General features: G+C 40.0%; 1 protein-coding gene, 1 long non-coding RNA gene and 1 pseudogene across 3 annotated transcripts; 2 read left to right on the forward strand and 1 right to left on the reverse strand.

Annotated features, from left to right (window-relative positions):
- Window positions 1-20,569: 20,569 nt before the first annotated feature.
- On the reverse strand, window positions 20,570-47,152 carry LOC130835480 (uncharacterized). Of its 2 annotated transcripts, XR_009048936.1 has the most exons (4): window positions 46,475-47,152; window positions 35,209-35,293; window positions 32,355-32,467; window positions 20,570-21,964 (listed from the first exon to the last, which is right to left on the reverse strand). It is a non-coding gene; the product is annotated as an uncharacterized LOC130835480 (long non-coding RNA). The 2 variants fall into 2 exon arrangements; XR_009048937.1 differs by lacking the exon at window positions 32,355-32,467.
- On the forward strand, window positions 31,404-32,435 carry LOC130835479 (60S ribosomal protein L37-like; annotated as a pseudogene).
- A 1,166-nt stretch (window positions 47,153-48,318) lies between the features above and the next one.
- SPRY2 (sprouty RTK signaling antagonist 2) lies at window positions 48,319-53,744 on the forward strand. The gene is made up of 2 exons (XM_057706964.1): window positions 48,319-49,021; window positions 51,950-53,744. The coding sequence occupies exon 2, from the start codon at window positions 52,001-52,003 to the stop codon at window positions 52,946-52,948; it is 948 nt and encodes a 315-aa protein (XP_057562947.1). The 5' UTR covers window positions 48,319-49,021; window positions 51,950-52,000; the 3' UTR covers window positions 52,949-53,744.
- Window positions 53,745-72,089: the final 18,345 nt, after the last annotated feature.

Below are 72,089 nucleotides of genomic sequence, written 5' to 3' on the forward strand. Positions count from 1 at the left end.
GGAAAAAAACAAACAAAAGTTTGAAAAAAAGAATCAAAAGTATTAGCACAACAACAATGCTTGGGCCAGTTTACCACTCAGAAACGTAATCTGCTGTGCACTCTGCAAAGCAGGTTAACGCTGTTCATGCGGCCCTCCTCTCCCTTTCTTTTTCCTATCTTTCTGTCTCTGCTGCACATCTCATAAAACTTTTATGTCTGAAAGTTTAAAAAGTGATTTATGTAAGACCTGTTATAAGCATTTAGCTCGAGTATCAAATTCATTTGCGTACTGATAGATAAAATTAGGGGAAAACCGTCCTCTGTCTCAAGTAAGGCAAAACTGTAAAGCAAGGCAAAAGGCAATATACAGAAGAAACAAATCTTTTTTTTTTCTCTTAACTTGGCTGATCCTCCCTGCTGTGTGCATCTAATGTTTTGCCTCTGAGAATAGAACTTATTAGAAACCCTAAAATAAAAAAGGACAGGATATTTTTCAACAAGGGCCTCTGCTTTGCCAAACATCCCAGAGTTTGTCTCCAAGGACTTGAAAAGAAAGGAAAGAATGAAGAACGGAAACCATAAAGCATGCAGTAAGGCTATCATCTAATTACTGAATGAATGGCACAGTTGTTTTGTCTGATTGCACTAAGCTAGTTATCCACTGCTAGCTTCATTGACAAAAAGGGAATCGACGCAAATTATAGGGAAATTCAAGCACTAAAGGAATGTTTTGGTTCAGAGGTTTGCAGTGACTATTGGCTTCGGTTTTTGGCAAAATCTGTCTTTGCCGTAGGAACTCGTCTGTGCTGGGTCAGCCTGCAGCATTCCCAAAAGCCTAGAAGAGGACAGACTTCCTTGTCATCTGTATCCCATCAATAAATTAAAGTGATGTTCTCCAGCTCGTGTTTGTTTCTTGGCAGGCTAATCTACAATCAGAAAAAGAAAAGCCTTTCATTTGTGGACTCCGGCTAAAGGAAGGAAGCCTTTGTATGCGGATTCACCGGAGACCAAAATATTAAAAAGTGGAAGAGGAAAACCATATGCTGCAGTCCTAAGGAAGCAGCTCAAAGTTCTGGTTAAAGAAATGCTTGAGTTCATTAAACAGTGAAGTAAATCTTCCATTACGAGAAGAGGGTACGCTATTGTAATAACAATATTGATACCTCTGGGATGTTACAATCATTGACATTTTAACTAGTGTTCCATTTTCTCCTACTGTTTATATCAGAAAAAGCTAAAAATGAGATATTTCAAAGAAACCTGAGCTGATGATACATTTTAGCATAATGCTTTCAGATTTGCACTTCATTTAAGAAGGAAGTGAGGAATCCAATGGAAGCTGTCTAGAGGATAATATTCATAACCTCATGCCTCCCTCTCAAAACTAGTTGATACTTTATAGTTGCAGCAATCAAATCCAGATTAAAGTAGAAGTGGGAAAAAAATCAGTGTACTGATTATCTGAACTCTCTTGCATAGTCTATAACATAACGTAGTGTTAGAGCTCTTCTTATTTCTCTTGGTTTTTCAGGTGTTGATCTTGCCCTTGTATCATCTATGAACAAGTACACTGATGAGAATAGAGCTGGTGTTGTCCTTCGACTCCCTGTGAGAGAGAAAGCATTGGGATCTTCCAGTCCCTTTCAGATTGGCTGCATCTGTGTTTGGTTTCCTTTTTTATCGTTTTGAAGCAGCCAAGCAAGAAATCCTACTTTAACACCTGTATCCTTTAAAGAATACGACTTTGGGTGCAAGTTTTAAGTACTTTGGGACTTCATGTACCAGTGGCTCAGCTCCTTACGGAAGGGAATTAATTTTGTTTTTCTCCTGTAGTGGAGTCACTTATAAAAGCCAGCAAGAGATCAAGTGCAAGGGGTATGACTGCTAAGAATGCTTGATGAAAACTTGATAGAGCCGTTTCATTAGACAGAAATGTGGATCTGCCTTTTGTTACTCACTAGATAACTGAATGAATGTGTACTTACCTGGTTTACTAGAGACAGGACTAAATCACAAGTCGGGAGCTTTTGCTCCCAGTTCTGGTGTTACTGAGTGGTGAGGAGTACACTCTCCAGAGCCAGCCTGCCTGGCTTGGAATCCTGCCTCTGCCACCTACCAGCTGTGTCACTTGTGCTAGTCACTTTAACCTCTCTGAGCCCCATCTTCCTCATCTCCAAATCAGGATAAAAATGATACTCATTTCATAGGGTTGTAATTTATCTGTCACATAAATAAATGTCTGTTCAATAAAATAAATTAGTCTGCTACTGGTAGCAAAGATCAGATCTTAGCCTTTCAAAATTCAGGGGGGTTTTGTTGGTAAATGGAGATAATACCTAGTGTTTCTTACATCATAGTGGTATCCAACAAGTAAATTATCTTATCTTTTGCCCCATCCTGCTTTCAGATATAGGAAATACAAGCATGGAGCAACGGCACTCTACATGGAATTTTAAGTGGTTGTAACAAAATTCTATCAGGAACTGCTTCAGACTGTGGACAGTTGAGTACTATTTTCCACTGAAGAGAGGTTTGTACCTGACGAAGAGAAAGGATTCATTAGAGGACCAAAGAAGCTTTCTCTCTAAATGCCCAGAAGACATATCACTAACCACTTCTCTGTGGCAAATCAAGCAGTCAGGGATAAGGGTGAGGATTTTAAAGAGTCTTTTAAAAAGACTAACATCAGATCAAGTGTGAGGAGTTTGATTTGTTACTTTAGGCAGATTACTTCTTTTTAAAAGAAAATTACTTTCTAATAAAAGAAGTCATTAGTTTAGTTTTGTTTTTTAATTACCTTTCATCACAATCCTGTTAGTAATCATCTGGACAGCAATGAAGAGTTTCTTCTTCTTAGGAAATCTCCCATAAATAAGAAATAGACTCATTCATTTTCCCTTCTAAACTCATCTTTTCCGTGAACCTCAAGTTCTAAAGAGTTCTTAAAACATCTTCCAATTTGATTCACTTGAAACTTGACACCCATGACAGGACGAGTGCCCAGTGTATGATCCCCCCCTCTAGAAATAGCAAAGGACCAATTTCTACACAGCTCTTATCGTTATAAAAATCTCTCATAGCATTAATGGTTAAAAATTTCACAAAAAGCAAAATGTAGAGACATACCTCACATTATACATAACAATATTTTCTATTGGATCAATGAGTCCATTGCCTTTTATAAATCTATTAAATCATTAAAAACTAAACAAGAAATTTATATTTATCAGATCTTTGGAGACATGATGACTTTTTAAGGTTAAAATGTAATAGAAACAACAAAGAGAAATAATTAACAAATTTACACAAAAACTAAAACTTTTTAGGGAACAACCAAAACTAAAAAGTTAAGACAGACACAATTGACCAAAAATATGGGTAATTAACATAAAAGGAAATGCAATGAGTAAATAAATAAAATATTAAGGGTCTCACCAATAACAAAAATATGCAATATTTTAAAAAAAATATCATTTTATGCCTAACAATCATTGCCTTTAAAATTATCTACCAGCTTTTGCCTAATGATTATTAATTATTATTTTTGTTATTTATTTATTTATTTATTGGCCTCACCATGCAGGATGCAGGATATTAGTTCCCCAACTAGGGATCAAAGTCGCACCCCCTGCATTGGGAGCACAGAGTCTTAACCACTGGACCGCCAGGGAAATCCCTAATTATTGCTTGTAAAATCAGGTAATGCAGGGTTGACACTATATACCCACGCAGTGTTGCTGGCAACATAAATTATGCACTTTTTAGGAAAACAATTTGCCATTACACAGTAAAAGAAATTGTATTCATTATTTTGCTAAACAAACCTTCCTTGTGGGAACTTTGTTCTATATAAAAATCCAAGAGAAAGAACTTATCTATGCTTATATACTCATAACAGTATTATTTAAAATGACAAAATATTAAAAACCACTGTGTTCAACCATATATTCCCTCAAAAGAATACTTAAAAGCTGTTTTAAAAGATAAGTATGAAACATATTAAGTTAGCCTTTGTCACTCTTCCAATCATTTTTTAGCACTGCTTCCTAACATTCTGGAAACCCTTTCTTTTGAAGCTCAGTGTCTCTTAAACTCCCTTCCCTCCCACTGAAGACCCACTCAGATCTGCCCCATGAAAATTCCTAATTCTTCAGGTCTAAAGTGTTACTGGGAAAGCAATCAGGTCCAATGTGCAAAAGGAATTTATTTCTGGAATCAAAATATTTTCCTCCTGCTGAAATCTCTGTATCAACGATTAGTACCACTCAATTATTCAAGCCAGACTTGGATGAGTTATCTTTACTCTTCCACCTCCCTCATCTCCCTTATTCAGTTGGTCAAGATCTGCAGAAATGAACTAATCTCTTTTCTGTATCTGGAATATATTCAAATATCAGCAAAATAACAAAAAAGTCTGCAGAAAAATCAATTTAGTATGAAAGTAACACTATTATAAAACTAAAAATAATTAGAAACAGAAACAGAATATGCACACTAAAATATAATTTCCAACATTAATTTCTGAAAAATAACCATGAATGAATACAATAAGACAAACAGATCAAAGCAATTAAGGAAAAGAACATAAACCCTGACAATAAAGACATTCCAACATAAGGGTAACAGGGATTTCTGAAATAGAAAACCCAACTGTTGAACTCTTTGAGAGAAATCTGTTTAATCACTTCCATCTGAAAAAATTGAGAAATAAAAGTAGGTCAGTGATAAAGAATCAAAATATCACTGTTATTTTGATAGAGGCTAAGTGTGTAGCTTAGTTGTGTAGCTAAAAAGACCTGCTATCCAACCCGCAACAGTTGGCATGCTGACCTTATCCATTAGGCAAGGCTGAATCGGGCTAGACCTCTCACCTGAGAGGTTAGGAGGACAGGGTGCCTAATCAGGGGTAGCCTGACAACACAGAGGTGAATTTCTGCTTCCAAAAGACTGCTCACTCCCATGAGGAAGAGAGGTGGAGCTGACTTAATCATCCACAATTTATTTTTCCAAAATTATCAATGATACGTCACTCTAACGTCTCAGGATAGAGAGAGTAAAGAGGTGGACAGAGGCTATGAGATACACTAACGGAGCACACATTATAAGAGGGCTAGGGCTCACTCTCAGTGCAAGGGCTCTCAAAATGTCCATCTGCTGGGATTTTTAGAATTACTCTCTTTTGTGTCTCCCAATCATCCTCTTTCTGAATGAGAATGTTTGCAGCAGTTACCCTATCCCCAAACCACCACTGAGTATTACACGTGTAAAGAAGAGAAAATTTACCACTTTAGTCTTAAAGTCTCTGGATCAAAAAGCACCAATTCTAGACCTGCTGTAGAAACAACAGCACATCACTAGATACCCTAGACTTTGCATTTGGTGTCCTTACTCCATGGGGCTTTTTGGTTGTTTCCCTTGGGGTGATAATAAGTATATTTCACACATAAAAAGAAGACAATCAAATATTGTGTTTCACAGAATAACTGTGGAAGATATTAAGGTGTGTTCTGCTTCTTCTCTCCTTCCAGGAAAAACAGACTAAGCTATTTCCTTCTCCATTGTGACTTGCTTAAACCAGTAAAATGTGAATGGAAGTGCCATATGTTCCTTCCATGCGATAGCACTAAGGCCAGTATGTAATTTACCACGTTCCCCTTTTATATTTTTGCCTTAGTGATTGTGTTGAGATGGAGTGTCTATCAGCCTATATCCCTGAAAGATTTCAATAAGAACAGGCCCTCTAACCCAGGTAGAATATGTAGCAAGTGAAAGAAATACTGTAAAGTCGTGTTGTGCTGTATTCTGTGTTGTGTTCTGTTCTGTTCTGTTGTGTGAAGAGCCACTGAGATCTGGAGGTTGTGCATCACGGCAGCGTAATCTAGTGCATCCAGATGTGTATGCTGCTTTCTTGCAACGATTAGGAATTTGCATTGGAGACAGCCCCAGTTACCTGGTCTTATTCAGGGTGCCTTTTTATCCTTTCAAGTACCCTCAAAATCTCTTGATTTTTGTTCACTTCATTGTTGAACTTAGTATCAATTCTGTCTGGTGAGACAGCACCCACAAATTCTTGTGACCAGGCATTTTCAGCCTTATGCTTCAATGGGTATTTTTTGTTGTTGTTGTTATGAAATGGCTCAGGCATTTTTTAAAAAAGCTTCCTAATTAAGTTTTCATCTTGTCTTCACATTTAGCTGGAAAAATCATCCTTACCAGATTCCTAATCTGAAGCAACTATTTATATTTCTTAAGACTAAGCCCTCAGGGTCCTAATAAAGAACAGTGCCATGCAATGTTCCAGGCCTCAAGAATGTGTTTCTTTCTCCAATGTCTTTTTCTCAATTATATTTTCCCCCCTCTACTCCTCTCAGGAATATTCAGCTGAATTTGTGTCAGTCTATCTAGCACTGACTACTTGGGCCTGAAACTAAGAATATAAACTCAAAATCTCAGTTGCCTTGCAATTCAAGAGAAGCAATTACAAAGGCAAAGGTATGGCCAAAAATACTTAAAAGGCCTTTAAAGAACCACTTTTCTCTATCTTTGGAACTTTACTTCTTGTATCAATCAGTTATCACTGTGTAACAAATCATCCTAAAATGTAGAGGCTTAAAACAATATTATTTATTATGAAACTACATAATAAATTTTGTTGAGCTGGATTTAGCTGTTTTCATTTGGATCCTCCATATGTTTGTGGTCAACTGAAAGAGTAGGGCAGGGGCCAGGTGGTCTAAGCTAGCATTATCAGAGTGATTCATTTCTGCTTCATGTGGCCTCTTATCCTTTAGCAAACTACACAGGCTTGTTTTCATGACAATGGCAGTATTTCAAGAGAGGCAGGATTGTATTATGTCTGCTACTGTCCCATTGGCTGAAGAAAGTCATGTGAGCAAGCACAGAATCAGATAGAGAAAGCACCATCAAAGGGCATGGATACAAACAGCATGGAAAATAGGGACCATTACTGCAGTTTATATATCACACCTCAACCAATGTGCTTAGGAAAAGCTAAGTTTGCATAAAAATCTGTATCAGTCTGCACTCTAAGACCATTTCTGAAACCTGCTCACAGGTTTGGTTCTGGCCCCCTAAGTGGTTGTTATTTGGTGATGACAATTCACAGCCTACTTGCTAGACTCTATTCACTTTTACCCAGGCCCACTTTGCCTCTATGTGCTCTTGCCAAGAAACTTGGGCTCCCACAAGCCTCTGGTCTCACAGCCATGCATACACTTGACACCTAAGATGTCTCTGTACACTCCTGATAAGGAAGCAAATAGCCCATGGGCAGTCATTTGGGTTTTTTTTTTTTTTTTTTTTTTTTTATTTATTTATTTTTTTTTAATTTTTTGGGGGTACACCAGGTTCAATCAACTGTTTTTATACACATATCCCCATATTCCCTCCCTTCCTTGACGCCCCCCCCTCGAGTCCCCCCCACCCTCCCTGCCCCAGTCCTCTAAGGCATCTTCCATCCTTGAGTTGGACTCCCTTTGTTATACAACAACTTCCCACTGACTATTTTACAGTTGGTAGTATATATATGTCTGTGCTACTCTCTCGCTTCGTCTCAGCTTCCCCTTCACCCCCCGCCCCCTCCCATACCTCGAGTTCTCCAGTCCATTCTCTGTATCTGCATCCTTGTTATTGTCACTGAGTTCATCAGTACCATTTTTAGATTCCGTATATGTGAGTTAGCATACAATATTTGTCCTTCTCTTTCTGACTTACTTCACTCTGTATGACAGATTGTAGTTCTATCCACCTCATGACATATAGCTCCATCTCATCCCTTTTTATAGCTGAGTCATATTCCATTGTATATATATGCCACATCTTCTGTATCCATTCATTTGTTGATGGGCATTTAGGTTGCTTCCATGTCCTGGCTATTGTAAAGAGTGCTGCAATAAACATTATGGTACACGTTTCTTTTGGGATTATGGTTTTCTTTGGGTATATGCCCAGGAGTGGGATGACTGGATCATATGGTAGTTCTATTTGTAGTTTTTTAAGGAACCTCCAAATTGTTTTCCATAGTGGCTGTACCAACTTACAGTCCCACCAACAGTGCAGGAGAGTTCCCTTTTCTCCACACCCTCTCCAACATTTGTGGTTTCCAGACTTTGTGAGGATGGCCATTCTGATTGGTGTGAGGTGATACCTCATTGTGGCTTTGACTTGCATTTCTCTGATGATTAGTGATGTTGAGCATCTTTTCATGTGTCTGTTGGCCATCTGTATGTCTTCTTTGGAGAAATGTCTATTTAGGTCTTCTGCCCATTTGTGGATTGGGTTATTTGCTTTTTTGGTATGAAGCTGCATGAGCTGCTTGTATATTTTGGAGGTTAATCCTTTGTCTGTTGTTTCATAGGCAATTATTTTTTCCCATTCTGAGGGTTGCCTTTTAGTCTTGTTTATGGTTTCTTTTGCTGTGCAAAAGCTTTTAAGTTTCATGAGGTCCCATTCGTTTATTCTTGATTTTATTTCCATGATTCTAGGAGGTGTGTCAAAAAGGATGTTGCTTTGATGTATGTCAAAGAGTGTTCTGCCTATGTTTTCCTCTAGGAGTTTGATAGTGTCTGGCCTTACATGTAGGTCTTTAATCCATTTGGAGTTTATTTTTGTGTATGGTGTTAGGAAGTGTTCTAATTTCATTCTTTTACATGTTGCTGTCCAATTTTCCCAGCACCACTTATTGAAGAGGCTGTCTTTTTTCCATTGTATACTCGTGCCTCCTTTGTCAAAGATAAGGTGCCCATATGTGTTTGGGCTTACTTCTGAGTTCTCTATTCTATTCCATTGATCTTCCTTTCTATTTTTGTGCCAGTACCATACTGTCTTGATCACTATGGCCTTGTAGTATAGTTTGAAGTCAGGAAGACTGATTCCACCAACTCCATTTTTCCTTCTCAAGATTGCTTTGGCTATTCGGGGTCTTTTGCGTTTCCATACAAATCGTAAGATTTCTTGCTCTAGTTCTGTGAAAAATGCCATTGGTAATTTGATCGGGATTGCATTGAATCTGTAAATTGCTTTGGGTAGTACAGTCATTTTCACGATGTTGATTCTTCCAATCCAGGAACATGGTATGTCCCTCCATCTGTTTGTGTCATCTTTGATTTCTTTCATCAATGTCTTAAAGTTTTCTGCATACAGATCTTTTGCCTCCTTAGGCAGGTTTATTCCTAGGTATTTGATTCTTTTGGTTGCAATGGTGAATGGGAGAGTTTCCTTAATTTCTCTTTCTGCTCTTCCGTTGTTAGTGTATAGGAATGCAAGAGATTTCTGTGCATTAATTTTGTATCCTGCTACTTTACTAAACTCATCAATGAGTGCTAGCAGTTTTCTGGTAGAGTCTTTAGGGTTTTCTATATATAATATCATGTCATCTGCAAAGAGTGACAATTTTACTTCTTCTTTTCCAATTTGGATTCCTTTAATTTCTTTTTCTTCTCTGATTGCTGCGGCTAACACTTCCAAAACTATGTTGAATAACAGTGGTGAGAGTGGACACCCTTGTCTTGTTCCTGTTCTTAGAGGGAGTTCTTCCAGTTTTTCTCCATTGAGAACAATGTTGGCTTTTGGTTTGTCATATATGGCTTTTATGATGTGGAGGTAATTTCCTTCTATGCCCATTTTCTGGAGAGCTTTGATCATAAATGGATGTTGAACTTTGTCAAAAGCTTTTTCTGCATCTATTGAAATGATCATATGGTTTTTATCCTTCAGTTTGTTGATATGATGTATCACGTTGATTGTTTTGCGTATATTGAAGAATCCTTGCATCCCAGGGATAAACCCCACTTGATCGTGGTGTATGATTTTTTTAATGTGCTGTTGCAGTCTGTTAGCTAGTATTTTGTTGAGGATTTTTGCATCTATATTCATCAGTGATATTGGTCTGTAGTTTTCTTTTTTTGTGACATCTTTGCCTGGTTTTGGTATCAGGGTGATGGTAGCCTCGTAGAATGAGTTTGGGAGTGCTCCGCCTTCTGCAATATTTTGGAAGAGTTTGAGAAGGATAGGTGTTAACTCTTCTCGAAACGTTTGATAGAATTCGCCTGTGAATCCATCTGGTCCTGGGCTTTTATGTGTTGGGAGATTTTTAATCACTGCCTCAATTTCTGTACTTGTGATTGGTCTGTTCATGGTTTCTATTTCTTCCTGGTTCAGTCTTGGAAGATTGTATTTTTCTAAGAATGTATCCATTTCTTCCAGGTTATCCAATTGATTGGCATATAGTTGCTTGTAGTAGTCTCTCATGATGTTTTGTATTTCTGAGGTGTCCGTTGTGACTTCTCCTTTTTCATTTCTAATTCTGTTGATTTGCATCTTCTCCCTTTTTTTCTTGATGAGTCTGGCTAATGGTTTATCAATTTTGTTAATCTTCTCAAAGAACCAGCTTTTAGTTTCATTTATTTTTCTTATGGTTTCTTTCCTTTCTTTTTCATTTATTTCTGCTCTGATCTTTATGATTTCTTTCCTTCTGCTCACTTTGGGGTTTCTTTGTTCTTCTTTCTCTAGTTGTTTGAGGTGTAAGGTTAGGTCGTTTACTCGACCCTTTTCTTGTTTCTTCAGGTAGGACTGTATTGCTATAAACTTCCCTCTTAGAACTGCTTTTGCTGCATCCCATAGGTTTTGGGTTGTTGTGTTTTCGTTGTCATTTGTTTCTAGATATTTTTTGATTTCCTCTTTGATTTCTGTGGTGATTCCTTGGTTGTTTAAGAGTGAATTGTTTAGCCTCCATGTGTTTGTATTTTTTGCAGTTTTTTTCCTGTAATTGATATCTAGTCTCATGGCGTTGTGGTCTGAGAAGATGCTTGATATGATTTCAATTTTCTTGAATTTGCTGAGGTTTGATTTGTGACCCAAGATGTGATCTATCCTGGAAAATGTTCCGTGTGCACTTGAGAAGAAAGTGTAGTCTGTCGTTTTTGGATGGAATGTCCTATAAATATCAATTAAGTCGAGATGGTAATGTGTCATTTAAAGCTTGTGTGTCTTTATTTATTTTCTATTTGGATGATCTGTCCATTGATGTAAGTGGGGTGTTCAAGTCTCCCACTATTATTGTGTTACTGTCGATGTCCCCTTTTATAGCTGTTAGCTTTTGCCTTATGTATTGAGGTGCTCCTATATTGGGGGCATAGATATTTACCATTGTGATATGTTCTTCTTGGATGGATCCCTTGATCATTATGTAGTGCCCCTCCTTGTCTCTTTTAATAGTCTTTACTTTCAAGTCTAATTTGTCTGATATGAGTATTGCTACTCCAGCTTTCTTTTGACTTCCATTTGCATGGAATATCTTTTTCCATCCCTTTACTTTCAGTCTATATGTATCCCTTGGTCTGAAGTAGGTTTCTTGTAGGCAGCATATAGAAGGGTCTTGTTTTTGTATCCATTCAGCCAGTCTGTGTCTTTTGGTTGGAGCATTTAATCCATTTACATTTAAAGTGATGATTGACATGTGTGTTCCAATGACCATTTTCTTAATTGTTTTGGGTTTGTATTTGTAGGTGTTTTCCTTTTCTTGTGTTTCCTACTTAGAGAAGTTCCTTTAGCACTTGTTGTAAGGCTGGTTTGGTGGTGCTGAATTCTCTTAACTTTTGCTTGTCTGGAAAGCTTTTGATTTCTCCCTCAAATCTGAATGAGATTCTTGCTGGGTAGAGTATTCTTGGTTGTAGGTTTCTCTCTTTCAGGACTTTCAGTATATCCTGCCATTCCCTTCTGGCCTGCAGCGTTTCTGTAGAAAGGTCAGCTGTTATCCTGATGGGTTTTCCCTTATATGTTGTTTGTTGCTTTTCTCTTGCTGCTTTTAATATTTTTTCTTTGTGTTGAATTGTCGTTAGTTTGATTAATATGTGTCTTGGTGTATTTCTCCTTGGGTTTATTGTGTATGGGACTCTCTGTGCTTCTTGGACTTGGTGAATTATTTCCTTTCCCATGTTGGGGAAGTTTTCCACTAGAACCTCTTCAAATATTTTCTCAGACCGTTTCTTGTTTTCTTCTTCTTCTGGGATGCCTATAATTCGAATGTTGGTACGTTTAAGGTTATCACTGAGGTCTCTGAGGCTGTCTTCTAGACTTTTTATTTTTTTTTTCTTTTTCCTGCTCTGTGGCGTTTATTTCTCCCATTCTGTCTTCCAACTCACTTATTCGTTCTTCTGCCTCCGTCATTCTGCTGGTTAGAGCATCTAGAGTATTTTTAATTTCAGTTATTTTGTTATCCATTGCTGTTTGTTTTTCTGAGTTCTTATGAACTGTTTCTTGTACTTTCTCTATTTTGTTATCGAGATTTTGTATCATTTTTACTATCATTACTCGGAATTCTTTTTCAGGCATTTTTCCTATTTCCTCCTCATTTATTTGGTCTTGTGGGTTTTTTTCCTGCTCCTTTGCCTGCATGGGGTTTCTTTGTTTCCTCATGGTTGTCCAAACTTTTGGGGTTGCTTGTCCTGGTGATAGAGGTGTTTATAGAAGACTGTCCAAGCCTCAGACTAATGTCCAAGTATTGGATTAAACGAATATTCAGTCTAGGAAACACATACATGTATAAGACACACAATTATTGAATCCGTTAGGACATAAGGCTCTAGAAAGACCTGACAGAACCCCAGTGTGCTATCAGATATTCAAAGAGAAACCCAGCAGAAATTGACAACTGAAACAGAACAAATCAGAGACAAAAGCAAAAGCAAACAAACAACAAATAACACCCTACACATACAAACATCAATCCAGGGAGATTTTGTAAGCTAGGATCAAATATAGAAATGAGCTGGAGTACCACCAGAGAGAATGGAGATTCTCAGAATGTAATTAGACAACTGTACTAAGAACTAAGATAAAGACAAAAATACACTTAAAATGGCTGGAAGAAAGGGGAACAGAAGAGCGTAATGTGGTTGGAAATATGCAAAGAAAAAGAAAGGAATAGAAGTGTATAAAAGAAAGGTATGAAAGGAAAGTATGAAAGATATTTTGTCCGTACTACCAAAAACTTAGCTAGATATAGAAGTATATAAAAAGGCAAAAAAAAAAAAAAAAAAAAAAAAAAAAAGAATAAAAAATCTCCTTAAGAAATTATGTTGTAAAAAACTTGTAGATCCCTTCGGGCTAAGATCGTATTTAATAAATCAAAAAAAAAAAAAAAAAAGAGAGAGAGAAAGAAAAAAAAAAAAAAAAAATCCAGAACTGATCCCAGAATGGACCAGTTCAATAGGTATTGATACTACTATTTCTGTGTCCTTAGCGTCTCAGCTGTAAGTGTCCTCCTTGCCTTGGGTTTTTTTTTTTTTGCATTATTGTGTGACCAGCAGAGGTTCCTTTATTGTTCGTCTGTAAGCCTCGGTGTGTGGGGAGGGAGAAGGTACAATAGTGGCTCCTTCTCCTGGGAGTGAGTGAGCAGTGGCGCACTGTTGTTTCAGTCAGGCTTGGAGGTGCCTGTTGCAGAGGGCGCCGGTGGCTCAGGCGTACACAGAAAGTCTTAGAGTTGGGCCTCTCTCGGGGTTTTTTCTTTTTGATGCTGGTTTTTTTTTTTTTCTCTCTCGGCAGCCTCCCTGCTGCTGGCGTTGCAAGGAGTTTTAATCTAGCCCCGCCCGAGTGCCTGAGGGTGCTTGTTATCCCTGAGTGCCTCAGGTGGCCCGCAGGGCGTCTCTCCACTGCCTGTTGCAGAGGCACCGAAAGAGAGGGAGAGGCTATGCGCGCGGCTCCTCCCCCCTGCCCGTGAGCCTGCAGCCTCCAGCCGCCATCATGGCCGGGCAGTTCTCAGGGACCGGCACTCCTCTCCGCGGACCTCCTCCCTCCTGTCCTCTCGGTCCGTCACCCTACCAGCAACAATGTTTCTCACCCTGAACCAGCTCTCCGGTTCCCACGCTCCCGCTCCTGGACCCTCCGTTCAGCCGCGGATCGATGTCTCGGTCCGGGAACGCTGAGCTGCGCTGCGGACCCTCCGTATGTTTCTCACTCCCTCCCGTCTGCCACAGCTCTGCCGCTTCACCCTCTTTGAGCCCTCGTAGATGCCTCCCTACCGGCTATGTCGGGCTCCCCGCAGCCCTTTCTGGTGTCCGAGGCCGTCTGCTGGTGTTCAGCTGGCTCTCCGTGGGAATGACTGCGTCCTTCCGTGCATTCCCAATGCATCTGTGGAGAGGGATGCACTCCACGTCTCTCTACTTCGCCGCCATCTTTTTTTTTTCTCAGTCATTTGGTTTTTAAGTTATGGTTGCAGGCTGTCATAGTCTGAATGTTTATGTCCCCCCAAAATCCATATGTTGAATCCCTACCCCTCAATGTGATGGTATTAAGAGAACGGGCTTTCAGGAGGTTATTAGGTTTAGATGTGGTCATGAGGATAAGTGCTCATGATGGGATCAGTGTCCTTATAAGATGATGAAAAGACACCAGAGCTTCCTCTCTCTGAATGTGAGGATATAGTGAGAAGGAAGATATCCACAAGCAAAGAATAAGGTCCTTACCACAAACTGAATGTGCTAGCACCTTAATCTTGGACTTTCTACTTTCCAGAACTGTAAGAAATAAATGTCTGTTGTTTAAGTCCCCCAATCTATGGTATTTTGTTATAGCAGCCTGAGCTGACTAATACATAGACTAAAACCAAATACCACATGCTTAAAACAGTAGAAATAGAAAGCCAGTACAATATAAACTTCTACAAAGAGCCAAGTTCAAGACAATCTACATACACATTACAATCAAATGTCTAAAGCCATACCAAAATCTTCTTTGGGTGTAATTTTTATTGGCAAGTTTTATTCTCTATTATATCCAGCAATATTTCTAACCTGTACACCAAATGCTAAGAATTTCAGAGGGCCTTAATAAATAACACCCCTCTCTCCTGCTGAGATTATTACACAACTAAAAAAGAAGACATACTAGCACTGAGGCAACCAAAATATCACCTTTCTGATTGATAGAGGAAAAGCTAGAGGATGCAAGTTAGTGTGACAGCCAAAGTTGCCTGCTAACTGAACCCTAGAATTAGGCAGACTCATTAATTCAGAAATAGGCAGTACTGATGAGAAGTCTACTCTTCATGATGGGAGGTGGGTAGCCTGATCCAGGAGGAATTACTGCATGAAAAGCAGAAGTTATCCTGCTTCCTGCTTCTTGCTTCCCTCAGGCTTTTATTCCCCACAAGAAAAAGAGTGGAAACCAAGCCAAGCAGGTTTAACTTATTTTATCCAAACCATAGAGCTCAGATGCATTACTGACTGCTCTCTGGCATAGGTTAAGGGGTGAAATCAGACTAATTGAGTTACCTCTACATTGATGGATATATCAGAAATTGGTGATTTGTACTTCCCCCTAAAACCAATAAATGGAGTAAAAAATATACAAAGGCATGATAGAAAAAAATCCCTGCATTAAAGGAAAAAATATGCACATTAAAATGAAACACTATGAATTCCACTTCTACCCATGAAGAAATTCAATGAAGGATGTGTGTGTGTGTGTGTGTGTGTGTGTATCTTTCTCACCTAATGACACTGGAGCAATTGGATGTCAATAGGTAAAAAAATAAAACTTGACCTAAACTTCATACTTTATACAAAAATTTATTCAAAATGGATAGTGTACATAATTATAAAATTATAACAGTTAAAGTGCTATTACCAAAAGACAGAACGATGATTGCTGAGGAACCTTAAGCGTCCTTGAGCGTCCTAAGCATCCTCTGCTAGTGACTGATTTGGAAGTGTCTTTCCCAGTCAGAAGGATCAATGCTGTCTGGAATTCACTGTCATTTATTCATGTATTCTTTCATTCATTCATTCAGGTCACTCTTCTTGGAGGAGTTCAAAATACTAGAAAATGAAGTGTTTGTTCTTCTTCAGCCACTACATCTGCTGATCTGTCATCACATTGATCTTGCAAAAGAGGTTAACACAGAACCTCAGATGGGGTACCCTTGCTGTGCACCAAGCACACTATACTGGCTGCATTACGGCAAGAAAGCAGGGAGATTGCTATGACTAGCTCCTCGGACACCTTTTCTGCACTGAGCTTCACAGACAGGATTCCTTTGAATTTAAAATATTTTTTTTTCTCATTGAGGTATAGTTCATGTACACCATCACACGTTTCACGGGTACAGCAAAATGATTCACCATTTTTAAAGGTTATACTCCATTTATAGTTATTATAAAATATTGGCTATAGGAATACAGCCCTGTGCTGTACAACATATCCTTGCAGCTTTTTCATTTTATACATAGTAGTTTGTACCTCTTAGTCCCCTACCCTTCTCCCATGCCTCCCCACTTCCCTCTCCCCACTGGTAACCACTAGTTTGTTCTCTACAGAACTCTGAATCTTTTGGGTTCTTGGTAATTCTGTTCTTACTTTAGTCCTTCTTATCAGAAATAGCACAGAGACAGAAAATAGAAAAAAGGCAATAGCAGTGGTACTTTCACGGCCATAAAAGGCTATCTGGTTGAAGATCTTCTGACTCTTTGCCTGCTCTCTATTGCCAAACAACACAACATTTATTAAAACATACCAAAAGCCAAGTAGGCTGGTTGCTGGCCACAAAGTTAATTTAAAGAGCTGAAGTAGGAAGATTACAGAACTGGAGAGCTATGAGAACTACTTTCTGAGGAAAACTAAGCAGCCAGGAAAGCACTGGAGTTTTTGTAACCCTGTTTGAAAGTGCAAATGTGGGGAGCTGCTCCAATACATCTGGCACACATTCCCTTCCCATGTTACCATATCAAATATTACCAACAGTTTGCCAATATCAAAAATCAATATGAGATATGAGCAATGACATACTAATAATTAGATTTAGAAACTGCTGTGTTGATTTTTATCCTTAACAACCACATATTCTATTTCCTATAAGTCACTTTCATTCAAGTTCTTAAAGTCTGTTTTAGTTTCTAAAAATAAGTTAAAGATTTTCACTTATATGTTCATTGTTTTCCATGTCATCTCTTGATGAGCCAGATTTGACCGTTTCATACAAAGAAATCCTAGGTCGTTCTGCTTGGCTTTCAACAGAGGGTCCCAGTGGCAGCAGCAAAGGAAGTTGGTGACCTCCCAGTTCAGAAGTCTCTCCCTCGGGTCCCTCAGTAAGGACTATGGGCATTTGCTCACTACCAGGAAAAGTCCTATGCTGATGATGTTTCAAGCCTGATCTCACTGCTGGCTTATCTTACAGAAAAAAATCAGCCACTATCAGCAAGTGGATTTAACTTTTTCAAGAAGATTAGGAATTTTAAAAAGCTCTTTTCTTTTCACTGTTTTTACAACTTAAAAAACACTATAACAATTTGCACATTACCTCTCACACAAATTATTTCTTGCTTTATCTAATTGCATTCACAACAATGTTTGTAACAATCTTCCATACATGAAGATAACTACTTTGGATTTTATAGCAACTTTATGTATTATATACTTATATATGTGAAGTAGGTATTTTTACACCTTTTTTAGAGGTAAGGAAAAAGGTCCATTTATATGCTCAAAGAACTCCTAGCTAGTAAGTGGAAGAAGGAAAACTTGGACTCGGATTTTCTGAGCAAGTCCACCAAGCTTTGCACCTCTACTCAAAAAATAATAACCATTTTCTTTTTCCTAACACTTGGAAATATTGAAAGCAGTTTGCACGCATGATCTCATCTGATTCTAGAAGTATGCTATGAAGTACGCAGAACAAAGTGTTGAGTCTTCATTTTATAGATGTGAAAACCAAGGCCCTAGGGATGTGGGGGATTAAATGATTTATCTAAGACCAAGCAACTTTCAAGTGGCAAACTCAGAGCTAGAAGCCAGGCATTGAGACTCTTTACTCAGTCATATTCTAGTTCCAAGGGATCAGCTTGTGCATTGCCTCTTATTCAAACTCTTCTCAATTGATCTAATTAAATTCGTGACAAAAAGTTTTGCCTCCATGCGTGAAGAAAACTGGACTACTTTAGATTTTATGAGGACTGGGGGTTATTTTTGTAGGGAGGAAATTTCTTTTGAAGAGTTCTGCTCAATAGGACTTTTTCAAAAATGATGAATAATGATGATGGTGATGAGGATGATGGAGATGAAAATAACTGTCAATTATTTCCAATGTGTTTGTGTGATTCTGTTTAGCATTCCAGTCATGGAAATTTATGCCCAATCTGTTTAAATACTGTTAGTGTGAGGTTTGGCTTGGTTTAGTTTGGTTTGGTTTCACAAAATTGATGATGGCATTGTGAGCATTATGGACTAACATTAAAGTCTTTAAATAACTCAAGCTTTTATTTTAAGAATTAGTTATTTGAAAAAAATTGTCATAAAATACTTTATAGTCATAGGAAAACTCTGTCAACTGGTTTAAATGAGCTAGGATTGGGAATTCCCTGGTGGTCCAGTGGTTAAGACTTGGCGATTTCACTGCCAGGGCCCACGTTCAAGCCCCGGTTGGAGAACTAAGGTCCCTCAAGTCATGTGATGCAACCAAGAAAAAAGAAATGAGCTAGGATCGTTCAATACATACACTCATCTCTTTTTGACACAGAGTCACATGATATAACAGTTATTTTTTTAATTGAAGTATAGTTGAGTTACAATGCTGTCTTAGTTTCTGGTGTACAGCAAAGTGATTCAGTTTTATATATATATATATATATATATATATACATATTCTTTTTCATAGTCCTTTCCATTAAAGTTTATTACAGAATATTGAATATAATTTCCTGTGCTATACAGTAGGACCTTGCTGTTTATCTATTTTTTGAATAGTAGTTTGTATCTGCTAATTCCAAACTCCTAATTTATTCCCCCCACACTCTTTCTTGTTTGGTAATCATAAGTTTGTTTCTACATCTGTGAATCTGTTTCTGTTTTGTAAATAACTTCATTTGTATCGTATTTTAGATTCCATATGTAAGTGACATCATATGATATTTGTCTTTCTCTGCCTGACTTACTTCACTTAGTGTGATAATCTCTGGGTCAGTCTGTGTTGCTGCAAGTGGTGTTATTTCACTTTTTTTATGACTGAGTAGTATTCTATTGTTTATATACACCACATCTTCTTTATTCATTTGTCTTTTGGTGGACACTTGGGTTGCTTCCATATCTTGGCTATTGTAAATAATCCGCTATGAATTTTCAGGTGCACGTATCTTTTCAAATTAGTGTTTTCATGTTTTCTGAATACATGCCCAGCAGTAGGAATTCTGGATCATATGGCAACTGTATTTTTAGTTTTTTGAGAAACCTCCATACTGTTCTCCATAATGGCTGTATCACTTAGATTCCCACGAACGGTGTGGGAGAGTTCCTTTTTCTCCATACCCTCTCCAGTATTTATTATTTGCAGACTTTTTAATGACGGCTGTTCTGACCAGTGTGAGATGATACCTCACTGTAGTTTTGATTTGCATTTCTCTAATAATTAGTGATGTCGAGCATCTTTTCATGTGCCTATTGGCCATCTGTCTTTGGAGAAATGTCTATTTGGACAAATGTCTATTTAAATCTTCCGCCCAATATTTGATTGGCTTGTCTTTCTTGTTGTTGAGTCATACGAGTTATTTGTATATTTTGGAAATTAAGCCCTTGTTGGTTGCATCACCTGCAAGTATTTTCTCCCAGTCCATAGGTTGTCTTTTCATTTTGTTTATGGTTTCGTTTGCTGTGCAAAAACTTACAAGTTTGATTACGTCCCATTTGTTTGTTTTTGCATATAACAGTTATTTTTAAATAGAACTGTTAAAGATGGGGTCAAAACAGTTTCCTCCATTTAATTTTCCACTATAACAAAAAAATTGTGTACTTCAGCTGCATGTAGTATCACATGGAAATCTAAATATCTTTGAAATTTGCCTGAGTTAGTAGGAAGAGTGCAGATAGCTTGCCTTTATTGAATAAAAATACAACTGTGATTCAGAGGGTTTAAAAAATTCTCTCCAAACATTAATATCAGTGAATATGAGGACATTTACAGAAAGATAATGAGGGAACAATATTCCTCTCTTTTGTTAAAAGGTAAGCTTTATTCCTGCGAAAATGAATTCTTATTTCTCTCCAAAATGGGGTGTGTGTGTGTATGAAAACATTTTGTCAACTACTGGACACTAGTCACATATGAATATAAATTTCTTTTATCATTACCCCCTTAAGGAGTTAAAAGTATATCACTTGTTTGCTTCCCTTTAGTCTTTAGTGTCTGTTTACTAGGCAATAGAGCTTCATGGATAATAAAGGTGAAATTGCCAATGAAATTTTTTTAAGAAAAAAAAATCTAGCTATGCCAAAGTTCTGAGAGTTCCATGTTGTGCAACAAAGCCGCTGGCTTTGAAACAGTGCCACGACTCCAGCACCTTGTGCCAGATACTACATTTACTCAGGGTCATTTGGGCAGAAGTAATGAAAAATATTAAAGCAATGTTTACATAGCAGATATGCAAAATCAATCATGTTATGTACATTGGTGATAAGAGTAAGGATTGGGTTGTTTGGGAGAAAAGTGACATTTTCTCTTAAGTGGTGGAAAATTACCAGCAGACAGTGTGATTGAGTTCTCTACTTAACTATTTCTTTATTCTTTATTCATGCAGCTCCACAGTAAAGCATTATGATAGGAAAAAAAAAAAGTATCACCAGAAATGTTTCCTAGAAGTGATCTGAGAGTCAAAGAACCATGGTGATAAACTATAAATTATACATAGTCCAGTTTGTTATTTCTATGATGACATAAATAGTCAAAGTGTGTGAACAATAGTTATGCTCAGAAAATGCTTCTTAGTTGCCCTCAAGAAGAAGACCACAATCCAGATCCGACTTCTCCCAGTCTTACTGATAACAAATTCTGAAGGCTCACAATGCAAGTGACTATCCTGCAGTTGTGTTTAGCAATATAGCAAAAGTCCTAGATCCATCAATAGGTTTAAGTTGAGAGTTGTCTTGTGGCCCCAAATGTGGTATTCTTTGAAACCCACTGAGCTGTAGCTATTCCTCAAACCCAAACAATGCTTGCTCCATCCTAGTGACTAGCTTTGCTATTTATTCAGAAATCATATAGTTGGGTTCTTAATTCCATACCCAACTCTTGTACCTGCTGACAGCAAGCACTAGCCCTTGACACCTTATTTCCTATTCCCAAACTGAATACCATTTCCTAAAATAAGGGACTCTAAATGCTTATTAATACTCAGTCCAACCCACAAAAGCCTAAGTAATCCATGGTACACCTAAAATCAGTATTCCAACCACTTTCAGATACCCGCTTTGCCATTTCCTTTCCCCTTGAGAAATGTATTGAATCCCACTAGAGGAGCCAGAAAAGAATGTCTTCCCTTGACAGTAACAGAAACCTTTAAATATTTTTGAAGGGAGAGAAGTAGAATGAAGCTTACTGCCTACATTGTTGCCCTGGACACTTCACACAGGTTATCTCATCTAATCCCCAAGCAGATTAAATTACACAAATTCTACAAATGGGGAAATGGAGGCCCAGAGAGCCCAAAGTGAAGAAGGAGTAATTGATAATATCAGGATTCACATTGTTACAGGTCTAATTTCATAGTCCATGCCTCTTCCAAGAATACCATCCTCCCTTTTATTTTTTTTAATATTTATTTATTTATTTATTTATTTATTTGGCTGCATTGGGTCTTCATTGCTGTGTGTGGGGCTTTCTCTAGTTGCACCGAGCAGGGGCTACTCTTCGTTGTGGCATGCAGGCTTTTCATTGCAGTGGCTTCTCTTGTGGAGCATGGGCTCTAGGCATGCGGGCTTCAATAGTTGTAGTTCGTAGACTCAGTAGTTGTGGCTCACTGGCTCCGAAGTTGTAGTGCATGGGCTTAGTTGCTCCATGGCATGTGGGATCTTCCCGGACCAGGGATCAAACCCATGACCCCTGCATTAGCAGGCGGATTCTTAACCACTGTGCCATGAGGGAATTCCCCATCCTGCCTTTTAAAAGAAAAGGCCAGGCCAAGGTCAACTACTGCTCAGGTGTTCTAAATGAAGAACAAAGAAAAATTATTCCTGTAGTGGGCTGAATTGTGTTCCCCCAAATTCACATGTTGAAGCCCTAAACCCAGCACCTCAGAATGTGACTGTATTTGGAGACAGAGCCTTTAAAGAGGTAATTAAATTGAAATGAGGTAATTCCCCATTAGGGTGGGCCCTAATCCAATATGACTAGAGGAGATTAGGACACACAGAGAGGCACCAGGGACATGAGTGCACACAAGTATACACACACACACGTAACACACGAAAGAAAGATCAAATGAAACTATAGTAGGAAGATAGCCATCTTCAAACTAAAGACAGAGGCCTCAGAGGAAATCAACCTTGTCAACACCTTGATCTTGAACTTTCAGTCTGCAGAAGTGTGAGAAAAAAAAATCTGTTGTATAAACTGCCTAGTCTAGATATTCTGCTATAGCAGAACTAGCAAACTAATTCAATTCCCATGATAAGAAGTGCTGGTTCTCCTACTCATTCATGTGGGATGAGTAATCTTGAGGCCACTGATGAATAATGCAGTTCATCTCTTCTAGGCTTGAGGTTTGATTTCTATGGAGCCTTCTATATAACCAAATTCGTCTAATTTCTATTAGGTCTTCAAATATTTTCTTTAGGCACAGGAAACCACCTCAATGCATGGGATTGGAGATAGAGACATAAAGTAAACGTGACAGAACATATATAATATACCTGATGGGACTGGCACCCTTCTGGTCTGGGACAACTGAGCATCCCACCCCCAAAGGTGGGGGTATGGTAGGTTGGAGAACTCTATAAAAACTCAGGAACGACAAGATTTGATAAGCTTCTAGATTAGTAATCATGTGAAGGTGGTGAGAAGGTGATATACCCTAAGAGGGCATGAAAGCTCCACACCCCTTGCCCCACACCTAGCCCTATGCATCTCTCCCATCTGGTGGTTCTGAGCTTTATCCTTTTATAAGAAATCAGGAAGTGTAAGGAAACACTTTCCTGGGTTTTGTGAACCATTCTTGGAAATTATCAAACCTGAGGAGGGTGTCATGGAAACCCTGGTTGGTCAGAAGTACAGGTGGCCATCTGGAAGTGGCAGCTGACATCTGAGGTGGGGGCAGTCTTGTGAGACTGAGTCCCTGACTTGTGGGATCTAATGCTATCTCCAGGTAGATAGTGTCAGAATTGAGTTAAATTTATAGGACACTCAGTTAGTGTCCACTGAGAATTGCAGAATACTTGGAAAAATCCACACCTCTGGTGTCAGAAGTATTGAGAGTAGAGGAGAAAAATTGTTTTCTCTTACACTAACCTAAAAAAGCCCAAAACTTTGGGTTGGCCTCAGAACCTCACTGACCTCCCACTGTCCTCTAGAAAGTGAATGACCTACAGCCAGGCAAGTTCCCGGGCATTCTCCTAGGATACACTCATGCTCTCAAAGAGAAGGGTCTATCCAAGGGCAGGTGAAAGTACCAGAGGGCCTGCTACAGGCTGCATCTTCCACAATATTGAGCCTCACAACATGCAGCCTCAAAAACTCACATTCTTCTGCTTCACCTATGTGCTTTATTTAATAGTTAAGATATAGGATGAAATATTTAATAAGTACCCCAAGACTCAATTTCTTCTTCTACATTACCTATCTTGATATGCCTAGTGACTTTAAATTAGCACATTGGCTTTTTATTTTCTCTAGAGCCCACAGTAGTTGACCTGACAAACCATTTCCCCCTCATCCTTCCATTCCAGTTCTCTGGGGTGGTAGAAGAATGATGCTCGAGGTATTATTGTATGTTTAAAATTTGTTTCCAAAAGGTGGATAGGGCAAATTGATATTTAGATATTGAAGAAAGTATAAACCCCAGTCCCCAGCCCAGCAGGTTGTGATGGGGACAAGAATTGACTTGTAAGCACACTTGCTGGGATTTGTAGGGCTTCACCCTGCCAAGCACAAGTGTGTTGCTCTCTGTCTGCCCCTGGCCCGGGACACTTATCCTAAGTGTGAGCATGTACTGGAGCCCATGGGAGAGGCAGAGAGGGCAGGAGGGAGATAAGAAACAGAGGTCAGAGAGGAAAATCAGCTCTCGATGCAATCAGCAGCTTGTTCCCCTAGCCAAGGGAAGAGTCTGGTCACGCACCATTTTCCTGGTACCCTGGACAAGCTCAAGCAATGCTCCATTCACGATCAAGACTAGAAAGATGACTCAGCCTCTGAGAGAAACACTTTTCCCAGACTCAAAGGGAAACTGCCAGCCTAATGTCCACTTGCTTGATATCACAGATACATGGGCATCAATTTTGCTGCACTAGAACTTAAACCTTTTTTACAAATCATCATTATCATATTTTTCAGAAAAGCATGTTCCTTACTAAAAATCAGCCCCACCCATCACGTATTTTCCTCCATAACACTAGAGAATAAACTAAATCCTCTTTAAGCCCTCCGTGCAGGAAGGTGTCTCTAGGTTGGTGAAGGAGACTCTCCCCCAACCTCCTTTCTCTCCCTTGGCCCTTGGCCAGGGTTGCTGGCAGGAGCTGCGAGGTTACACCACTTGAGAAGCTGTAGGAATATTCCCTTTAGGGCAGCTGAGCTTCGGCCAGTGCTGGAGGGCAGAACAGCTGCCCCTGACAGGCTCCCCTGAGCAGCCCCAGATGTTCCATCTCTCTGGGAAGTGCAGCCAAGAACATCTGGGACGCCAGGTAAGGTGATGTGGAGAACAAAGTTAGGTACATGGTTCTCCTCCTGGGAAGTGTGAAGAGGAATCCGAGGAAGAGACAGAGTACCTCACTGGGTATTTATCCAATGATAGGAGAAAATGTGTTCCTACTGAGATTCTAAAAAACACAGAGCTCTTTAGAAAAATCTCATTTGCAAATGTGTATTCTTATTTCCTCTCACACAACACAGAACAGAAAAAATGTTGTGAAATGATACATCCCAAGTCATGGAACATCTGAAACTAGGGATTAAAAGGGGGTGGAGGGTGGGGGGTGGGGAGGGGAGGACAGACGGTCTTCCACCATAACTGGGCAGGACCCTATGGGGCCTTCCCAGAACCAACCACCCCCCCCACCATGTCCTAAGCCTGCCTCTTGTCTGTTAAAAAACTTTAGCCTCCTAGGCCTTCTAGAGTTCCAAAGAGTAAATTTAATCACAGAAGTGAGAATATGCAGAAAGAAAGGAAAACAGTTAAACAAGACAAAATAATAATACTTTGGCCATTAAACAAAGTCAAGGACTTTAGTTCCTCATCAAAGGCTTTAGAGAATATTTTGAGCCACATCCTTTGAGCTGTTTAACAGATACTGAAACCCCCACCAGGGGGAAGAAGTTAATTGTATGCTGCCCACAAGCATGTAGACCCCAGACTTGTTGGAACCAGAAGATTGATGATGTTGACTCCTGATTATCTCACCACCAACCAATCAGAAGAATGTCCATGAGCTGATAACACATGCCAACCCTGCCCCCCCACCCTGTCCTTAAAAACCTTTCTCTGAAAGCCTTCAGGGAGTTGGGACCTTTTAAGCACTAGCTGCCTGGACTCCTTGCTTGGTGCCCTGAAATACACACTGCACTTTCCTTCGCCACAACCCAGTGTCAGTAGATTGGTTTTACTGCAGGTGGGCAAGCAGACCCAAGTTTGGTTTGGTAACACTACTTTCCTTTCTAAAATATCCCATTTCTAATCACTAACAAGAACCAAGTATCTGGAAAAACAATAGATAAAATAGATTTTATCCTCTTTACAAAACAAAGAGAATAAAATCTGGTACTACCCATTGTTACTCCCAGAAAAAAAATTTTATTAAAAAATAGATTTAACTTTTAAGTATGAAGTATCCTACTATATACTTCCTATAAATTAGGATCTAGAGCAAAGATAAGTAAATGGGAAATAATTTTAACAAACATGTAACTTAGGGTTTCACAATAATGTGTTACCTTTGGTGCAGCATAACATCCTTATATCAGACACAGAAGACAATTTAACTGGACATGTGAAAAATGATTAATCCTACCCATTTCTGAAAGATAATGAATGGCATTTGTTGACATCTTAATAGCTGAATAGTAAATGCTTCTTCTCTAAAACTGAACAGCAATTTAAAATTGATTATACTGCCCACTGTTACTATAATTTATGATTAGAAATCCTGTATACATTTGATGGCAATGGGAACTCCCAGGGAGCCTACACACGGACAGACAGCCCCCTGCACATGTGTATTAGTAACAACATTTTCAAGTCATGCTACACAAATATATGTATTATAAAATGTTGCATGTAGAATTTAAAAGTTGATTTTCACTTTCTAAAGTAGTTTTCCTTTACTTTCTAGGCTTCCTCTTTTATTTTTTTAATTCATTCATTCATTTATTTAAAGCCTGCGTGCACGGGCTCAAGGCACACAGGCTCAATAGTTGTGCCTCGCTGGCTCTAGAGCGCCGGCTCGGTAGTTGTGGTACATGGGCTGAGTTGCTCTGCAGCATGTGAGATAGTCCCGGACTAGGGATTGGACCCGCGTCCCCTGCATTGGCAGGCAGATTCTTAACCACTGCACCACCAGGGCTTCCTCTTTTAAACCCATTTGTGTGTGTGTATTTTTCTCCTGTTTTAAAAATAACCTAAGTAATAGCATTTCATTACACAATTACCAGAATATACAACAGTAGACAAGGAAAGTCCCCAGCAAGAAATCTAATAAGAAGAGAGTCTGGTAGTTTCCACACGAACACTGGCTTTAGACTGCGTGCATTCAAACCCTAACTTAGCTGCTTGCTACCAGTGTTATGTTGGCAGAGATACTTGCATCCGTAAAGAGAGATATCTAAGAAAGGTAAAAATCCTTCCTCAAAATGTTGTCAATATTAAATAAAATCATCCACATAAAACACTTAATACAGTCCCCAGCCATACTAAAAGCCCAATAAATATTAGCTTATCATCATCACCATCATTAGTTCATTAGTATCATTAAGTGTGATGGGCAACCACTCTCAATGGTTTGATTTAATTTTCAAAGTTACTTCACTACTCTTAGCGACTTGAAGATCTTCTCAATGCACTTCCCCTTGACAGGTCCTTAGACCTATTTCTGGGAATTCACAAGAACCAAATTCTGTGAATTGTAACTAAAGTCTAAAATAAAATAGAAGCAGAATATTAAGACAGAATTTCCCTCTCATCAAGTATTCATTTCCTGTCACTGGGATAGTTCTATTCACAAGTGGATTTTCCTGGATGATTCTGGCATAGATTAGAAAAGACTAGTGTAGGGACTTCCTAGATGGCACAGTGGTTGAGAATCCGCCTGCCAATGCAGGGTACGTGGGTTTGATCCCTGCTCTGGGAGGATCCCACATGCCTCAGAGAAACTAAGCCCATGTGCCACAACTACTGAGCCGGTGCTCTAGAGCCCATAAGCCAAAATTATTGAGCCCATGTGCCACAACTACTGAGCCTGCACTATAGAGGCCATGTGACACAACTACCGAAGCCCACACGCCTAGAGCCCGTGCTCCACAAACAAGAGAAGCCACTACAAAGAGGGGCCTGCACACCACAATGAAGAGTAGCCCCCTCTTGCTGCAACTAGAGAAAGCCCGTGTGCAGCATCGAAGACCCAGCACAGCCAATAAATAAATAAATAAATAAATTTTAAAAAAAGAAAAAAGAAAAGACTAGCGTAAATAGATTATTCTCAGTTGGTATCGAAAGGGAAATCTACCTTATCTTCCCCTCAAATTCAATGTCTTCTACCCCCATGAATCCACTTCCATAACGCTTTCACTCCCTACACCCCAGTCAGGGCTCCAGAGATTGCTCACCAGGCTCCCCTTCTCATAATCCCTGGTGACTATAACACCTTGAAAAAACCGAATGCTGCCTTTTCAGCTTTGCTTCCTGACGCTTGGCGTGCTCTGACACTCCTCCAGTCTGGAGGTTGCGAACACGGGCTGTGCATGACAATTTATCATGGTGTTTGTTTCTACAGTCAGTTCTGCTAGAACACTTGTTTTGAAAATCTGAATTTGTTCTAATGTGACTGATATATTAGGGAAAATTTAGCACAACACTAATTTTGGATTTGCTTGTGCCAATTTCCTCTCCAGGCCAACACAGAACTGAGCTTTGCACAAATCAACACGCATGCACACACCTCTCAAGGACAATGGGCTCTACCTACATTTGCTGCTCTGTTTACTGTTCCAACTTTTCACATGGGCTCTTCCAACTTCCCCTCCAAGTTCAGGTAACCTCCTTCCATCACTCACAAGCCACAACCCTGTGACTGGCATCTTGGCCTCATGCCCCCCGTGCTCTTTCATTTTTCCCCCTCCTTCCTCTCAGCCTATTTTGTGTTTTTCCTCTATGTTCTCTGTTATTTTTCTCTCTCATTTCTCTTCCCCTCAATTTTTTTCTACCTTCCTAGTGTTGTCTTCCTCTGTCACACAGGGCGGTGGCCATGGGAACAAGACAGGCATGGGAGGGGGGCAGTTGTAGGAGCTCCCACTCCCACAGACAAATGAAACACTTTCAGGGTCAAGTACCATATTTATTGTAATACTGATATATTCTTTACCATTCGCCATGGATAAAACTGTGCCACCCCTTTTATTATGTTCCTATCTTTTTTATGTGTCACTGACAAAATTGTTGAGTGTTTACTCCAATCCCAGCCCTGCAGCTTCTATTGCGTGATTTTGCATAGCATGATGAGTCTTAGGAGCATGTATGTTAGGTACAGCAGAACTGACAGTATCTCTCTCTCTACGATTTACTGAGCTTTTACCAGATTCTCAAAGGAACGCATTACTATTCAAAAAAGTTTAAGAACTGTTGGTCTATAGGAGTTTTGTCCAACAGAAATGTGAGCCATATATGTAGATTAACATTTTTGAGTAGTGAAAAGTAAAAAGAAATGGAAAATAATTAAAAGAAATTAATTTCAATAGTCTTCTTTAACCCAACTATTGTCATTTCAGTGTATAATTAATATAAAAATATGTAAATGAGCTAGTTCATTGTCTTTTTTTTTCCTACTAAGTCTTTGAAATCTAGTGTATATTACAGGCACATTTCAAGTGCTCAATAGCCACATGTGACTAATGGCTACTGTTAATAGGGGAGGTAGGTCTAAAGGATTCTATCTCTCTGATCAGAAGAGAACAGAAGGCAAGGAAGAAGATACCTAATTCACACTTTTTTTCTCAGATAATATAAATAAATCCAAAAGGTAGCTTTGGTTAAAAAGGCCCTGAAATAAATCTACCAGTCTTTATATGCTTCCTAGCCTGATTTAGATAATGTCTTGCTTAGTGTCAGATTTGATGTGGTCCAAGGGTGGGGAAAATGTATGTCCATTTAAAAACATAATCTATTAGCTGGGGAATTCCTGGGGAATATATAATTGTTTTCTCTTTCCAAACCACTTCTCCTGGACTGTGAGCTTTATGAACACATGAGCACTCTTTGACTAATAGTTCTGCTAACAATAAGAAGTATGGTTTTTAAAACTGTTTTCATGAACAAAACAAGATAAAGAAACACATTTAATTTTAAGTTGATTCATATAGAATCAAAATTCATATACGACTAACAATGCATAAAGAATATACTCATAAATAAATCAATTAATAAAGAATCTATGTTAGAAATGTAGGCGTTCAATGAAAAGTTCCCTACATTCAGTTGCTTCTAAGTATCAATTTGATTGTCAACAAACCACACTCATAGTTTTCTGGAATTTCTTAGGACAATTCTTTCAAGGGAAATACTATACAAAGCCAAATATGTAAAATCAAAGCTCCCTTCCCTCCCCACCTTCATGTAGAAACATCTCTGTCATTTAGAATAATCTGCGTAGAAAATTATGTTAAAGTTCTTAGGGAAATGCAAAAGATCTGAAAAAAACAGTCCTGCATTTAAGAAACTTAAAAATATATCATCTGAAGACACAGAACTAAAAACAAATGCATAAAAAATTAGAGAACAATTATGTGGGACTGATGGTAAGTGTAAAAGTTGTTTGAAGAAGGGTGTTCTGGTCTCCTTAATCCCTAACCTCTAATGCACAGTGACTTTATAAGTAGGCTAAGTGTGCATCAGCCCATAGGTCATGGTTTGAGATGCAAGGGGCATGACCTCCCATCCAAAAACATCTCCTAAAATTCCCGCTTTGGGCTGTTAATCTGTGCGGTTTGTAGGTCTTAAGTGAACATGCACTCATATACAAACACTCTCCAGACTGAGGATGAAGGAATTTGCTAGTACATTGGGGTCACTATCAAATCAGCCTTGATCCTAACTGCTCATATCCCACGATCCAGAACAGGGATCCTGCCAGGAATCCTCCTGCCCTCAGAGTCCAACTGCAGGAACTAGTCTTGTCTTTGCTTTGATGCATTGCTTGGTACTCCAGGTCCTCCAGCACTGAAGTCCTACAATGTGTGTGCCTTCAAAGTACCCAGAACTCCCAACACTCACCACCCTCCCCACTCTTTCCAGAGCCTAGAATTCCCATGCTTAAACTGCAGTAGCGGTGGCTGGATCTCAGCTACGTGAAACTGCCTGTCCCTAACATTGTCACTTGCCTAAATCTCTACTTGCCTTAATCTCTAAATCACCCTGGTATTTTCCAGGGTGTTAGGATGATCTGAGTATGGTATCTGGCTCATCAGTGATGGGTAAAGTTGATTTATGAGATCTGACTTTCTACCCTATCATTCCCTTTCGCCTTCACCAGTCCCTGCGCACTCCTCACAAAGATGACTTTTTAAAAGGAGAGCAGTTCTCTTATCAAGGAAATGCAACTCCTGTTCTTCCCTGGTCAACAGCACCTCCCCCATTCTTTATTGCCTGTTGTTTGGAGCTCTCTGAATTCTCCACTCCTTTCCCAAGGGTCTGTCCATTTTCCAGAGGTGACCCTTCTCCAGCCTGCTTTATCTTACTACAAAAGCTCTCTCCCTGAAACCTACCATTAAAAATGCTTCCTCTGAAAGCTTATAGATTCTCCAGAGCTCCCTATTAAATGCATATATCCCTAAGGGAAATAGTTTCATATATTCTAGCAGTTAATACCATAACTGACACCTACCTAAAGGCAAAAGCTAGTAGAAGGAATTGAATACGTACAGGCAGAATCTTCACATTAAACACCTTTAAGACACAGAATACCGTATTATATATAATACAGAATACAATAAAGATTTAGGAATGATTTAATACTAATATTTGATAAGTGAATAGTATATATGGTTCAACATACACTGACTCAAGAAAGTTAGGATTCCCGGAGGGGGGGGGTGGGGGGGGATTGATGAATTCAATGAATTCTAAGTATCTTTAGTTATAGTTTAGATATCAATATTAACTAAACTAAGAAATTTTCAAATATCTTTTGTATAAGAAGGTACACCTTTTTGGTCTTGGTGGCAGAAGCAAGATGACAGAGGGAATGTCATCATTTTGAAAGCCTCAGAATAAGACCCACACGTTGTGCTGCCACCTTCAGAAGCTGACCTGAGACAAGTGTGGCTACACTGACGAATGAAAGACAAAGTATAACTGGAGTGCTAAAGCCAAGAGATGAAATACCACCAGGACTGGTCTAATGAGGCACCTAGAAACTGCATACTATTCGTTTGTTGATGGGCATTTAGGTTGCTTCCATGTCCTGGCTATTGTAAACAGTGCTGCAATAAACATTATGGTACATGTTTCTTTTGGGATTATGGTTTTCTTTGGGTATATGCCCAATAGTGGGATTACTGGATCATATGGTAGTTCTATTTGTAGTTTTTTAAGGAACCTCCAAATTGTTTTCCATAGTGGCTGTACCAACTTACATTCCCACCAACAGTGCAGGAGAAAGAAGATGTGGCATATATATACAATGGAATATTACTCAGCTATAAAAAGGGATGAGATGGAGCTATATATATAATGAGGTGGATAGACCTACAGTCTGTCATACAGAGTGAAGTCAGTCAGAAAGAGAAAGACAAATATTGTATGCTAACTCACATATACGGAATCTAAAAATGGTACTGATGAACTCAGTGACAAGAACAAGGACACAGGTGCAGAGAATGGACTGGAGAACTCGAGGTTTGGGAGGGGGCGGGGGGTGAAGGGGAAGCTGAGACGAAGCGAGAGAGTAGCACAGACATATATATACTACCAACTGTAAAATAGATAGCCAGTGGGAAGTTGTTGTATAACAAAGGGAGTTCAACTCGAGGATGGAAGATGCCTTAGAGGACTGGGACGGGGAGGGTGGGGGGGACTCGAGGGAGGGTGGGGGGGAGTCAAGGGAGGGAGGGAATATGGGGATATGTGTATAAAAGCAGATGATTGAACTTGGTGTACCCCCCCAAAAAAAAAAACTACATACCACAGACTCAGGCATGGATTCCGTGAAGGAACAACACCTAAACCCAAGAGGACAGCTGTTGCAGCATCCAGTTCACATTAAGGATTTCAATGATTAGTCACGCAATAAATGTTCTGGTTTAAAAAAAAAAAAAAAGAATGTGCAGATGACAGTAATGATATAACAAGATACTTAATTTTTTAAATGGCCTGTGATAATGTCACTGCCCCATCAGTTTTGTTTACTAATGTGAAGATGTTCAAATAGCCAACTAACTACTAGATCCTGTTACTGAGAGTTAGTTATGCAGGATTAATCCCCACTCAGAAATTCCCGATAAATTAAGAATAGTTGTGTTTTATATCCTACTTTATGATATGAAAAAGGAGAAATTCATTTTTTAAAAGAGTTATAATTATCTAGCCCAACTTCAGTATCACTATTAAGTGTCAGGAGAGAACGCATTTTTACAAACTGCTTTGACACCTGCTGACAATCAGGGATAAAACTTGTATGTGGAAAGGGTGTTTAAAGATCAAAGAATCATCACAATTTTTGTTGTTATCTTTTCAACCTCCCAAGTTGGCCAGCTAATTCTTGCAGGGAAACCAGCAGAGGGAGCACCAACCATTGCTTTTTTGTATGTGTGCTCTCAAAACAAAAGGGACTGTCTTTTCTTTACAGATTTTTAGACATTTTATCAAGATTGGCAAATCCTTGTAATATACAAATATCTATGACTACTAAATTTTCTCTTTAAGTGTTTATATTAAATCAGTATTGAAACACTGTCTTTATTAATGTTTTAAGAAAGTAATACATATTTGTTTTACCAAGTGAAACAAATCAGAAAAAAAGTTTAAAAAGTTAATAAGCGTCTGCCTCCCCTTGAGATCCTGTGTATTATAAACAGACTGGTATATATCTTTTCATATCCTTTTTATTAAAACAAGTAAAATATACATATTTATATATTATATTTTAATATATATTATTTATTTATGTATATATATTACATGTCTCCCATGCAGTAGTTTTTTACTTTTTTTTTTTAATGGGGGGGTCATACTAAAAAAACCTATTAAAGGTAGCAAAATAGCATGAAACATCCATGAATATACAATGGATTCAATAAGAGATATCAAATAAACACATCAGCCCATGTAAAAACCATGTATGTACAAAAGATCAAAAGCATATACCACCAAAATGATATTGCTGCCTTTTGAATGAAAAATCTAAACACATAAGAATGGACATGTGGATATGGAAAATCAAATAAGCAAGCCAGGATATACAACACCCTTCTTAAAATGCCATGAGGAACACCATGTGAATTAATATCTGGTTTGTAGTTTATACTACCAAGCTCTTCACAAAATAAAATGAAAACAACAGCAATAAAACTCAGCCACTAAAGGTTTTTAAAAAGTGAAATGTATTAAAATGCACTCTTTAAAATTCACGATATTTCATACACTCTAATTGAAGTAGGAGATGGAATCCCTCTCCACTCAAAGCTACACTCTATTCAGTTGTATAATTTAGTGAAAAAGGAAAAGGATGTAGCCGTAGCTGTGGCCAGAAGAGGCCCTCCATCCTATCCCATTGAGAGAATCCCTCAATTTCACTATAGGTTCCAACCCCATCTCTTCACAAAGAGAATCTGTAAATAAGTGGTCCCAGGACCAGAGACTCATTCTGCCAACTGGTAACTGTCTCTGCAGTCCAAAATATTTGCAAAAGCTTCCATAGCCCTTACTGTCACTCCCCATCCAGTCTACTCAGAAGGCCCTCCTATTTTCTTGGTGCCTCCGTTCACCCACATTGGACAAAGCCTTTTAGAGGCGTTCTTCATCTTTGCTAATTTTTACAGACCTTGATCTCACAGCATGTTGCTATGAAGGAAACAATGCAAGGGGAAAGGGAAAGGGAGAAAGAGACAGACAGGAAGGGAGCTGGGGAGGGAGACAAAAAGAGAGGGAGGGAGAGAGGCAGAGAGGAAAAGTGCAAAAGAAAAGGATGAGGGAAAAACTGACATGAGTAGGAGGGAAAATTCCCTACCTACAGGATTGTAGAATGAATTACTTCTGGGAGTAATTAACTAGCTGTAGTTTCCTTTCCATCTCCTCCCATAAAGCAGAAAAAGGTCATTTTATCTGATTTCTTTTTCCTTTGCTAGCGGCTTCAAGCATTCAGAAAATCTTTCAACAACCACACCTTCCTGATAAAATAAGAGAACACCGCATACTGATCCTCATTTGATACGAGAGGAACAAGTGAGGAATGGGGAGGTCCAAAGCCTGACTCGGTGTCACAGGAAAGGCAGTTGCAAAGTGAGGATAAGACCCAGGGTTCTTGACTCCAGCCCTTGACTTTATCCACAAAGTCAACACAAGCGGTCTAGATGTGTTATCTCGCCCCCTTCTGTCTCAAAGGCTGAGTGACAAAGAGTGCTTAGTGTGATACTGAGTGTAAATGACAGCACAGGAAGTCCATTCTCAGGGCAAGCTGTGAGACTGGCAGCTGAACAGGAGGCCAGAAAGCAAGTCTGTACAGAGCATTTTCAGTCTACACTCGCTATCTCGCCCGCCCCAACTGTGGCCAGAGTCCACAGGGCCAAGGGGAGGAGTTGTAAGACTGCGGGAGGACACCAGAAGGTTCAAAGTCCACTTAACTCATCAATTCCTGAGCATCTCTGAGTAAAGCAAAAGGCTGTGACTTAATAAGAAATGAGTCATCTACAGAACTGAGTATTTTACAATATTTTAAATACAATATTTATAATTCACTTGTGAATGATATTATACAATCATTTACGAACCATGCATATAATTACTGCACAAATTCTCAAATTTTCTGACATGGTACTAACCTCAGGATTCAACTCTCTAAAACATGTTAATACAGTTCTCCAGGAATTCCAACCAGTCACGTATCACATGTTCGAAGCTTAAATGCTGAAAGTAAAGAAATGTTACATCAAAACAGGTTCGGTATGAATATCAGCCATATATGGAAGAAACATTTAGATGGAAACCACACCCAGTGCTAAATTCACACTTGTATCAGCCAAGACATTTGTATATATACAAAGTGTGAAAGTTTAATCATGTAGCACAAAGATGGGTTTATTTGTGCTATTATGGCATTGTCATTTACTGCAAATACCAAGGAAAAGACACATAAAAAGAAAAGTGGAAAAGAAGCCTACAATGACCTAATTCTACTACAAATTGAATTTATTATCTTCCTGTAAACATACCTTTCATTACAAGTGTTTTATTACGAATGAATAATCTCTTCAACAAAATAAAGAAGAAAAATCTATTACACATAAAGGACAAAATCCCAAAGTATAATTTCTAGTTTCTCATTTAATGCTAAATTATAATCAATGACTTTTTTTCTTTTATTAAAGTGGTCAAAATATTCTGTAAAATAAATGTTTTATATAATCTTATTGTCTAATCTTAATATTATTGTTTAATTATATTTAAATGATTGAAATAGACCTAGTGCATTAAAATCTGACAGATTCTCAAATACATTTCTTCTTTTTTATTTTTATTGAAGTATAGTTGCTTTACAGTGTTGTGTTTCAAATACATTTCTTTTTAATCCTAAATGACCACAAGTTGCAAAAAGTTAATCTCTAAGATACACACTGATAGATCATAAAATATTTTCATTTAGAATAGATTTCTATTTGAAACATTAAGCATCTATAAAATAAACAGTAATCATCACAGAAGGGAACTGTTTTATGTTAACAATTTATACTTATATTTATACTTAATTATTGCTAAGGTCAGTCAGAGGCTGGCAGATTTTTCCAGAACCTGAAGGGCAAACATATTCAAGGATTGAAAGACACACACAAAGGAAACACAAAGACAGGCACAAAGAGAGACACAAAAAGCCCAAAATGTACTTTGTTAAAATACCAAACTACTTCAGTTATGACATATGCACTAGCTTGGGGTTCCTAAATCAGCAGACTGAAGAAAAACTGCCTTGTTATCAGAACTTCAAAATATATAGCTCTCACGAGAAACAGATATGTGGAGCTATAGGTCTAAATCCAAATTCTCCCTGTAGAAGAAAACAAATTTTAGCTGTATAATAAGTTGAGCATCTTGACCAATACGTTAGAAATTACACCACAGATACTCTAAAGACAAGACACTAAACTCATTTTCCTTTCAAAAAGAAGGAAAGCACAGATAGGGGACCCTCAATGCAGCAAGCAGAATGCAAAAATGAAAAAGCCGAAATAAAAAAGGCCGATGAAAGCATAACATTAAAAAGAGAAGTGTTTAGCTGTTAAATCATCCAAATTGCTTTGCCAAATTTTGACATGCTTGATTTCCTGTAGTAAAAATCTCTCTCCCCCCCCCCCCCCATCCCGTCTTTGGAAAAAAAAAAGTGAGGAAAAATAAGCAGCTGTTCCTTGTATAGTTCAGGAAACAAGTTTGATTTATTACTTGAAGGTTATTTTTGAATGAGCTGCTTGTGGCAGCCAGAGTGCAAGAAAAGTCACTGAGGCCTGTCCACTTGAAGGGCTCAAACTGTTTCCTGAACAGTCCTTCACTCCGCACCTCCGACGGCTATTATTGACAACGTGCGACTGGGGCCTTCCAGGATTTTAAAACAGCAGGGGTCCGGGCCAAACAATCGGGCTGTCAATTACCTTTTCCCCTGTTGTGAAAAAGGGGTCCAGGACAATGCAACTTCTCAGCGGGGAGTCGTGCAGCTCCCAGTCTGTAACCCATTCCCGCACCGTTCAGTATTCAAGACCCAGTAAATGGTCGGTGCCTTCACTTTTGTGTGTGCGTGTCAGTTCCAACCGGCATTACTGCAAGGTAGATGTCTCCATGGAAGGATTTTTACGTTCTTGCGAGGGCAAAACTGACTGGACATTGTTATCTCTGGTCTTCGCGGACGTTTTTATTTTCCTAAGATCCAAACGCACACAAAGAGCATCCCCCCCGCCCCGCCCCCCCCCCCCCCAGCCCCTCTCTGTAGGCCTGTCCTCCGGGAACGCCCAACCCTCTCTACCTAGATTGCGGCTTAAAAAACTTCCTGTGGGCATTGATGACTCGCTGTGAGGACTGTCCGTCACCCCGCCCCTTTGTCCAGCAGTCACTTCCATTCGAATTTGACTGACTGAGGAAGCCTGAGTTATTTGTAAAGAACAACAAGGCTTTTCATTCATAATTTTAGTAGGGGGACAGGGTGCTAATGACTGAGCTTGAATAACTCGGGAATGTGGTATTCAAGGCAGGAAGAAGCCCAACCGACTGCCAGATGAGGGAAGGAGAGGATGTAGGTGAAAAGTGCCTGCGTAAAAAGCCAAACAATGGCGGGGGGATCACACATGTATACAAATACAAATCGAGGTTTCCAAAGGTGAGACAAAAAGATGGAAGCAGGAAGGAGGGCAGGGAAAGTCTAACAGGATGTCATTAGCTTTGGGGTCAAGTTGCATGACAGAGTTTACAGAATCTGAAACCCATAAAGTGTCTACAGAGGAAGTGATCTTTTCTTGGTTCTCCAAAAGTAAAAATAAAAAAGTAAATCTGGTTTTCACTCTTTTGGTACCTTTCACATGTTCAGACAAAGAGAGTTTGTTTTGCAGAGGTACTCAGCTTGGTAATCCAGTCTGGGTTCCAAAGAGCGTGCTTATTTTCAGGGTCTCTAGTCAATTTTATGTGCATGCAGCATAAATACAATATATAATAATTTTATATACCTGTTGCTTCCAAGGAGGAGAAAGTGTACAAATATCAATTTCTGGTTTAACTTAACTGTATAGCTAAGTATTATGGGTTTTCTTTTTCTTGCTAAAATAATACAATTGTGGTTTGGATTTTTTAAATTAAGAAATTAAAAGTATCATATTTAATTTTATTGCATGATTTTATACATTAGATTATAGAAAATAATCCAAAATAACAATGTTGCACAGTTTAATCTAATGCAGAATGATATACGAGCTGCTTTTTTTAAAACCAAAGTAATTCCCTAAGTGAAGAATGTTTCAATCATTATTAGAAAATGCTTACTATTGTCTTTTTTTGTTAAAGCAAGTCAAGTAAAGGTTAAAGTGAACAATAACAAGTGCTGATTTACTTAGAGATAAGCAGAAATAAATTGTCAGGCAGTAAGACTCTAGCTTTACTTCCCCTGAGCCTATTAGGACTAGTGGTCTGAGGGAGCTCTCGGGCTACTGAGCTCTGAAGTCAAAGTTCAGACTCTGGGCTGGGTGCTTACTTAGCTCTAAATTCCCAAATTGTAAACTGACCCTTGAAAACTGAGGCACTATCGATACAGTCACTTTGTGGTTAAAATCCATTATCTCATATCACTCTGACAACCATCCTGTTTTGACCAATGAGGAAACTGAGGCATGGAGACCCTCCACTACTTCCCATCTGTTTCCACCTGAGTACCCAACAAAGTCAAAGGGTGATGAGCACAGCCCTGGGGCATTCCCAAACTAACCTAAAGTAGACCTCATGGAGAGTTCTTCTCCATCTTCAGCTTCGTCATTTTGGGCTTGAGTTTTGAGAATGTACGTAGATCTAAATAAAGTTATCTGAACCATGTTTATCTTGTGGCTTTCTATGTCCCTTGGTATACCCCCACAAGTCCTTAGTTTTTTTTCCCCCCAGTTTTATTGAGGTATAATCGACAATTAAAAATGTAATATATTTAAAGTGTACAACATAATAATTTGATACACATATATATCATGAAATGATTTCCACAACCAAGTCAACACATCTATTGCCTCATACAGTTACTTTGTGTGTATGCATGTGAGAAGGCTTTAGGTCTACTCTCAGCAAATTTCAAGTATACAATACAGTATTATTAACTATAGCCACCATGCTGGACATTAAATCCTCAGAATCTTTATTCATTCTATAGCTGAAAGTTTATACCCTTTGACCAGCCTCTCCCCATTTCCACCAGCCTCTGGCAACTACCATTCTACTCTCTGTTTCTATTAGTTCAAATCCTTAAGTTTTTGAGAGCAGGATTACATAATTTGCCTCAAGACTTATAACTAATGATTGATTGAGAGTTCACTCACACTGTATTCAAAACCAGGTGAGGACCACCATGCTCATCCGTCTACCACCTCACCCATCTACCACCTCTAGAGACTCAAAACTCAGGCCCTGGGTCCTTGAATGGCATATGGTCATGACTGGTCAGGTCCAAGCCCAGGCCAAACCATGAAATAAGTATATGATGTTTTTCATCCCAGACCTCCCTACCAGCTGTCTCGATCCTCTCATGTGGTGATAACTGTTAATAACTAGATCGCTGTGATTCAAATAAAACAAACAAACAAACAAACAAAAAACCCAGAAAACTTGATTTCAGCACTTGGTGATTTCTGTGTTGTAAATAAACTCACCATGAGTGATCTTCAAACCTCATGTCACTAAATGTGGAGATGAGACGAACTATCCATAATCAGCTCTTGCATGCAAGCGTAAGCCTGTTCTAGCCTTTCAATCTACCCATGCTCTGTTTGGTGTCTACTGCACCTTCTATTCTTGTTCCCAGTGAGCCATGAATCTCTATTATGGTTTCATTACAATAATATAATGACTTTCATTTATTGAAGGGTTATTACAAGTCAGACTTCTTCAAAAACTCCAAGTGTTATTCATTTATCCCTCATGATGATGCTTGGACATAGGAAATAGTTTTATCCCCACTTTATGGGTAAGGAAACTAAGGTAGTGGGTGACTGAGAAATTTATATAAGGCCCCCTCTCAGACCAACCTAAAACAGACTCTATATGAAGGATCTTGTCATCTAATTTTTTTAAAACCCCCCAAGTAATGCTAATGTGTGGCCAGGGTTCAGAACCATTGATCTAGAAAATAAAGCAAGAACCCTTGCTATTTGAGAAAAAAAAAAATGCAACTTTCCAATTAAATGCAGCTAACTGTATGTTAGATCTTCGATAAAGCTCAATTCGTAATTCTACTCGGCTGTGTAGATACGCATCTTACGTTAAAAAACCTTTGTGGAAATAAAGTTAGAATGTGGGTCATCTTTAGGATGTGATACAGTTTTTCTAAAAAAAAAAAAAAATCCTGAATAACCTAAATATCTCAATAAGTAAGGTAATAGTCCATTTGGTAAAATCTCTACGGTCTTACTGAAAGCATGCTAAATCCCTCCCAATCCCGGATGATTTGATTTCTAATGCCTGCTGAACTGTGATGCTAATGACTGCCACACGGAAGATGCCTTCTGCCTCTTTAGGCACTGTGAGCCCAGAACATTTGGTATTATCTTAGGTTTCAGAAGTATCATGATCCACTAATAACTTGAAAAGTAGTTTAAAAGACAAGGTATAAAAGCAACTACTTTAACAACTGTATAAAGTTCATAAGAAAAGGATGCCAAATAATGGGAAGATATTCATTTGTCTGTTGCCACAAACCCTAGCCCTGCCTAAGGCTGAAATGTTCCTATGATGTCTTGAATATACTTACAGAATTCTTTTTGGAAATTCAAACATTTCAGCTTCTGTCTAGAATTGTCTTATCTGAATTCCATTATAAAGTTACAGTACTAGAGATATAACGGTCTTTATCACCCATATTCTAGGTATACATTCAGAGAGTTTTAACTTCTTAATAAACCACTCAAAATGTACTGCCAAAATGGGAGAATGACAGACCTGTACACTGAGGCCCAAAGAGAACTAACAACTGGCCTGCTGCCCTGCTCAGAGGCTGCCTCCTTCGGGAGCCTCCTTAACTCTGCTGAGCCAACAAGCATCAATAGCAGTCAGTTGAAAACTGACTTAGTAGATGCCTTTCAATGGCTTTCCAGTACTTTCATGGCTATTTGTTTCATCTGCCATTTAGACTGTCAGCTCCTTGCAGTCCAAAACTAGCTAGTTCTCACCTCAAACCCATTGAGCAAAGTGATAGAACCAGCGGCTCCCAGGCCAAGGCCATGAAGACAGGAATTCCGCTACCAGAAAGCCATGCCATGTTGATATTAAATAAGAAAGAGCAGTTGATAGTGTGTTTCCCCAGAATGCTGGAGAATAGGATTTGTTATATAGTTCAAGACTAAATACTATTATTCTGAGTCACTGCACATTCACCTTCACAGGATCATAATAACATAAAGAAATTAGAACAATGAAACATCACAGCCTTCTAGTGCACAACAGTTAATGTCAGTGAATGTGCATCTTCTTCCTAACAGGGGATGGAGCTTTGACACCATTTCAGACACAAAGCTCCAACCCAAAAATATACACTTAAAAATTCAGTGTTGGTAGGAGCCCAAATGTCAAAGCCACTCTCAAATAAAAAGGAACTCACATTTTTTCAAGCCTCTAAATTTGCTGAACAAGTAATTCAATGAGGAGACATTCCAGTCAGAGACAACCACATCTGCTAAATAAGCCCCTTTGTCCCTAAAGTGCTCTACCTACTTTGAGAAGGTCACACATGAAAACAAAATTCAGCATAAGGTTAACGTTTCTTGAAATACTATTAATAGCTGAATATAGCTAATAACAGTCATTGAAATGTGTTCCAAATCTCCATTTTTATCCCTACATAAGCACAAACAAATAAGATACATAAATAAAATTGTGCTTAGTATGTAATTTTAAAACTTCTTGAAAATATGGAGGCAAAACAGTTAATTTTACCAAATAAACGACCAAGCCCAATTTAACTGAAATTATCACTGCTACTTATTGAGAGCCATCCAAATGCTAGCCTTTGTAGATACTTTATACCATCCAATCCAAACAGCAAATCTTTTCCTGTTGGGAGCTAAGGTTAATTACCTGACTCATTCATTCATTCATTCATTCATTCACCTTATTTTAAAATGTTTGCGTTACTTATGCCTGCGAGGCTCTTCAGTACTGGCAGGCAGCACCCCACTTGGATTCCAGCCCTCATGAAGCTTAGAACACGGCGAAGGAGACAGTTAATAAATGATTACTCAATTACACATATGTTTGCAGCAGAGAAGGTCAGGAGAGGAACAAGGGAGATTTGACCTAGTCAAAGGGTCAGAAAAAGGTTTCCTGAGAAAAAGACAACTGAGGTTTGAAAGATAAGTAGGAGTTAATACAGCAAAAGGACAGAAAAGTGAAAGGGGAAATTGCATGTACAAAGGTAACAGTCATAGCAGCAGGCAGAAAGCAGGAGGTGTGGTGTAAACAGAAGGCTTGCGGAAGGGAAAGGGACTAGACTGTAGGACTAGGAAGCTGGGTTAAAGACTTGGATCTTTATCTCAGGAATAATGAAATGCCAGGGGTGGGGGTTTGAGTGTCAGGGCATCCAGATCAGATTTGCCCCAAATGGCTTAGCCTGAACCCAATTTCAGATTTCTTAAACTCCCAAAGCCTCTGGAACCTATTATGACATTTAACAGTTTAACCTTTAGTATCTTCTTTTTTTTTTTTTGGAATTATGGCTAAAAAAAAAAAATTGTTAGATCTAATTTTGCCCATGCATGATTTTAACATTTTTTAGGGTATAATGTAAGTATGTGGCTGCACTGTAAACAGGGTGTGAAGAATATTTCTCAAAATTGTCAGGGGATTTTCACATAGAACATGAAAGGCAAAAATGGTTCACTATTTGGTGTCTTTCTTGAAGCTATATTAAAAATGCTTTCTTGAAAATTAGCAAAGTGCTAACTTCTTAATTTGAAACTACAGATTACTACTTAATTTTAATTTAGACTTTTTAAATTTTAATTTAATTTAATTTTTATTAATTTTAATTTAGACTTTAAAATTTAGACTTTAATTTAGACTTTTGCTAAGTGTACTTGTTTAAGTAAAATTTCATAAGCATTTTCTTTTACCTATACTCCAGCCCCCACATGATCAGCCTTTTTGTGACTTTATTATATAGTTTGAGAGTAGATGTTCCCTACAGATTTTCTTCCAAGCACACAAAATTTCCATAAATATTTCTTTTTAAAATGTAATATTTACTATTTCAGGGGTTAAAAATCATGGCCTTAACAAACTTATTTTAGTCACTTCCTAATAATTACACAAAACACAACAGTAATTTCCAGGTTAACGGAATGACTCAAGTTCTGCCATTAAAAAATCCGAAAACTTTTTATTTGCTTTAAGAAAATTAAGGCAAAAGTATTTACTTATTATAATTATCAATATATTCATTAATTTCATTCACTCACTGGAAAGCATTTATTGAGTATGTAACATTTACAGATATCAAAGTGAGTGTTTTTTTTTAAGAATAAGATGGTGAAGAATCTTTCAATTTCAGTTCCAGCCCATTAAGTCCAAGGCAGTCCTGATATAGACCCCCTCAGATCCTTGGAGCAGTTTAGCCATTTGCAAAGTTGCAACCAATACACAGTTTGTAGAGAAAAGCTGTTTTATATAACCCCACAATATTCTCAAATGATTCACAATTCACTGTAACTTCAAAACACTTCCTGTCCAAAGGAACAGGACAGGAAGAACAAACTGAGTCTGCATGCACCCATATTCCATTTACCAAATAGAACCTGACCTGCTAACTTAGAGTAATTCAGGGCTAGCTGACAGCCTGAATATTATGGCATCTGGATTATAAGAATGGCTATCGTGTAATCTGTTTGACTACATCTTCCTTAGAGAACAGGTTGAACTTCCGATGCCCTTTTGATCACATGTCCACATAATGGGAAGCATAAAACCCAAACCTCCTATTTACTCAAGAGGCTAAAATCTTCCTACTGCTACTAAGCTTGGCCAGTAATATCCAAATACTCATTTCAATTTATGATTTTCACTTTAGCATCTGGGTTAAAAAGATTCCAAGATAAAGGGATCAAATGTTAAAAACAAACAGAATAAAACTAATAAACCTAGGGCTATTTGAGGAAAGGCAAAGCAACAATGCAGTGGTCTCACTGATTATCAGACTTTCTCTGCACACGTCAGTCCTACAAAGAAAGAAGCTTGACCGTAAAGTCAGGGATAAATATATTGGAACTATAATGAGAAAAATCATGTAGCCCAGCAGAGAAATTCTGCCTTGTTACAGAAATTCAGCCCACATATGACTCTGCATAAATTGTAGTAATAAAGTGTATGGGGCTGGCAGGAAGACTGATTAACAAGTAGAAACCACCAGGTGGATTCAGGTTGAATATAAGATCTCTGAAAGAGACCAGACCAACCAGAGCCTCCAGTTCAAGATGAACTCATGAAACCACTTCTCTTACCCAAGGATAACTCCAGATCTTTTCCACAATTTAGTTAAGGATAAAAGGACATCACCAAAGAAAGTCAGATGCAGAGATAAGCTGTTCCCAGTCTTCCTAGGGATGTATAGATAAGAACTCAAGTGTTCTATTTTGAATTCCTATTGCAGCCACACCCAGTTCCCTCCAAGAGGTAGTAGCTATAGAATTTGGGGATTCAAAGCAATTCAGAAAAAGAAAATGACTACAGTACTGGCTGTCAAATCAAAAGGTTGTTATTACAAAGCCCTTTAACTTAGGAAGGTCCCTCCCAGAGGAGCCATGCATAGATTTAGTTTACTAAGGCAATTGGGAGACTAAATTGTTACTCTTGGAAGCAGTATATACACTGTTGTGTTCTGGGCCATCTTTAAATATGAATACTTGGTTATAAAACTAAAAAAAAAACCAAATAATCAATATTCTTTTTTGTCTCAAGAACATATATCACTACAAGATATCTCTTTGGTTATCAAAACTAAGTATGAACCCAGTAAGGCCAAGTGGTTTGGTCAGTCTCACAAAGAAACTGGAACTAGAGTTGTTTAAAACTACATTCTCCCACTACTCGACATAAATCAGAAGCTTAGATGAGTAAGTGCAACCCTGAGAATATCTGATTTAACTTGGCCAACAGCCCTACTGGTAAAGAAGCATGTCTACACTGTCTACCAAAGACTGGGGGAGGCAAAATTCACATCTGTTTATACACCACCTCATTTGAAAAAACAAATTGAGGGTAATTATAGTTATAAAATGAAGTAAATCCAAAGAAATGAAGACAGAAAATTAAATGAAGGCAGAGATGAGATCCCAAAAGTAGGACACACAGTCCTTGTTCAATGGTTAGGACTAAGAGGGCATGTTACTTGGCACCACCAGAGAACTTAGAAGTGAGTATTGGTGTAGCAGGTGTTTCCAGGATTGGGCACTTTTCAACATCAGGCAAAACAGGAGCACGTGTTCACACATCAGAGGTGCCTCTCTAGAACTCTCCACAACACGTTTGAAAACGGGCTTCATTTTTAAGCTTTACATAACATCCTTTCAAAATTCTAAAGTATCTTCCAAAATGTACCCCGGTTATAATTCTAACATGTAAGATGAGAATCAAATTTGGGATACATTACAATAGCTGTGCCACTCCATTGTGTGTGAACACACAGGCGTACACAGAAACATAATTCGTCTTTGAAATGACAACTAAATAAACTCGAGGCACAATATAGAGCTTTATGCACCACGTCCGAAAAGTAGTAATAATGAATAACAATAAATAAAATAAATAGGAGTAAATTTGAAAGAATCCAACAGATTCTTGTTTTCACCTTGTGCTTAAAGTTATAGGTTAAACGTCTTCCCAACTTGCAAACCGGGGGCTGTTGGGGAGGAAGGAAGAGCTAGATTACACGGAATTCCTTCTCGCTCATGAAAGATAAGTATAAATTCCTAGATTCTTCCCTATTGACTCAATAAAATGGAAGGTACTCTCAGCAGCTGGAGGCTTCTAATTTAAATTCCACTTTATCCTTTGAACAGGAACAACGGGTTTTCACAACGTTCCTGCAGCGCTGGGAGCACAGCCTGGGCACAAGTGTCTCCTAAGAAGCAGCCATCGGCGGCAGGAGTTTGAGGAAGCAAAGAGAAGGCGTTTCTTTCACCTGTTCTGCGCGGGACTGGTTGGCCAGACTCAGGCGGCGCGTTCCCGCCAGCCCTGCCCACCCTGGCTTTGGCCCCCAACTCCGTCCCCTCGGTCAAAGCTGGGGCTCTTCTGCATCTGGGAACCTCACTTCACATCCAAACGGAACGTGCCCGAGGAGAGAGAGTAGGGAAAGCCACCTGCTGTTGCACTTACGTAATAAATGTCTCTATTCACTGTGAACCAGTCGGCCCAAGCAAGGTACGTTCTGGAAGGCAACTTCGCCTGCCCTCGTTGAGTCCCGGGGAAGAAAGCAGCCCCAGCCCCGCGCCGGGCTGGCGGGCGGGCGGGCGCCCCCTGGTGGCCCGACGGGCCGCGAGCGCAAGCGGCGCCTGCGTTCACCTAGAGGCTCAGAAGTCCCGGGCGTCGGGCGAGCGGCCGGAGCTGGGGAGGCCCAGTCGTGCCGTGTCCGCAGCCCCGAGGACGCCGTAGAGCAGGCAGACGTATCCCCGTCCACCCTCAGACGAGGGGTGGGGGGACGTAGGCCAGCGCCCGGAAATAACGCATGCCACTTCCCCTGCCACCTCTGGTTCCCAACCCCGGGCGAGGAGAGAGAGCCTTAGAGAAACATGGAGAAGGCAGGGCGAGAGCGCAGCGCGGCCGGGAACGCGCCGGGGACGTTCCAGGGCGAGAGCCCGGGAGAAGGCAACGAGTGCCAGGGTAGCTGTGAACGGATGTGGGCTGGAGCCGGACCCGGGGAATCTAGCACCGTTTTCCTAGCAGTGTTTCAAGAACTCTAACCCCAGCACGCTGAGATCGCAGGTGCTATTCGGGAGTTTTGACCGTACTTCCCTGTAAAGTAAAACCATTCTGTAAATCATTAGAATCCAATATGAGGAGTGTGTTGGGGGGGTTGGTGTTAATATCCCACGGGTGCTCCCACGTGCAAGCACGTTTCTTAGTAAACGAATGGCAAAGCAGTGCATACGTGCGCATTTTCTATCTTTATACATATATGTTTGTATTTCTTTAAGTGGGAAAACAGACCACCTTCAAAGTGGACAATAGGATCTTCTTGGGAAATGTTCTACGTGAAGGAGAGTCGGGAGTGAAGGATGACTCTTCTGCTAAAGTGGGGGAGGAAATCTGCAGTCAAACAGCGAGCCCCCTCCCACTTCAGAACGTGGCCCTTAGTAATCGTGTGTGTGCGATTAAATCAACTGATTTTCAAAAAGCCTGTACTGCAGAACGTCCTTCAGCTATTGAGTCAAACAAAACAGTAAGAAAGATCTTCAGAAAGCCTCCCTCTGTAGCTAACTCCCTCTTCAAAAATAGAATCTCACATTAAACCGAAAAACTACAAATCGATACAATCAAAAGCAAATCCCGGCAAGAGCAGAAGGTACTTGAAACCCGAATCTGCATTCCGTTCCTCTCGTACGCAGCTCTGGGGTGGGGGAGGCGGTTTGTGCTGGTGCCTGGTGTATAATCGGGTTAATCCAGTAGACAAAGAATAAACCAATAGCCCTCCCACCTCACTTCCCGCTCCCCTTCCCCTCCCCCTTCTTCTCTCCCCGTCGCCCCCTCGAGGGGGAACGGAAAAGGGGAGAGGTTGGCTTGCAATGGACTCCGAATAAAGTCTCAAAACCTGAAACTTGCTTTTAATGCTAACACTGCCTGGCCCGGATTCGTTTGAAATGTTCCTTGCCTTTTCCTAGTGGCGGGGAGAAAGCTCCCTAAGTCAGCCGAGCTAAAGCTCGTCCTCACGGCCTCTGGGGAAACCTTAAGGTCAGTGTTTCCTTGAAACTAGATAAACTGACCCCGCCGTGCCCAGCCCGGCCCCGCGGGCACCCCGCGTGACGGCGCCCGGGCGGCAGGACCTGCCTGGGGACGCGCAGGGCGGCGTGGTTGCCCTTTTGAATGCCTCCTGCGGCTCGGAGCGCTGGCGGGCGCTGGAGTGTGAGTGAATGTAGCCCCGCGGAGCCAATGAGCTGGGACCGGATGCGATATATCCTCTGGGACAACAACTGCTCTGTTCCGCCTCGGATCCACATGACGCCATTTACTGCTGCCGCGGCCGCCGCAGAGCTGCCTGCCTCCCCCGGAAAGGCGAGGGCGCAGGCCAACGGCGAGCCCCCACCCCCACCCCCGGCGGGGCCCCAGACCCTCCTCCTCCTCCCTCTCCTCCTCCTTCGCACCCACCGCCCCCGCCTCGGCCTCGCAGCCGCGCCTCCGCAACGCCCAGTCTGCACAGCCGAGAGCTGCGCGCCGCAGCGCGAGCGGAGGAGAGGGGCCGGCGGAGCGCGCAGCGCCCAGGCCCCCGCGCCCGCCCGGCCCGCCCCGCCGCCCCGCGCCGCCGCGCCGCCTCCGCTCGGACGCGGCCGCGGCCGCACGACTTAGCCATCTGGCTTTAGGTTGTCTGTGAGGCCGTTTTCTTTTCTCATTCGCTCCTCTGCCAGGAAAGGAGACTCGCCGTTGGCGCTTCGGCCTCCAGTTCATTGAGAAAAAAAGAGGAAATACTCCGCGTGCGCTTCTAGAAGGGGGGTAGCCTCCAGCCCCGACCGCCAGAGTGTTCACCGGCTGGGGACTCGGCTCCGGATTTTCCCTCTCCTTTTCTCGTCGAGCCGATTGCTCTAAAGTTATACTGAAGCAGAGTTTGGAAGCAAGGGGGGAGAAAAAGTTTGCATCGGGGCTGGATTTGTTTGCACATCGCAGGAAGAAGAGAATCCAACGGAGAGGGGTTGGTGCAAAGCCGCGATCACGGTGAGGCGCGTTTGGCTGGCTCTTCCCCTCCTGGCGCCGTGGCCGGCCCGTTGTGGGCAACATGGAGTAGGTGCAGCAGGACCGGGAGTGGGGTCCGTCTCTCCTCGGGCCTCCCTTTCTCTCACCCCGCAGGTTCTCCGTGGGGAACCCCCGGGCTCCCCGCGGATCTGCCTCGCCTCGGTGGGGGCTGCCGTGCGCGCGGGGTGCCGTGTCCCCAGCCCCACGACCCCACGCGCCCGCGCTCTTGGGGGGGCTGGGGTGGCGGACGGCTCGCGGCGGGCCGGCTGCCGGCGGTGCACCGGCCGCGAGCTGGGCGCTGCGAGCGGGAGAGGGAGGGAAAACACTTTTGTGTTTTCCAGGGCGCCGTTGCAGGCGCCCGCATTTCTAACCTGCTCCTCTCCGGGGAAGGCGAGTCCTGGGAGAGGCTGTCCCGAGGCAGGGGCGCCGGAGCTACCGCGGGAACGCGGGTCGCTCACCTCACGGGGGCAGCGGGAGCTCGCGGGTGAAAAAAGGACAGGGTGCGCGGTGGAGGGAGCCCCCGCCTCTGCACCGTGTGGACAGAGGCGAGCACCGAGCGGGTGGGAGCGGCGCCCTGCCTGGCGCCGCGTCTCTGCGGTTCGGAAGTGCAGCTTTCTCTCTTTTCCGTTCTCCGTGGTCGGCCTGGGTCACGCTTTTTTTATTTTTGGAAGATTGGGCTGACCCAGCACAGGAAGAAAGTCATCAAGCGGTCGCGATCATTTTCCATTACCTGAAAATAGGTGGTAAAGGAGGCTAGGTTTTTGTGGGATTTTTTTCCCCCTTTTCCTTTGATGGGCTCATCCACTTTTTAGTTGCTGCTGCTGTGTTTTAATTCGGAATCTTGTGCGTTTTTACAAAGCGGTTTCTGTGTCGGTGTGCCCCACCCTTGTGCTGAAGTCCTTTCCCCCTAATCCTTAGTCTGATCACACTCTGTTCTTAATGGGGGTTTCAAAGCACTTTCAAAGCGGGGGGCGGGGGGGAGCGAGGAAGCTCGAGGAGGTTGGTGGGGGGAGAGTGATGCCAAAGAGGCCAGGAATAGCAGAAATCACTTTAGTAAACCTTCTTCCCTCCAAAGATGTTACTTTCCACTGCAAGCAAATATGCGCGGAAAGTTTCCAGCTTAGGGATCCGGGTCTTGCATACCCGGCGTGGGGCCCTGGAAAATGTTCTTTCTCTTAAAAGCAGTTTTTCTTTAACTTTAAGACATATATACGTGTGTATAGATGTATATTTAGCATATAGGCGTTTGCAGGTTGCAGGCAGTGCCCCTTCGGTCAGCGCAGGGTGGAGTCGCCCGGTGTGCATGGGTTAGACCTGGGTGTCGCGGCTGTGGTGTCTAAGGCAGGGCTTTCTTCCTCGCGGCGTCCGGACTGGAAACCAGTGCCCCACGTTCGAGGGCCTTGGCCGGGAAGTCCAGCGATGGGCTGCGTGACCTCCGCCTGAAGGTGGAGTGGCTCCCTCTTGGAGCTGGGAGGCAGTTGGGGTGGGGGGGATTCTATCCGGGAAGGGAGGGAGGGGGAAGCATGCTCTAGCGTTTCAGGGCAAGTCCCCTTTGCAGGCGCCCGCGCCCCCTGCCTGCCTGTCCGTCTCGGGATTGTGCGCAGGGGGGCCAGCTTGGCCTCTGGGCTGAGTCAGCCCTCCCGGAAAAAAGTCCCTCGGGGCTCCGACTGTGTCCCACCTGCTGGCGACGGTGTTGGGGCGCAGATAGAGCCGATAAACGGCGTGAAAGCAAAGAGCCTCGCTATCTTGTCTGCCTTTCTGTTGGAACTGAGATCCGGTTTCCAGCTCTGCCTTTTTCTGAATTGGAAGGTGCGTGTCACCTGCCTGTATCTCTTTTCTAAAAAGCCAGACTGGATGAAGGCCCACTTCTGCGCGTTTTTAGTCATTGTAGACTTGGTTGGCAAAGGGGATGGTAGTTTTGAAATTTACAGAGATGGCAATTTAAGCGGTGACTTGTCAGGATGATAGATTTGAGATGTGACACTTGAATTTTTAAAACACTTCCTGTTATCACCAATCAGTTTATGTTCTCACCAGTCAGTTTATGTTCTCAATTATTAGGTTTTTGGAAAATGGACAGAGCAGTTAAGATTTTGACATAATTGATTTCTAAAACAGGGAGAACAGTCTTTTTGCTACAGAATTTAAGATGTTCTCCTAGGCTACCAGGTTGTAAAATACGTGATTCTCAAGTTGGGAAGTTGCTTGTGGTGTGAGTTTGCTTTATTGTCTGCCTCACACCTGACAGGGTTTGAATTGATGTGTTTTTAATTCTACAACTTTGTGCTACTGTTATAGTTAATGGTAACGCGTGATTGTTGTGTAAAATGTATAACTTTTCCGTGAAGGGGGAGAATATTTGCTTTTTTGCATGTCATATTCATCCTATGGGGTTTTATAAAGTTACAGAATATTTCAAGGTATTTGATGTAAAAGCAAACTTCAGAACCAAGAATTTCTAGGCTGTATTTATTGATGTTTAAGGCAAAAATGACCATGATAAGTTTAAACCTATTTCAGAATTTGAAAAGGTATTCAACTTTTGAGAACATCAGTATCAAAGTCATATTGCAACATTACCTTCCCACAATTTTTACATGGAACCCAAACCTTACAAATTTTATGCTTATTTGAGTAAGGAATTGTTACTTATGTGATGGAAACAAGAATCAGCTTGGTGTCACTACACATCACAGGTTTACAGAATTGTGGATACCCAGCCATGATTTTTTACTTTTTGGTACAGGCGTGGATCAGATGGCTATCCTAATACCCTCCGCAGCCACACCACTTCAAAGCCTGTTTCTCTAGGGGAAGTGGCGAGTGAAGAGTTAACCCCGGGGGAGTGGAGTGTGGAGAGTGGGAAGTATCCTGGAGTGTAAACCCTCTCCTTCCTCTTGGTTTCTGCAGGAATTCAGATGTGTTCTAAGCCTGCTGGAGTGAGCACACTTCCAAGACCTGATGGAGGCCAGAGCTCAGAGTGGCAGCGGGTCGCAACCCTTGCTGCAGGCAGCCCGTGACGGTGGCAGGCAGCGTGGGGAGCCCGACCCCAGAGATGCCCTCACCCAGCAGGTACACGTGCTGTCTCTGGATCAGATCAGAGCCATCCGAAACACCAATGAGTACACGGAGGGACCTACTGTGGTCCCCAGACCCGGGCTCAAGCCAGCTCCTCGCCCCTCCACTCAGCACAAACATGAGAGACTCCACGGTCTGCCCGAGCACCGCCAGCCTCCTAGGCCCCAGCTCCCGCAGGCCCACGCTTCTGTGAGAGCCACTCTGTCCAGGTCCATCAGCACGGTCAGCTCGGCATCTCGCAGCAGTACGAGGACAAGTACCAGCAGCAGTTCCTCTGAACAGAGGCTCTTAGGTTCATCCTTCTCCTCGGGGCCTGTTGCTGACGGGATAATCCGGGTGCAGCCCAAATCAGAGCTCAAGCCAGGTGAGCTTAAGCCGCTGAGCAAGGAAGATTTGGGGCTGCACGCCTACAGGTGTGAGGACTGCGGCAAGTGCAAGTGTAAGGAGTGCACCTACCCGAGGCCTCTGCCATCGGACTGGATCTGCGACAAGCAGTGCCTTTGCTCGGCCCAGAACGTGATTGACTACGGGACCTGCGTGTGCTGTGTGAAAGGTCTCTTCTATCACTGTTCTAATGATGACGAGGACAACTGTGCTGACAACCCGTGTTCTTGCAGCCAGTCTCACTGTTGCACACGTTGGTCGGCCATGGGCGTCATGTCCCTCTTTTTGCCTTGTTTATGGTGTTACCTTCCAGCCAAGGGTTGCCTTAAATTGTGCCAGGGGTGTTATGACCGGGTGAACAGGCCTGGATGCCGTTGTAAAAATTCAAACACAGTTTGCTGTAAAGTTCCCACTGTCCCACCCAGGAACTTTGAAAAACCAACATAGCATCATTAATCAGGAATATTGCAGTAATAAGGATTGTTCCCCTCTTTTTTTTTAACACACACATATGCAGCCAACTAAACAGTTAGAATCTTGGCACTGTTGAGAGAGGGTTGGAATATCTTTTGCTGTTTGCAGTGAAATGCTTTTTTGTCCATGTGCCATTTTAACTGATATGCTTGTTAGAACTCAGCTAATGGAGCTCAGAGTTTGGGATACAGATCTTGGCGACCTACATGTTGCATAAGCTAAAGCAACAGACACTCCTAGGCAAAATTGTTGTTTGTGAATAGTACTTGCAAAATTTGTAAATTAGAAAATGCCTTTTTTTTTCTTTTCTCCCATTGTTTTCTCCAGAGATAATGTGCTATATTTTTGTATATACAATAATATTTGCAACTGTGAAAAACAAGTTGTGCTATACTATATGGCACAGTCACAAAATATTATACTAATATGTTGTACATTCGGAAGAATGTGAATCAATCAGTATGTTTTTAGATTGTATTTTGCCTTACAGAAAGCCTTTATTGTGAGACTCTGATTTCCCTTTGGACTTCATGTATATTGTACAGTTACAGTAAAATTCAACCTTTATTTTCTAATTTTTTCAACATATTGTTTAGTGTAAAGAATATTTATTTGAAGTTTTATTATTTTATAAAGAAGAATATTTATTTTAAGAGGCATCTTACAAATTTTGCCCCTCTTATAAGGATGTGATAGTTGCTGCAAATGAGGGGTTACAGATGCATATGTTCAATATAAAATAGAAAATATATTAACGTTTGAAATTAAACTGAGCTGTACTGTCTTATTTTACCTTCTTTTGTTTTTCGAAGTGAAAAAGAAACCATTTTAGGTCAAGGATAGCACTTCAGTGCAATAGTTTCACTTTTCTATGAGATTATCTTATGGTTGCTGCTTTAAAGTGGTCATTTGGTGATTTTTAGAGAGTTCTAGTAGTTAGGAGCGAAATTATTGAGCACTCGACTCAACAGTATTAATCATATGAGGACTCATCGTGGTCCTGTTTTGCAGACTAGCCTCTGTTTTGCACGTTTAAAAAAAATCTTTGACTAATTCATTCAGGAGACTTCCCTAAAAGATGAACCATTAGACTTTTTCTTTATATACAGTATTAAGAATGAATTGCCATAAGGCCAATTCAAGACCAGAGAAATGAGTTCAGTTCAGCAAACATTTATTGACTGTCCTCTGTGTGTCAGGCATGCAGTATACACAGATATGCTTATAATTGAGGCAAAAATGTTTTCTTGACTTAGCAGATCATGGCTGTGTTTTTTCTAGTCTCTTTGGTTTTAGACTTTTAAGTTTATCACCATGATACCAAGTTCCTTATGTTAGAAAAGGCATGGAAAGTATAACTTGTTTTGATTCAGGTACTGGGTATCATGAAATTTCATCCTATATTGCCTAATAATTCAAGCACAAGCAGGCCAACTTAAGAGGCCCTGTCTTATTTATGTAACCAAGTTATCCAGAAAATTGTTAAATTTTACTCGGGGGCAAAAAGATGCAGTATGGCAAAAAAAAGTCAGTGTTTGCAGTTATCTTTTGGAAGCAAACACACAGCAAGCTGCTACAAGCCCATCTTGACAAATATTGGGTTTTCTTATTTGTAAGAAGTCACTTGATTAATTAGTCACTTTATGACTGATTATTTTTTTTCCAAAAGCACAACCTTTTGCTGCCAAGAATCACTGGAAGTCTAGGAAATGATTTACCTGCCATTATTGTTTAATCTCTCATTTCCTGTTCTAAAGTTACTTCTCTTAGGTTAAGAGGTCTTAGTACAAACTGTCTTCTGTTTTCTTTTTTGAAATTGTCTTTCAAGGAACCTATATAGCCTTCTAAACCAAGACATTACACTAAGGACCTTCAGTTTCCTCTAAGCTTTCTCCAAAAAACACGAGGTTTAATTAAATTAGAAATTACTTACTCTTAAGTTTCAACTTTGGAATACTGAATGTTGTAGTTCTAATACTCTTAAAGCTAACCCTTATGGTCTAAGAGGAATTAGAATATAAAAAAAAAATAGGGCAGGGTTTCTTATTCATTGTATAGTTTTCAGGATTTGTAAAGCACAAATTTTAACTAACCAGTTTCTGACTGTTCATCAGAAACTGCCATAGGCATTGGTAGAACATTTTTTTTGGTGTAGAAATTGTGAAAATCCTTTTTTTTAACCACATGAGCACCTTTCAAAACATTATATAAACAAATTGTATCAGGTGCAATTGGGTGTTTATTGAAGATGTAGATTAAGGACCTCTTTCCATGGTTTTTGAATCAGATTGTGTGGCCTGAGGATTTGCATTTTTAATTATTCCACTAGTGATTATGTACAGCTTGAGAACTACTGACCTAGAAATTGCTTTCTAATTTAGCCTTTTTTTTAATGGAGTCCACTGTAAAACATAATTAACTAGTTTGAATGTAGAACATAGAGATAAACCAGCTGAAGTTAGATGAGAACTTGGTGTAAGGATATATGAAGTCCTCAAGAAGCCTCCAGCTAACCAATGTTGAGTTTGTCTATAAACCAGTATAGAATTCATTTTCAGAATACAAAAAAATGAAATGTTTATATCTAAACAGATGGAAAACAGACAGTGCTCAGTCTTCAGTGTGTTAAGAGTTTTTAAATGTTCCAGGTCATCTCACTGAGGTAGAGGAATAATCACCTCAAGTTCTTAATCTCAAGTTCATGAAAACTCCTATTATAAATACCAGTTGACAATGCAATGGTCATTATTTGGATGTTGTGATAGATTAATAAGAATATAATCATACAGTAAACAGTTGACTGCTTAGCATTTAGGGACATCTTAACTATATATCCTGGTTTCTTGCCTTTTTATTTCTTTAGAAACCTCTGCATTCTCTGAATTGAGATTCATTTAAGGACGACAACTTGATTGCTGTTACTGAAAACAATCATTTATGTGTGTTGAGCAGATGTTAAGGCCCTGCCAGATTTCTCCATGTTGGAGCATGCTCTGGGCATTGTCTGTGAAAGAAAGAAACCAAAACCAAGTGCAGGTACTCCCAACCAAACTTTGCATAATTTCTTTCTCCAGTACACCTTTGTCTCAAGGACTGCTTGCCTTCAGGATATATAACATAATGATGATGTCAGATAAATGAGTTTGCTCTTTTCACAGTGTGGTTGGATAGACAGTTGATGGATTTGATGCTTTTGAACATATATGTCAGAACTTTCACAGGTTTAATGGGTTTCGAGTTTCACTTACAGCCAAAATTGGCCATTTGCCTTACCAGGATGTACGTGCAAAAGTCTCAGCTTTGAAAATGTGTTAAACTGTAGATCAAAAACATTGTTCGTCATCTGCCCAATATTTTACACTATTTTAGTAAAGAAAAATAAAAATAGGCATTAACTAGTTACATCAATACTGTATCAGTATCCATTCTTTGGTTTTCAGTATTCATTAAGACAGAAGTTATGTTAATTTCTACTTAAATTAGGCCAATTCCCTCATTTCTCTGAGATCCCAAGGATGGGTCTCCATTGATTGAAGACTAAGCAGAATTTCAAAATAAGGCCTGTCTGATTTGGCTGAACTGATCATCAGACTGAACCTTTACACCTGGAATATTTAACCACTGGTTTGTCTATTCATAGGAGGATAAAGCTGTCAGACTACACCCCATAGTTGGATTTTATTTGGATATCATACCACCACCTTCCTTACATCATGAGAGACAACTATTTGAATAATGAGAGACAAAATGTGAATTCCACTAATGATAGTGTACCTCTGGTCAGAATTAAATTTAAGATATTCATTTATAGTCAAAAAAAGAGAAATATATCTAGGATATAATATATATAATATAAAATGTAATACCCATGTTCTATATATAGAGGGAATGTAAAAGTATATAGAAATATAGTAAACAACAAGAAAAGATTAGCACTAAAACTTTTATTCAAATGTTTCACATTTTTATTTAAAACTGCATTTTGATTGACCTAAAGAATTTTTAAAAGCTAGTCTTATTTGGCAACTAATATTTTTTTAAATAAACTTTTTTTAAAGAGCATGAACTTTTTTTTTTAAATATGCAACACTTTATTTATTTATTTATTTATTTATTTATTTATTTATTTTTGGCTGCATTGGGTCTTCCTTGCTGTGCATGGGGCTTTATCTCTAGTTGCTGCGAGCGGGGGTACTCTTCATTGCGGTATGCCAGCTTCTCATTGCATTGGCTTCTCTTATTGTGGAATACAGGCTCTAGGTGCATGGGCTTCAGTAGCTGCAGCACACAGGCTCAGTAGTTGTGGTGCATGGGCTTAGATGCTCTGCGGCATGTGTGATCTTCCTGGACCAGGGTTCGAACCCTGTCCCCTGTATTGGCAGGGGGATTCTTAACCACTGCGCCACCAGGCAAGCCTTTGAAATAAACTATTAAAGCAGATTAGAATAAATCCTGTTGCCGTGACCTCTGACTTGGCTACATGAGGCATATCAGGCTTCAGCATTCTTAAAGGAGTTTATTTTTCAAAACGGTTCTAATGCACAGAGAAGAAATAAAAAATTTGGCTTAATACAAGGACTACACTCCCAGAATGGAATTTGGGCACGAAAATAACTAGGCATTTCAATTTAACACATTATTTTTGAATGCCTACTCCTCACCCATCACAGGGCTAGCTGATGAGGTGCAAAAGGAAAGGGCTAGTGACTAAAGCAAGACAGGACACTTCTCAGCAAAGGCACAAGCAAAGTGCTTATGAGAGACAGAAAATGGGTAAAGCACTGATGCAGTCTCCACAGTAGGTTTGGTCTCCTGGGCTTTACAGTAGTTACAGCTATTTAAATAGCCACAAAGTTTTTTGCTGAGGGAAATGCAACAGAATCCCCATTATTCATTAAACTATGTTTACCGTGCTCGCATCTTAAATTCTGAAAGAAATGTAGAGATACTTGATTAATATTTGGATACCTATAATTTGCTATGTTTCATCTTAATTTTATGATTCATGATTCACTAAAACTTTTCGCTAAAAAATATAAATTAAAAAATACATTTTTAAGATACATAACTAAGTGGGGAAAAAAGATGGCGGCAAAGTAGAGGGACATGGAATGCATCCCTCTCCACAGATGCATTGGGAATGCACCAAAAGATGCAATAATTCCCACAGAGAACCAACTAAACACCAGCAGACGACCTCGGACACCAGAAAGGACCACAAGGATCCTGACATAACCGGTAGGGAGGCATCTACTATGGCTCAAAGAGGGTGAAGCGGCAGAGCTGTGGCAGACGGGAGGGAGTGAGAAACACACGGAGGGTCCGCGCCACAGCTCAGTGTTCCCGGATTGAGACATCAATTCACAGCTGAACAGAGGGTCCAGGAGCGGGAGCATGGGAACTGGAAAGCTGGATCAGGGTGAGAAAAATTGTTGCCAGTAAGGTGACAGAGCGAGAGGACAGGAGGGAAGAGGTCCGCAGCGAGGAGTGCCTGCCCCTGAGAGCTACCTGGCCATGATGGCAGCTGGAGGCTGCAGGCTCACGGGCGGTGGGGAGGAGCCGTAGGCATAGCCTCTCTCTCTCTTTTGGCGCCTCTGCAGCAGGCAGTGGAGAGATGCCCTGTGGGCCACCTAAGGTGCTCAGGGATAACAAGTACCCTCAGGCCCTCAGGCAGGGCTAGCATAAAGCCCTGGCAGGCAGCTGAGAGCAGGCTTGGAACACCGGCAGCAGGGAGGCTGCCGAAAAGAAAAAAAAACAACAACCCAAAGAGAGGCCCAACTCTGAGACTTTCTGTTCATACCTAAGACACTGTTGTCCCTCTGCAACAGGCACCTCCAAGCCCGATGAAACCACAGTGCGCCACTGCTCACTCACTCCCAGGGGAAGGAGCCACTATTGCACCCTCTCCCTCCCCACACACCAACACTTACAGATGAACAATAAAGGAAGCTCTGCTGGTCACAAAATAATGCAAAAAACCCAAGGCGAGTAGAAGGACACTTACAGCTGAGACTCTAAGGAAACAGAAATATTAGTATCAGTTCTATTGAACTGGTCCATTCTGGGATGAGTTCTGGTTTTTTTTTTTTTTTTTCTTTATTAATTACGATCTTAGTCCTAAGGGATCTACAAGTTTTATAACATATTTTTTTAATTCTATTTTTTATTCTATTTTAATTTTTTATCTATTTATATACTTCTATTTCTAGCTAAGTTTTTGGTTGTACGGACTATATATCTCTCCTACCTTCCTTTCATCTCTATCTTTTATACATTTCTATTCCCTTCTTTTTATTTGTATATTTCCAGTCACACTACACTCTTCTGTTCCACTGTCTTCCATCCATTTTTAGTTTATTTTAACATACTTATAAGCAACACTATCGATCTGCTCAGACGCCTTGCTCTATTCTCCAGATGACACACCGTCTTGGTATTTAATATTAGGTTTTTGTCTTTATCTTAGTTCTTAGTACAATTGTCTAATTTCATTCTGAGAATCTCCATTCTGTCTGGTGGTACTCTAGCTCTTTTTTATATTTGATCCTATCTTTCAGTATCTCCCTGGATTTGTGTTTGTATGTGTAAGGTATTATTTGTTTGTTTGTTTGTTTGTTTTTGCTTTTGTTTCTGTTTTGTTCTGTTTTGGTTGTCAATTTCTGTTGGCTTTCTCTTTGAATATCTGATAGCATACTGGGGTTCTTCTCTCAGGTCTTTCCAGAGCCTTATGTCCTAATGGATTCAGTAATTGTGTGTCTTATACATGTATGTGTTTCCTAGACTTAATATTCGTTTAACCCAACACTCACATGTTAGTCTGGGGCTTGGAGAGTCTTCTATAAACCCCTCTATCGCCGGGACAAGCAACCCCAGAAGTCTGGACTACCATGAGGAAACAAAGAAACACCATGCAGGCAAAGGAGTAGGAAAAAACCCCACAAGACCAAATAAATGAAGAGGAAATAGGAAAAATGCCTGAAAAAGAATTCAGAGTAATGATAGTAAAAATGATACAGAATTTCAATAACAAAATAGGGAAAGTACAAGAAACAGTTCATAAGAACTCAGAAGAACTAAAGAACAAACAAACAGCAATGGATAACAAAATAACTGAAATTAAAAATACTCTAGATTAGTATAACCAGCAGAATGACTGAGGCAGAAGAACGAATAAGTGAGCTGGAAGATAGAATGGGGGAAATAACTGCCACAGAGAAGGAAAAAGAAAAAAGAATAAAAAGAATAGAAGACAGTCTCATAGAGCTCAGTGATAACTTTAAGCATACCAACATTCGAATTATAGGCATCCCAGAAGAAGAAGAAAAAAAGAAAGGGTCTGAGAAAATATATGAAGAGGTTATAGTGGAAAATTCCCCAACATGGGAAAGGAAATAATTAACCAAGTCCAAGAAGCACAGAGAATCCCATACACAATAAACCCAAGGAGAAATACACCAAGACACATATTAATCAAACTCACGACAATTAAACACAAAGAAAAAATATTAAAAGCAGCAAGAGAAAAGCAACAAACAACATATAAGGGAAAACCCATCAGGATAACAGCTGACCTTTCTACAGAAACCCTGCAGGTCAGAAGGGAATGGCAGGATATACTGAAAGTCCTGAAAGAGAGGAACCTACAGCCAAGAATACTCTACCCAGCAAGAATCTCATTCAGATTCGGTGGAGAAATCAAAAGCTTTCCAGATAAGCAAAAGTTAAGAGAATTCAGCACCACCAAACCAGCCTTACAACAATTGCTGAAGGAACTTCTCTAAGTAGGAAACACAAGAAAAGGAAAACACCTACAAATACAAGCCCAAAACAATTAAGAAAATGGTTACAGAAACACATATGTCAATAATCACCTTAAATGTAAATAGATTAAATGCTCCAACCAAAAGACACAGACTGGCTGAATGGATACAAAAACAAGACCCTTCTATATGCTGCCTACAAGAAACCCACTTCAGACCCAGGGATATATATAGACTGAAAGTAAAGGGATGGAAAAAGATATTCCATGCAAATGGAAGTCAAAAGAAAGCTGGAGTAGCAATACTCATATCAGACAAATTAGACTTTAAAGTAAATTTACAAGAGACACAGAAGAACACTACATAATGATCAAGGGATCCATCCAGGAAGAACATATCACAGTGGTAAATATCTATGCACCCAACATAGGAGCACCTCAGTACATAAGGCAAATGCTAACAGCCATAAAAGGGGAATCAACAGTAACACAATAATAGTGGGGGACTTGAACACCCCACTTACATCAATGGACAGATCATCCAAATAGAAAATAAATAAAGACACACAAGCTTTAAATGACACATTAGACCATCTTGACTTAATTGATATTTATAGGACATTCCATCCAAAAATGACAGAATACACTTTCTTCTCAAGTGCACACAGAGCATTTTCCAGGATAGATCACATCTTGGGTCACAAATCAAACCTCAGCAAATTCAAGAAAATTGAAATCATATCAAGCATCTTCTCAGACCACCACGCCATGGGACTAGATACCAATTACAGGAAAAAAAATGCAAAAAATACAATCACATGGAGGCTGAACAATTCACTATTAAACAACCAAGAAATCATTAAAGAAATCAAAGAGGAAATCAAAAAATATCTAGAAACAAACGACAATGAAAACACAACAACCCAAAACCTATGGGATGCAGCAAAAGCAGTTCTAAGAGGGAAGTTTATAGCAATACAGTCCTACCTTAAGAAACAAGAAAAATATCAAATAAACAACCTAACCTTACATCTAAAACAATTAGAAAAAGAACAAAGAAAGCCCAAAGTGAGCAGAAGGAAAGAAATCATAAAGATCAGAGCAGAAATAAATGAAAAAGAAAGGAAGGAAGCCATAGCAAAAATTAATAAAACTAAAAGCTGGTTCTTTGAGAAGATTAACAAAATTGATAAACCATTAGCCAGACTCATCAAGAAAAAAAGGGAGAAGATGCAAATCAACAGAATTAGAAATGAAAAAGGAGAAGTAACAACGGACACCGCAGAAATACAAAAGATCATGAGAGACTACTACAAGCAACTATATGCCAATAAATTGGATAACCTGGAAGAAATGGATAAATTCTTAGAAAATTACAATCTTCCAAGACTGAACCAAGAAGAAATAGAAACTATGAATAGACCAATCACAAGTACAGAAATTGAGACTGTGATTAAAAATCTCCCAACACACAAAAGCCCAGGGCCAGATGGATTCACAGGCGAATTCTATCAAACATTTAGAGAAGAGCTAACACCTATCCTTCTCAAAGTCTTCCAAAATATAGCAGAAGGAGGAACAGTCCTAACTCATTCTACAAGGCCACCATCACCCTGATACCAAAACCAGGCAAAGATGTCACAAAAAAAGAAAATTGCAGACCAATATCACTGATGAATATAGATGCAAAAATACTCAACAAAATACTAGCTAACAGAATCCAACAACACATTAAAAAAATCATACACCATGATCAAGTGGGATTTATCCCTGGGATGCAAGGATTCTTCAATATATGCAAATCAATCAGTGTGATACATCATATCAACAAAGTGAAGGATAAAAAGCATATGATCATCTCAATAGATGCAGAAAAAGCTTTTGACAAAGTTCAACATCCATTTATGATCAAAGCTCTCCAGAAAATGGGCATAGAAGGAAATTACCTCAACATAGTAAAAGCCACATATGAGAAACCAAAAGCCAACATCATTCTAAATAGGGAAAAACTGGAAGAATTCCCTCTAAGAACAGGAACAAGACAAGGGTGTCCACTCTCACCATTATTATTCAACATAGTTTTGGAAGTCCTTGTCACAGCAATCAGAGAAGAAACCTAAATAAAAGGAATCCAAATTGGAAAAGAAGTAAAATTGTCACTCTTTGCAGATGACATGATATTATATATAGAAAACCCAAAAGACTCTACCAGAAAACTGCTAGCACTAATTGATGAATTTAGTAAAGTAGCAGGATACAAAATTAATGCACAGAAATCTCTTGCATTCCTATACACTAACAATGGAAGAGCAGAAAGAGAAATTAAGGAAACTCTCTCATTTACCATTGCAACAAAAGAATAAAATACCTAGGAATAAACCTGCCTAAGGAGGTAAAAGATCTGTATGCAGAAAACTTTGACACTAATGAAAGAAATCAAAGACGACACAAACAGATGGAGGGACCTACCATGTTCCTGGATTGGAAGAATCAACATCGTGAAAATGTCTGTACTACCCCAAGTAATTTACAGATTCAATGCAATCCCTATCAAATTACCAATGGCATTTTTCACAGAACTAGAGCAAGAAATCTTACGATTTGTATGGAAACGCAAAAGACCCCGAATAGCCAAAGCAATCTTGAGAAGGAAAAATGGAGTTGGTGGAATCAGGCTTCCTGACTTCAAACTATACTACAAGGCCATAGTGATCAAGACAGTATGGTAGTGGCACAAAAATAGAAAGGAAGATCAATGGAATAGAATAGAGAACTCAGAGGTAAGCCCAAACACATATGGGCACCTTATCTTTGACAAAGGAGGCAAGAATATACAATGGAAAAAAGACAGCCTCTTCAATAAGTGGTGCTGGGAAAATTGGACAGCTACATGTAAAAGAATGAAATTAGAACACTTCCTAACACCATACACAAAAATAAACTCCAAATGGATTAAAGACCTAAATGTTAGGCCAGACACTCTAAAACTCCCAGAGGAAAACATAGGCAGAACACTCTATGACATACATCAAAGCAAGATCCTTTTTGACCTACCTCCTAGAATCATGGAAATAAAATCAAGAATAAACAAATGGGACCTCATGAAACTTAAAAGAAACCATAAACAAGACAAGAAGGCAACCCTCAGAATGGGACAAAATACTTGCCAACGAAACAACAGACAAAGGATTAACCTCCAAAATGTACAAGCAGCTCATGCAGCTTAATACCAAAAGAGCAAATAACCCAATCCACAAATGGGCAGAAGACCTAAATAGACATTTCTCCAAGAAGACATACAGATGGCCAACAAACACATGAAAAGATGCTCAATATCACTAATTTTCAGAGAAATGCTATTCAAAGCCACAATGAGGTGTCACCTCATTGTGATCAGAATGGCCATCATCACAAAATCTGGAAACAACAAATTTTGGAGAGGCTGTGGAGAAAAGGGAACTCTCCTGTACTGTTGGTGGGAATGTAAATTGGTACAGCCACTATGGAAAACAATTTGGAGGTTCCTTAAAAAACTACAAATAGAATTACCATATGATCCAGTAATCCCACTCCTGGGCATATACCCAAAGAAAACCATAATCCCAAAAGAAACATGTACCATAATATTTATTGCAGCACTATTTACAATAGCCAGGACATGGAAGCAACCTAAATACCCATCAACAGATGAATGGATAAAGAAGATGTGGCATATATATACAATGGAATATTACTCAGCTATAAAAAAGGAATGAGATGGAGCTATATGTAATGAGGTGGATAGACCTAGAGTCTGTCACACAGAGTGAAGTAAGAAAGAGCAAGACAAATATTGTATGCTAATTCATATATACGGCATCTAAAAATGGTACTGATGAACTCAGTGAGAAGACAAGAATAAGGACGCAGATGCAGAGAATAGACTGGAGAACTTGAGGTTTGGGGGGGCGGGCGGTGAAGGGGAAGCTGAGACGAAATGAAAGAGTAGCACAGACATATATATACTACCAACTGTAAAATAGATAGCCAGTGGGAAGTTGTATAACAAAGGGAGTTCAACTTGATGATGGATGATGTCTTAGAGGACTGGGACGGGGAGGGTGGGGGGGAGTCGAGGGAGGGAGGGAATACGGGGTTATGTGTGTAAATACAGATAATTGACCTTGGTGTACCTCAGAAACTGGTACAAGAGTGTAAAGCAATTATATTCCAATAAAAAAAAAGTTACATAACTAAGACATAGGTTGGAAAAATCTGTTTATTCTTGTTTCTCCAGTTTTTGCTGGAATTTATCTCTTGCCATTCACCCATAATTTTGGCTTGCTTCTGTACCTAGAAAAATGAATCATTGTGAAGAACAAATTGGGGATAATCAAGCTGAGAAAAAAAAAAAAGCATTCATGATCGTGTGACAGGAAGTAGTTGAGCTTTAGAGCAATTCAGCTCTTGCCAAAAAACAATGCAGAGACTCGGCTTTGTAGGTCTACATGGCTCTCAAAGCCCAGATGACCACCTCTGGTACCTAAGTCAATACAACTTCCTTTTTTTTTTTTTTTTTCTTTTTTTTTTCAGGTCTAGAGAGCTAACTGTATGTATTAAGATGGGAAAGACTGTGAGAGGAGCAGGTGTGGGTGGGTGTGGGCAGGTAGTCCACAGGCCAATTTTAGACAGGTTAAGTGTGGAATCTACAACTTCCATTTTTGAAATGGTTTTCTGTTCCAAATAACAACTAGTTTGTTGACTTGCATCCACAGGGCTTACAGTCTGGCAGGGTTCTGATAAATACCATATTTGTATCACCTCTCATTTCTCCAAGTTCTTCATAGGCTCAGTGCATCCTTCCTGACCTGGGGTTTCCTGCTACAAAGTAAGCACAAAGTAATCCTAATATCTGCTGCTAGTCATATCAGAAACTGTTCCTGAGATTCCTGTTCAAAGTCACCTTTTTAAGTTCCCAGCTTCGTTTAAGGATGTATATCTAAGGGTCACTGTGAACATTATAAAGCCTAGTGACCAAGCAGCCCAGCAAGCACCGAGCAGCAGCACAAACAGAGCCTTGAGATCAACATTTAGTACCTGTTATGTTCACTAACTAATGCTAGGATGGCCCGAGAGATGCTTGTCTCTGACCTATCCCTCTGCTGATGAGGAACTGACTCCAGGAGCACCAGCATCCACACAGTCAACATTCGCATTCAGGTCTCCATGTCACCTGGATTCTCATCTACACAATTAGGATACAGCCTAATTTATTTCATCCCAAACATTCATTAACACTGTATCTTTAGGCTTAAACTTTGGAAATGGATTCTTTTACAGACTATTGATCTGATTCTAATCATCTGTGAAAAGTCAACAGATAAGAACCCAATAATGTGTCTTCTGGGCCTTTGCCCTGCCATGTGAATAATAATAAAAACTACAGGCTCAGAGTGCAATTTCTTGTCACTGATTTCATATTTGTGGGGTATTTTCACTGTAAAAGATGTTACAGTAAGTGGGGAAAAAAGCATTCCTTTAGATCTGTGATTGTGGACTAGCAAAATAAGAATGATACCCGCAGCCTTTTGGAAGCTAATAATCTTAGATTCTAAGTCATAGAAAATGATTGGTAGCATTACCTACTTCTGGCCCTGAGCAATTGATCCCCCAAGGGGACGTTCGGCCAGGTCTGGAGACATTTTTGGGTTTCACTAGTGGGGAGGGGAGAGGAGGAGGAAAGGGCATTTGCAGGTAGAGGCGAATTGCTAAACAACCCCCACTGGCCAGGACAGTCCAACAACAAAGAATTATTCAGCCCCAAATGCCAACAGTACTGAGTTTGAGAAACCCTGCTAAGAGGAAGCTAGGGAAGTGGCGGGGAGAAGGTAATATATCCTTCCGAGACAGGGCAAGGATGGCCATCAGCTGTGTGAGGGAGGGTAAGGACAAAGGACACGGCAGTGTGTGGGGGGGGGGGAGGGTAGGGAGTTGGGTCGCTGTGACCATAATTTTGGAATTTCCAATTTGAGTGCAAACCTTGTGAAATTCTTCTAATGGAAAAATGCCCTACATTTGTAAATATCTGTTTATGTCCATGCACCTACTTTTCTGTAGTACTTGAAGTTCATGAGCTCTGGAGACAAGCTGCTGTGCAAATGCCCTCCTCTGTTACCTGTTAGCTGTGTAGCCACAGGCAAGTTAACATCTCTACGTCTGATGTCTTCATCTGAGAGGTAATAATTCTTGACCCAAAGGTTGAAGAGATATGTGTGAAATATTAACCCTTATGATGGGTACAAAATAAGTACAAAAAACAAATTTACTATTATTTTGTATTTGGGTGAGTCTTCTTCTCCTCCTCCTCCCCCTCCCCCCCCTCCTCTTCCCCCTCCTCCTCCTCCCCCTCCCCCTCCTCCTCCTCCTACTCCTTCTTCTTCACCTCAGGCACAGTGTTAAATGCTGAAGACTTAAGGCAGTATCTCCTACCACCCTCCTAGAACTTGTTTGTAGGACAACTAAATATTTACTATAGATTATAATACATGTGATTACAGACTTAAAATACACATAAAGAGGAAATGATTAACTCTGTCTTGGGTGTAGTATGTGGGATCAGGAAAGTTTCCCAAGAGGGTGCAGTTTGCAAGGTAACTTGAATGATTTGCTTAAACTGAGGTGGTGGGGTAGGAGCCCACAGACAGCCAGGTGTGAAAGAGAAAAAGCTCCATTCTTGAGTGTGAAAGAATAAAACAGAATTGACATGATACCAAGGGACTGATAAATTTCAAGTAAATGTTTCTTTATAAGAGATTTATGAGATTTTAGTTTCTGAAAGTTGGGTTCTAAAAAATGTTGTGTGTATGTGTGTGTATGCACTCAAGAGATGTGCATCTTCAGAATTTACTGATGTATTTCTGATATTTTCCTTTTTTTATATAAATTTATTTATTTATTTATTTATTTATTTATTTATTTATTATTTTCAGCTTCATTGGGTCTTCATTGCTGCACATGGGCTTATAGAGGTTGTAGCGAGTGGGGGCTACTCTTCATTGTGGTGCATGGACTTCTCGTGTTGTGGAGCATGGGTTCTGGACACAGGCTTCAGTAGCTGTGGAACTCGGGCTCCACAGTTGTGGTTCCCAGGCTCTAGAGCACAGGCTCAGTAGTCTTGGCACACGGGCATAGTTGCTCTGTAGCAGGTGGGACCTTCCCAGACCAGGGCTCAAACCTGTGTGCCCCGCATTAGCAGCCGGATTCTTAACCACTGTGCCACCACGGAAGTCCTCTGACATTTCTTTCTTTTTTTTTTTTTTAATTCAGTTATTTATTTATTTATTGGCTTTGCTGCCCACGGGCTTTCTCTAATTGCTGTGAGTGGGGACTACTCTTCATTGCAGTGTGTGGGCTTCTCATTGCAGTGGCTTCTCTTTTTATGGAGCACAGGCTCTAGGCTCTCAGGCTTCAGTAGTTGCAGCATGTGGGCTCAGTAGTTGTGGCTTGTGGCCTCTAGAGCACAGGCTCAGTAGTTGTGGTGCATGGGCTTAGTTGCTCCACAGCGTGTGGGATCTTCCCGGCCCAGGGATTGAACCCGTGTCCCCTGCATTGGCAGGTGGATTCTTAACCACTACGCCACCAGGGAAGTCCCAACATTTCTGAATGGCAGAAATTTGTTTCAAGTAGCAAAACTTAGTCAACTGTGCCATAGAATTCACAAAATCCCTTTGCCAGCTGAAAAAAAACCCCACACCAAATGAAAACCCTACTCCTGGATGATTCTGCAAGTGAAATTATCACCTTACCCTAGTTTTAATCAATTTGTGGTATGTATACTATCTTTTATATTAAACTATTTTAAAGTTCTTGGAGAAAAGGTAAGAGTACAAATCATTATAAATAATACTCTATAGTTTAAAAAAAAGTAGGGTTGTTAAAATTGAAGATCTGTTCAGAAATCCCTTTTTCTCTTTCTAGACTGATTTTTGCTTGTTGATAGGTTTTGTTTTCTTCCCACTCACTTCAGTAGTTGACATGGAAGCACACTTTAAAAATAAACTTCTATTGAAAAAAAGACACAGGTAAATCCCTTTGTAAAACAATGAAAATTTTCATATGGCAAATAACTCCAAATAAGACTATCCATAATTAAGACAGAAGTCTGAAAAGGAAGTATATAAAACTATTATCGTTAGATATTAACCACTTCTAAGATATTAAAGGAGTACAATTTATGTGGCTTAATATGAGGAACACTGGCTATAGAATCATAGGACTTGCATCTTTATGGCAAGTTACATAACCTCTCTGTGGTTAACCTCTTAGTTTCTTCCTTCAAATAGGGTGTAATAATACATACTTCATGAGCAGTCTGACAATTAAATGAGATACTATCCTTTAAAGAAAGTATCTGTTAACAGGGAACTGTTAAATGGACATTGTTAATAATATAGTTGTATGTTCGATTTACTATAGCTTCTCCATAGAGACTGCATGCATCTATATATGCATGTCTGTGTGTTTGTGTGCACATACAGATTTTTGCGATATTTCTGCTAAAACAAATGGCTGCATTTATGTTATCCGATGTTAATTTATTTTGACAGAACTACCAGAAAGAAGAACTTTAGAAACTCATGCATAGTCCCAAGTACTACATCTTTAGATTGTTAACTTCCCAGTTGGATTTGTGGCAGTGTTACCAATGGTTTGTTTTTGGTTTTTGGTTTTTGATGAGGGGAGGTGGAAGTTAGTGGTAGCTGTCCATTTGGGCAGAGCCTGGTACAGGCATGTAGGAGGTACTCAATGAGAATTTGATGAACAAATGAATAGATGAATAAATTCAGTTGAAAGTAAAGGTATAGACTGAAGATGTTTGAGAACGAAAAGATATGAATAATAATACATGGCAAAATCTAAGTATTAATTGATTGGTGTAGATATAGTTCTTCAATTCTAAGATGAACATTTTCATTCTCTTTTATGCATCTCTGAAATTAGGAGCATCTTACAATCAAACGTGTTTTACAATTGCCATTGGCTAGGTAGCAGTCATGATATACTTGTCATTGTTTGCAGTGCTCGAACTTGATCGTGCCTATTCATATGGTTCCACTCCTATTGAGTTAATATACATTGTTAGTTCTATACATTTTAAGTTTAATTGTGTTTAAAATGTCTTCATGAAACAGCATGGAAATGAAAATTATCATGTGCCCCAAAAGCAAAGCTATTAACTATTGTGTAACTGGGCTTAAATTTAATAGTAAGGAAAAATACGTTATTTGAGAAATGGTTCCAATCTGATTTTTCTTGCAAGAAACAAATAAGTTCTTATGGGACCTAAGAAACAGAGAGACCAAAAGTCAATGAATAGATGAGGTAAATTTCAAAGCTATGCTAAGCTGGTATGAGCAATTTGTGTCTCTCAACGGCTGACATTAAGAATTTTGTCATGAATTTATCAGCAGTAGTTTCATTTTCTTCATGGTCCAAAAACATTGCTGTCTCTTGCAATCTGTGGTGTCTTAAATTTTCAAAAATATGGTAGTCATTTGGGACATTTAGAAAAACTGGCAATGTTCAACCAAAGTACTGAGAACAGATAAAATTTTGCCCGGGTCTTGAAAAATAGGTAGCGAGGAGGTGTTCTGGAAAGCCAAAAATCAGGACTGAGCAAAGTTTCATTCAGGGCAGAGTGAATAGACCAGTCTGGCCGAAATGCATGTTTATGTAAGGGAGAAGTGAAAATGAAGACTGGGAAGATAGATTTGGCCTCAACTCTGAGGAATCTGAATGTTAAACTAAAGAACCTGGATTTTATCCGAACATGTCTCCCCAAATCCATTTTTGGCCATTCAATAACATTTTCCAATTAACAGTAAGCATAAGCCTTCAAAAGTGTATTATAAACATTTTGAGCCCTTTTTAAACAGATGTGATGACTTCCTTTTGCTCTTGCAACAGAACTCCAGTTCTTTCGGAATCCTAAATGATCTGGTTCCTCCCCACTCCAATACCTATCCTTCTGCCCCTTCCACCCTAACCCCAAGGGTCCACCTTCTCTCTTTCTCTGAGGTCAGTTTCTTTCCTTTCCTTCACACATCCTTTACAATTACTTTTGCTTCTACATGGAATCGTCTTCCTTAGTCCTCATCCTACATCCATTCACCTGAGAAATTCTTACTCTTCCTTTAAGATTCAGTGAAAATGTCACCTCCTAGGGAAGCAAGCTCCTTCTAACCCCTAGTCTAGATCATATCTCCTGGTGATTGGCTCTCATATTATTGTCTATTTCTTTCATAGCATATATTATCAATGTAGCGACATAATCATCTGTGTGATTATTTAATTTTCCTCTTGGTTAGACCTTTTTTATTTGTTATACAGCTGGATTTCCAGGGCCAAGTCCAGCACCTGCTACATAGGAGATGCTCAATAAGTATTTGAGCAATCAATGAATGAATGAATATAATAAAGATAGACTGATGGTGTCTAAGAAAAAAGGTATGAAGAAGTAGCCATTTGGAAAATTTGGCTGATCATTTCATGTGGAAAGAATTAGAAGAGTAAGAATTTAGTTAGAGGAAAACTTACCTCTTCCGCCTTTCGTGGCCATTTTTTGGGGGCAGCTGTATCTTGGTATTGCTCTTACTTACTTATATTCCTATCCTCCTGAACTGACTGTAAGGTTTTTAAAGACAGGAATGAAATCTTTCTGTCTCCAGCACTTATCACGATGCCTGGCACAAAGTAGATGCTCTCTAAATGTCATTCAAATGAATGGGTTTTTACTAACCACAATACAACCATTACTGAGACGAGCCCATTATGATTTTATATGTATACATCTCTTATCTTAGCTACTCATGACCCTTCAAGATATTTTTCTTTCTTAGCCCAGCAGCCTCTGCAACTACTTCATCAATCCAAACAGAAATACGGACTAGCTTTCCTAGTGGCAATGAATTAGATCACAGAATTAGAGAGAGTTTTATAAATTTTTTTTGAGCTTTGTCAGTAGTCGAATAGAACCAGCAATAGGACCAGCAAGAATTTCCCTCACAAATCCCTCACAGCCCCAGAGCATTCAACTAGCCTGAAATAAAAACACTCTCAAAAGCCCCGAAGACAGACACCAATCTATTATAGCAGAAATACACTTACAAAAGGAAAAGGAAAAAGAGAAAAAGACATCTTGAATTTCTGATCATCCTGGGTAGGACCTCTTCAACTGTGTGTGAAACACCTGGGGATCATGTTAAAATGCAGATTCTGAACAATCGGTGGAGGGTGGGGTGGAGGGAGGGCTCTGAGAGTTTGCAGTTCTAACAAATTTCCTGCAAGTCTGCTTATCACCCTCGAGCAGTGTATTAG

The sequence above is a fragment of the Hippopotamus amphibius genome, chromosome 14 (assembly GCF_030028045.1).
Source record: "Hippopotamus amphibius kiboko isolate mHipAmp2 chromosome 14, mHipAmp2.hap2, whole genome shotgun sequence".
In the NCBI taxonomy this organism is placed as follows: domain Eukaryota; kingdom Metazoa; phylum Chordata; class Mammalia; order Artiodactyla; family Hippopotamidae; genus Hippopotamus; species Hippopotamus amphibius.

Bases quoted from the DNA above. Each gene is read 5' to 3' on its own strand.
- SPRY2 (XM_057706964.1), top strand. From the start codon at position 52,001: ATGGAGGCCAGAGCTCAGAGTGGCAGCGGGTCGCAACCCTTGCTGCAG.